This window comes from Camelus dromedarius, chromosome 13, assembly GCF_036321535.1.
Source record: "Camelus dromedarius isolate mCamDro1 chromosome 13, mCamDro1.pat, whole genome shotgun sequence".
Classification (NCBI taxonomy): domain Eukaryota; kingdom Metazoa; phylum Chordata; class Mammalia; order Artiodactyla; family Camelidae; genus Camelus; species Camelus dromedarius.
Genome location: NC_087448.1, coordinates 53761661 through 53833749, shown reverse-complemented (window position 1 = coordinate 53833749; position 72089 = coordinate 53761661). Strand labels below are relative to the sequence as shown.

Genomic DNA, 72089 nt, shown 5'->3' with positions numbered 1-72089 from the left:
ATTGCAGAAAGTTGCAAAGACAGTACAAAGAACTCCCATCCCCCTTTGCCTAGATTTCCCAAACATTACCATGGACAATTCTGAGTCTGTGTGTGCTTCTGAGACATTCAGGAATCACTGCAGAAATGATGCCCTTTTCCCTCCAAACAACTCAGTGGGTAGTTTCAAAAAATAACAACAGTCTTTTACATAATCAGAGTTCAGTGATCAAAATTGGAAGATTAATGTTGACATGATGGTATTATATTTTCTTTTTTTTTTAATTTTACTTTATTGAGTTACAGTCAGTTTACAATGTTGTGTCAATTTCCAGAGTAGAGCACAATTTTTCAGTTATACATGAACATACATATATTCATAGTCACATTCTTTTTCACCATGAGCTACCACAAGATCTTGTATATATTTCCCTGTGCTATACAGTATAATCTTATTTATCTATTCTGTATATACCTGTTAGTATCTACAAATTTCAAACTCCCAGTCTGTCCCTTCCCACCCCCCGCTACAACCACAAGTTTGTATTCTATGAGTCTGTTTCTGTTTTATATTTATGTTCATTTGTCTTTTTCTTTTCTTTTTTTTTTTCAGATTCCACTTATGAGCGATATCGTTTGGTATTTTTCTTTCTCTTTCTAGGTTAATTCACTTAGAATGACATTCTCCAGGGACATCCATGCTGCTGCAAATGGCATTATGTTGTCATTTTTATGGCTGAATAGTATTCCATTGTATAAATATACCTCATCTTTATCCAGTCATCTGTTGATGGACATTTAGGCTGTTTCCATGTCTTGGCTATTGTAAATAATGCTGCTATGTACATTGGGGTGCAGGTGTCTTTTAGAAGTAGGGTTCCTTCTGGATATATGCCCAGGAGTGGGATTCCTGGGTCATATTGTAAGTCTATTCCTAGTCATTTCAGGAATCTCCATACTGTTTTCCACAATGGCTGCACCAAACTGCATGCATTATCTTTTCAAAAATCTGAAAACCTAAATTCAAAATTTGCTGTTCATGTGCTAACCCAGAGTCACATGCTGCCTTTATTTGCCCTGCCCTTCAATCTCCTTTAATCTGGGTCAGTTCCTCAGTTCTTTGTCTTTTATATCCTTGACAACCTAGTTATTTTGTCCCTCCATCTGGCTTTGTTGTCTCACAATTGCCATTGTGTTACATGCTTTTGGCAGTAATGTCACAGACTTGAGGTTATGCGTTTCGCTGTATGGGAGACGCATCTTAATTTCTTATTCCTCTGCTTCAGTGCTTTTGCTGGAGTGCCGGGAGCTTCCAGCCAGAGCCCAGGTCTCTGAGAAAGGTTGGGCTTCCTGGAGGAACTGGCCCTTGAAATAAGTTCTGAAGAATAGGAGATACCCACTCCATAGGCGGAATGTGGGCCAACTCAGAAAGGGTGAGAGGGAGAGAATGAGAGGTGTGGGGTGTTTAAAGTAAAAGCAGATACACACTCCATAGACAGAGTGTGGGCCATCTCAGGAAGCAAGAGAGAGCAACCACCATGTGCAGAGTTGTTAGTTTTAGAGGCTTGGTAATTTCATATGCTAAGGAGTAGGAGGATTATTCCTACTTTGGGGACGGGGCAGGGATTTCCAGGAATTGGGTCCTGCCCACTTTTTGACCTTTTAAGGTCAGCCTAGGAACTGTATGTCAACTGTGGCTGTGCCGTGAGGCTCAAGGTCTGCTGGAATTTGAATCTGCCGCCATCTTGGTTGTAACCAGATTGTCCTGTCCTCCATTGCTGTGTCATTCCTTCAGTGGTTGTGCCCTGTCCCCTTCCCTTGTATCTCAGTACCATTTCCTCACCTCTCACCTTCCCCTCCATTTCCTGGAAACCCCCACTCAGTCTTTGGAACTCAGTAGAAGGACTTGCCTACTCTGGGTGCCAGAGAGTGATAAACGGCACAGGTTTAGAGTCCAACGGGCTTAGGTTAAAATCCTGCCTCTGTCACTTTAGCAAGTGAACAATCTTGGACAAATATTTAATCTCTCTGAGACCCAGTTTCCTTCCTGGGCAGACAAAAGTTTATAGCCGATGCCCCACTGCCTGTCACAGGTGTGGCTACTCTGGACAGGTGCCTCATCTCTGGACCTACAGCCCCTCAAGTCCTTCCCAGGATTTCTGAAAGCTTCTGGGCCTTACTTCTCAGGCTTTTCTCTTCTAGACTTCCACACCTGTGTGTGCCATTGTTTGGCCTTGTGTCAGATCCAGACATGAGGCTCCTCTCTTCCACCATTTTCAAAAAGGAATTCAACATACCCACCATTTTTGAGTTTAGTAAGCTCACTGCAGAATAGAGAGGCTGCCCATCTGGGGTCAGTCTGCCAGTCCCCTTGAACTCTGCCCTCTTCTGAAGCCCTTGCATGCTGCCACTTTGGCTTACTTATCTACCCAAACTTCTACCTTCCCATGGAATCTGAAGATTAGAAGGAAGAGTTGGACCTCAGTGTGGCTGGTGTGGAGGTGGAGGACAGGTGGCCCCATAGTCAGCCAACAGGGCAGCTGGACAAGCAGTTTATAAGGTTCGTCCAGACCCTAACTCCCTGTGCATGACCCACTCCCACCCTGCCTTCTACTTTCTCATCTCCTTGACTACGATATTTTATTCCTCCACTATACCTTATTTACCCACTCCTAAAAATCACACCCATGACATTGTCATCACTAACAACTGCATCACCTCTGAAATCTCAGCCTGAAGCCTCCTGTTGTCTGAGCATCATCCTTCCACCTCCAGACCACTTACTCCAGTATGATGGTTAATTTTATGTGTGACAGGAACAAGGGATGTCCATCTTTCCCGTTAAACATTACTTTGGGGGTGATTCTGTGAAGATGAGATGAGCTTCTAGATGAGATGAGCATTTGAATTGGTGGACGCGGTAAAGTAGATTGCCCTCCCCAATGTGGTGGGCATCTTCCAATCAGCTGAGGGCCTGAATAGAGTGAAAAGATGGAAGAAGGAGGAATTCGCCTCTGCTCTTTTTTTTTTTTTTTTTTTTCCTGCCTCATTGTTTGAAATGGGACATCTCATCTCATCTTCTCCTCCCCTTGGACTAGGATTTACATCATAGGCTCCTCTGGTTCTCAGGCCTTCGGACTTAGACTGAATTATAGCATTGCTTTTCTGACTTTCCAGGTTGTGGCTGACAGATGGTGGAACTTCTCAGCCTCCATAATCATGTGAGCCAATTCTTCATAATAAATCTCCTTTTGTATCCTCTTGAGTCTGTTTCTCTGGAGAACCCTGCCTCATACATCATTATCCTCACTCCAGTAATTCTTCAACATGATTGAGCCCCTCCGTATCTCAGCCCTGATACTTTCTCATCATCAATCATCCTACATATTCTAGCCTCTGACCTCATCTTTCTCTACCTTGTCCCTGTTGACTATGCTTCAGCCACACTGGTCTTCTGCTTTAAAGTTTGAAAGACAGCTCATCTTCCCTGTTACTTTATTTGTATCCTTATATAAATTCCCTTTACTTGAGCTTGAAGAGTCTGTGTTGCTGGCAACCCAATGAGTCTCAACAGAAGAAACTTGAAATGTGTTGTTGGGACTTCGTTGTTTTGATGTTCAGAAAGTTAATTTTGTAATAAGTTTCATACAAATGCAAGAGGAGAGTAAATACAAGTGGATACGTAATAAATATGTTGGTACAAATAAGGTTTTAGTATAAAAGTATTGGTTTTCCTGGATAAGTGAATGGTACATGGCAAGTATTCTTTTTCTGTATTGCTGAACTTTGCTGTACTTACTAATACCACAATGACTGACAGGAGGAGCTAGAGGCAGTACAAGATAGCCTGTGTTTGCCCCTCCAGATCCACTCCCACCCCTCTCCCACTGTCTGCCCTGGAGGCCAACCTATAAGCTGCGTGTCAATGCCCTCTTTGCCTTCTGGCTTAGGGTAGGTTTGGGTGATCAGGAGGGCTGAAAGGAGATGTGGGAGTGGAAGGAGAGTCAGGTCAGGGTTTCTGTTCCCCTTGGTTCTTTCCCACGAGGGTCCCTGGAGTTGGCCGTGCCCCTTGATCAAAGGTCACAGTGCCTGTCCAGGCTGCCTACTCCACACACCTCTCTCCCCTTTTTGGTTCTGGAAATTCTATCCCCTCATCCCTTCTGGCTGGAGGGTGTTACGAGGTTTGCTGCCATCAGCCCAGTCTCCACCAGTATTTGTGTCTGCCTCCCCACTCCAAATCTCCAACCTCGCCGCTGTGCACGGCTTGCGGAGAGGATGGTGCCCCACCTGTGGAGCCGCACTCAAACCTGGTCTAGGCTGTGAAGCCAAAGAAGAGATCCCGCGAGATTTAGAGGGGCGCGGGTGTTGAGCCGCAGAGCCATGACAATGCGCATGCGCAGCACCAGGGTCGTTTCAGGAGGGAGACGCTGCTAGTGTGTCGCGCGTATTTCTCTTGTGGTTTCTCCCTAAAGGGACCCACGCTAGGACGGGAATTCTGGAAAATGCGGTTCAACTTAGCCAAGCTGACACATAGAACCAACCACTGGTATGCTGCTATTATTCTTTGTAAGTTTTCCCAGGATACTTCTAAGATAGCAAACTAAGGTGGCGAAGTATGAGTTTGGAAAATGTTTGGTTTTAACAAAATCTCAGCGCCGTGAAGGGAGTGATGAGAGGATGCCAGCTCCAGCGGGAAGGCCCAGAGGTTAACAACTTTCCAAACCCCAAGTACAGATGAGTCTGCATTTTGCCCGAGACAGTAAAAGCGGGGAGTTGGAGGGAGGGGGTGAGGGAGGAACCCAGTGTGTTACCGAATTGAGTCATAGGGACCCTGCTGGGTAATTTTCCCCTCCTGTTTCGAGTAGATGAATAACGAAACTGCAGCTGAAATCGATAGACTCGGCATAAGCTTTATTCAGTAGCCAAAGAATGGAGAAGCGGGAATTGAGTTCGCAGATGAACTTCTCGCCCACCTGGCCGGAGGGACTTAATTTTAAAGAGTAAAGACAAAGGGAGGAAGAGTGAGACTAATGATGGGGAGGCCTGTGCATTATGCCTCGGGGAAGGGGCAGAGCTTTTTCTGAAGAATTGGGGTGCCATCTCCATTTTATCCTTTCTTGGTCTTTAATGTCTGGCCCTGGCTGCTGGTAGATGTCATTTAATATGTTAATGTAGTAAAAGTCAGCATTTAATGAGACTCAGACTCTGCTGGAGGTCAGATTCATCACCATCTTAGTCCCAGCTGGTTCCATCTGGGTTTTTTCCCCTTTGTAGCTTCCTTATCTCTGGACCCTTTAACTTAAATATTTATGTTAACTTCTGCTAAAGGTGAGGGGGTGTGGAGGTTGGCAGGTTTTGATCAAGGACATTCTTGCTAAAGCTGGGGGTTGGAGGGTTGTGAGCAAAGACCTAGAGCAGCCCTGGCAACAAATACATATTAGAAAAATGGTGGCCACTTGCTTGAGGAAGCTGGGAGAAAATTAATCCTGTCTGTGGGCATGTAAGGAAAAAGTCATCCATGAAAAATAAAAACTCTGGGCATGCCCCACAGACAGGCATGATGTCTGTCGCCAGGTATCCTCTTTGTATGGATTGTGAAACTCAAGCCAAGAAGTGAACATGCAGACTGATCCAGAGCCATTGAAAGCTCTAGGGTCCTGACCAAAACAAATGTAAGATTTTCTTAATCCAGGGCTCACTGGGACTCCCACTGAAAAAGTAACTCCTAGTAAAAATGAGTACAATTAAAAAAAAAAATCTTCTCAAAAGAGGAAATCAGCCATCATGAAGGAGAGTTAGCATATATAATAAACAGGAGATTAACATCCTGAGAATTTTAAATAACAGGATAATCTGTAAGGAACTATAAAATAAGCATATTAATAAGGACTAAATTTTTAATAAGCTTAGGAATCATAGTAACAGCATAGGTTCTATGAAAAAAAGTTAAGAGAATGAAAAAGAATTTCTAGAAATAAAGTTGTTGGAAGCAAAAATTCAGTGTATAAATTAAACAGACTATTTGGAACAGCTGAAATACTGGAAGATAAATATGAAGAAATCATCTTGAATGCAGTACACCAAAATAAATAGAAGGAAATGAGAAAAATTAAAAGCCATGGGAACTAAAGAAGGGACTTAAAAATTACATCTAGAAGGAGAGCATAGAGGGAATGAGGGAGAGGCCAATGAAGAGCCAATGGCTAAGAATTTTGTAGAGGGAGAGTGTATGCAGCCTCAGTTTGAAGATGCATTCTGAATTAACAAGCATAGCAAATAAAACCAAGTCCACACTAAATACATCAGCGTCGACTTCAGAATATCAACAACAGCGAGGAAATACTAAACATCCATAGGTTACCTAAAAACAGTAGTAATCATAGAGACAACAGTCTTGTCAATAATAGAGGCAAAAAATACAGGGCAAAGTGCTGGACTGAAATAGCCATCCTCCTGGAACTCTATACTCAAATTGTTATGTAAGAGTGAAGTGAAATAAGGGCAGTTATTCTGTTACCATGTAACAGAAGTTCTTCCTGTTTTTAAGATATACTTGTCTCTAAAAATTAATATTTCTCATAATGCCCTTTCTAAATGTTAACTACTGTTGATACAATTCTCTGGGGGAAAAAAAAAAAGCAGAGGGGAAAAACGGCAACTTTCCCAAGTTTACCAAACAAGTTGAGGACAAAAATCCTTAATCTTGGATTTCTAGAGCCTCCAGAACTGTGAGCAGTAGATTTCTGTTGTTTAGAAGTTACCCAGTCGGTGATATGTTTTTATAGTGGTGTAAATAGACTGAGACAGACAGGTAATGAATAGCTTGTGGGCTGACAGGGGTCCACAAAGCATGCGTTATGTGGCACTGTTCTGTGGCACAGTGATTTCTTCCATGGGATTACTTGATTTTAGAATTTTAGAGCCAGAGGGTGTGCTAGATGCTCTGTGATCCAGATTCTTGGTTTTAGGGTTGAGGATCCTGAGAACCTGAAAGTTTTAGTAAATTGCCCAGAGTCACATTGTGGGTACAATGCAGCATGAAGTAGAGGTCACATGTCCTCTAAGTCTCATCACCAGCGCAAAGTTAGATGAATTTCCTCTGAGGTTCCTGCTAAATAGTCTTCAGGCTCCATCTGACATAGGGATTTAGTAGGAAGGTCAGGGGTGCCTCCTGGGTGGGAGCATGATGTGGAGGATGAGTGTGGGCTTTCAGAACAGATAGATCCAGGTCATGTTCCAGCTCTGTCTCTTACTAGATTAATATATTTGGGAAAATTACTTAAATTCTCGAAGCGTCGGTTTCTTATTTTGTAAACGTCCCACCTTGAAGTTTGCTGTGGGGATTAGAGATACAAAACTGAAGTCTCTGTTGTTCCCTCTTGTGGTAGGCAGAAAAACGGCTCCCCAAAGATGTCTTGGTCCTAAACCCAGGAACCTGTGACTCTGCCGTGTTACCTGGTGATGGGAGAATTAAGATGGGCAGGTGGATTTAGGGTTGCTAATCAGCTGATCTTGAGATGGGGAGATTAGCCTGGATCATCTAGGTAAGACCGTTGTAATGAGGACAAAAGTCCTTCTAAGAGGGAGACAGAAGAGGAAAAATGAGAGAGATGACAGTGAGAGGAAGAATCAGTCTAACTTTGCTAGCTTTGAAGACAATAGTGGGCTGTGAGTTGAGGGATGAAGGCAGCCTCTAAAAGCTGGAAAAGGCAAGAAAATGGATGCTACCCTAGAGCCTCCAGAAGAAATGCAGTCTTGCTGACACCGTGACTTAATCCCTAAACCGAGTGAGACCCGTTTCTGACTTAAACCCTCCAGAACTGTAAGATGATAAAATTGTGTTGTTTGAAGCCACTGACATGTGGCAGCTTGTTACAGCAGCTGTAGGAAACAGATACACCTTTCATCTGCGCGTTATTCCCACTCTCCTAGGGCAGTCTTTGCATCATCTCTTGGAAGACATGTCTTTTGGAAGGACATACCTCATAATGGTACTTATGGGGCAGAATGTCCTCTAACACAAGCCAGCCAGAGCAGAAGGGCTGCTTCTCGTGAGGGTGTAGCTTGTCTCCTGCTGCTACTCGGTTGCTTTTAGCTATTTTGGTTAGAGCTGAGTTGAAAACAATGGGTTCATTTGGGAGTCATCACACTTGGAAATTCAAATGTAGTCTAAAATAGCTGGTAATCTGATTATTTCTCCTCTTGCTTGATGGTACATTTTAGTTCGAGCTGCCCTCTTGCAGTGTGTCAGAACCTATCTGCCAGGAAAGGGTTGAGAGAGCGGCAATGACTGAGGTTCCCTGGTGCCTGGCAGTGGTGGTAGGCGGTTTGTGGTCTCTGCCCCTTGCAACACCCATCATCCTGTTTGACGCAACCCTTTGATGCAGTGTGAAAGGCAGCGAGCTCCTGTTTGACCCCCTTCCTTATACGCCAGCACGGGTATTGGGATTGGCATGTTTCATTACCACATATTCATCAAGTTGCAGAATATTTTCAGCACACAGAGGCACCATAACATGACATTGCCAGTGATGAGTTTATCTAAGAAAAGGAGAAAGCAGAGTGAGGCTCAACCTAGTTTTGGCACAGACTTGGCCACTCGCTTCCAGTCATGTGCTCTGTCACCCTCAGCTTCTCTGACGATGCTGAGGCTGGCGCAGACCCGCTGACTATTGAGAAGAGGAACAAACTTCTTTCTGGTTCCTCAGAGTATAGAAGCTGTTTCTATTTCTGGAACAAGCTGTAGAAGTGTGAGATACTTTTAGCTTCTCCCTTTTCTAGTTTTTGAAAGTAAAATAGCTAACTCTGGCTCCAGGTAAAATAGTGAAGCATTTAATCCATTTCCTTAGGATTTATGCCATGTTTGCTCCCACAAAATTCAGAAGGACTCCAAAATTAAACTAGTAGAAAATAGGAAAATTTTAAAAGACAATGAAAATAACTACAATAAGGTCCCAGCTCCCCCTGTTGAATGAGTAAATATTTTAAATGACAACCCTCAATGTTTTGTTGAGTGTGTGGTGGAAAAGATGATGGTGTAGATTGGGGGGTGGGGCATGAATTTTCCAGAAAGCACGTTGACTTTCTGTATCAGGAGCCTTCAGCATGTTTATGTGTATAACCCTGAAATTATATTATTCAGAGTTCATCCTCTTTTTTTAACTCATCTGCTCAGTTTCCTTACCTGTAAAATAGAGATATTAGTAGCAACTATTTCATAGTGACTTGCAAATTCACTAATGGAAAACTGGCACACAATGTGTGCTTGACAATTGTTAGGCATAATATTGACAAAAAAAAAATAAAAGTCTTTCCAGATAAAAATTATTGCAACACGGTGGCATAGAAATTTCAGGTATTGATACTCCCATGTGCTTGAGGAACCAAAAAACCCATTTTGGGAAGAGAGGCCCACCTACTTCCCATTCAGTTCTTGAAATAGGTCTCTTAAGATGGCTCGAAGGTGTGGAAGCTGGAGCTCTCAATTTAATTCAGACGTATTGTCATAAAAAAGGTTAAGGACTTCCTTGGCATAAGAAAACTACACGTTATTTTTATGGATTGCTTTAGGGGCAAACGTCGTGTTCTCCCGAGGGGACATTCTAGTGAGCACTCCGCGCCTGCAGTTGTGTGCTTAGTGTGGGCTGATCAACGTATTCAGTGGGCAGGTTTGTAAGATTAGGATCTGGGTCTATTTGAAGGTTTTCAAAGGTCTTTGAAGAAGCCTTCTGGCTCCTGAGGAAAGGGGATTCAGACTGGCTTTGGCTGGTAATGATTAGGTGGTGGTCAAATGATTGGGTGGGTAAATCAGGGTCTGTTGTGAAAGAAAAGAGGAGAATTGAGCTGTTAGGGAAGGTGGTAAAGGGGGTGTGTCACAGGAACTCACAGAGAAGAGAGGAGAGCTGCATGCAAGTCGTGTTACGGGATGGAGAGTTAGTTACTGGGGACTTGAGCGAGAGGGAGTGGCCAGCGTGGGGAGGGGAGGCTGTCTGGGGAGTGGGGCGGGCACTGAGGAGGGAAGTGGCCTGACAGGCCTCCACGGGATCCTTCTCACGCACCTGGGGGCCACCTTGAATGGTGTCCTCCTTGCTGATGCACCAGCCTTCACACACGTGGAGACTTCTGTCCCCCTTACCACTGAGCTGCATATGGGACAAACCTGGGCTCCACCTGCCCTGTGCCTTGCAGGCAGAAGGATTAGCAGCACTGATCCCCTGCACTGCCACAAGTCTTGCTTCTGGCAAACCACCCTGTGCAGGCACCTTCTGTAACTCCCCAGGATACTTGTAAACCCAAAAGGAGCCCCGTCCTGGGGCTTTGGCCTGAGTCCTGCTGAACTGAGCAACGTCTAGCCCCTCAGGCTGGGATGGTGCTTAATGGCATCCCCACTCACTTCATAAGGAAATGTTGTTTTCCTATTTTGAAAAAACTCATTTGTCTTTTACACAGGACATACTTTCTACTAGTGTCCACTGAGAACTCCAAAGAGCTGTAATTCCATTTGTTCTGTAAAAAGGGGGTCAAGGAGGTAGACCCAGTAGTCACAACAGCAGACACCCTCTGTTATCATCGTGGAATGAAAGCAGCTGGACTCTAAATTCAGGGGCGTTTGAGGGTCCTTTGAGCACTGTCAAAAGGAATTCTGTAGATCATTTTGGGTCTCTTAGGGTATTGCCAAGCGGAAAGGGAAAATGAAATTGGAAAGTTCCAGTTAAGGCAATTCTTTCTATGACATGTGATGTTACAAAAAAAAAATGCCCTTGTCTTTTTCAAGGGCTATCTGTTATTATGCTTTCTGGGCCAAGACAATCTTCAGTTAAGGTCAATTGGAAATCTGGTGTCCAAGCAGATATTTCCCAATTAGATAATGACTTTTTGTAACCGTCTCTCTGTCTGTCCTGGGCCTTATGGAAACTATTGATCTGCTTGTTGAGCCAAATTTTGCATTACTATAAATTATTTGGGTAATTCTTACTTTTTAGTGCCTCACTCCTTAAATTAAAAAGTGTCTGACCAAAGCAAGAGTGACTCAGGGATCAAAAAATGCAATTAGTGTGAGTCTCTTTTTAGTACAGAAAACTACTATAGCCCATAAGCTACATGAAATTGAGCTGGAAAGAAGTAAAGGAAGAAAATCAAGCTATTATTTGTACAGTTTCAAGTAAAGCCCATGGTTCTCACTGAACTTTTAAAAATTTCAGTAAGTGGCTTGGCTGGGTTTCTGAGGAATTTGCCAGTTGTCCCCATAAAATTTTGACTCTGGCTTCTGCAGAATTTTCTAACGTCAGCTTTCTGTATTTGAAACATCATGAAAATTTAACCCGTTCAGATTTTCCCAGCAATCAAACATATTCAGCAAGGTACTGTGGAAACATTGTTAAGGAGGGTCAGACAACATTGCAAAACCAATGTGACACTTTGAAGAGACTGATCCTCATTCTTCTCATGCTCCAGGTGACAGGAGACATCCTTTCCAATTTTCAGGAGCAGCTAGGGTGGAAATTCTCTCAAAAGGGACAGGTGGTCCCCGTGTCCTGGACTCACGCACTGTCCATGGCCACGAGGGACCCGATGGTGAGGATGGTGTAGCAGCTTTTTTAAGCAAGTAGGACCCCATGAAGGATGAGGCCGTGGGGGGCTGTGCGGAGTAACTTGACCCTCTCTCTCCATGGCCCTTTATATCCACTTCCAAGGACTGTTCTTTCCTGGCCCCTGCTGGGTCCCAAAGTCCTTCCTGCCCTTTGTGTCATAAGACCAGTATTACTGCAGCAACAATGCATCCAGACCAATGTAATAATCTTACTCCAAACTCTTAAGCAAGTGAGAATATATTGGGTCAAGCCAGAAACCCACAGTGAGGTAGGGGCCGTGATCGGCTGCATCTGTCACCTCTCACTGCCCTCCCCCACCTCGCTCTCCCATTGCTTAGCTGCAGTTTCTGACCATTCAGAAAAGTGCCCTGGGGAGAAGGAGATTAGGAGGAAAGGACACAGCCTTGTGTCTTTGGAATTGTTATGACCTGGCATTGTGCCATGTGGGCTTAGTAGATGCTCCAAGCCGACTCTCTCTGGGCAGGTTTGTGGGTTTCTTGGGGAGCCCCTTGCCCCTCAGGAATCTCCCACTGCAGCTCCCACTATTCAGGTGATGCTTCCATCAATTGCCACTTTCCATCTCCTCACTCAAGCCTTGTCCCTCTAGCAGGAGATCCCACTGCAGAGTCATTTGGCTCCATCCCCGAGTAAAGCTCCCAAAGAGAACCCTTTCAGAATGACCCCAGGCCTGATCCTCCCTGTGGTCAAGTGACTCAGAGGAAAACTCTGCCTCTGTCTTTGGTCCTGCCACTTATGCCCAAGTTGCCCTGTCTCTTTTATCTTTGCTTGGCCACCTCATGCCAATAGCCACAGTCTCTTCCCTTTAGAATTCTCTGGGTGTGTCCTACATCAGTGCCTTGTGTCTGTGATGTTCCAGTGAACACATGAAACTCGTCAAGCAGGGCCTTGAAACCTCTCTCACTTGGCTTAAGGCAAGGGGAAAGCAAGCACCATGACTTCCTTCAGGTGGCTGGGGGGTGCCTGTCTGTCTGTCTGTCTACCTATCTGCCTGTCTGACTAGCTATTACAAATCTGATTTGTCCACCTTATTCCTGAGTTCCATATAATGTTTTGATCACGTATAACACTTTGATTTGGAAACATCGTTTTATTCTAAGCACTTATGCCCCAGCAAGATAGAAACACCAAGAGTCCCATTTTAGTTTCCTGTTACAGTTGCTAACCAGTACCAAACAATAGCTTAGCAACCTAAGAAGTGATATCAAATGTATTTATAAGGTACTAACATGTAAACAAAGAAAAGCTTAGTCTGGCCAGTTAGGAATTCAGGGGCAGGGCAGGGCAGGGCCTAGCATGTATGAGTTTTAGGATTGATTAGTAATGTCTGCAGTGAGCTGGGAAATACGATGATGCAGGGCTAGGAATTTGCCACCCTAGAAGACATTGGGGGCTCATTAACAAAGCAGATCTTACATGCTGTTCCCAAGCTATATTGGTTTGCTGGTTTAGAAGCCTTTTTCTTTTTCAGAAGAGGTATGCAGAGGTAAAGAAAGAAAAGTAATTGGACCAGAAGTGGTTGCTTTCTTCCTTGCCAGTTGGTCATATAGACCAGTGTCAGGTGAGGTAAAAGACCTGGGCCCCCTGGTCCATCCCACAAGTGAGATCATGGCAAATCAGTTTGCTTAACCTTGTTTCCAGCCTACGATATAAACCTAAGTGATACCAGGTTTGAAGGAGCAGCTTGAAGGGAAAGAGTCGAGCTTAAGGTAGATTAGTAGGAGTATTACTCATTGCTGGTGTAGTTGATTGACGTCTATAACAGACTATAGTTTTTAGGGTTAGGTTTGACTGAAGATAACAGAAAATGCAAAATATTGGTGGCTAAACCAAGATAGAAATTAATTTCTCCCTCTTGTACAAGGTAGGCAATACCAGGTCCAATATTGTGGTTTATGGTGTCATCAGATAGCTGGCTTCTGCTTTCTATTCTCAAAGTCACCTCATGGCCCAAAATAGTTGCTGGAACTCCAGTCATCTCATATGCATTCTAGGCTGGAGGAAAGAGGAAAGGGCAGAAAGGGTCTTCTCTCTGATCAATCTGTTCTCTTTAAACAGACTTCCTGGAGTCTTATAGAAACTTTCACTCATATTTCACTGGCCATAATTTTGTGATCAGGTCTAGCTTTAAGGGAGCCTGGGAAATGTAATATACTGGGAGGCAGTTGTGCCTAGCTAAAAGTCAGAAGTCTACTCCTCATGAGGAACAGGAGAAAGGAAATGCTGTGGGTAATCAGCCTTCTGTGCCACACAGGTAATACTAGGAAAGCAATGGCTTTAAAATCCCTCCCTCCCTTTGGGATATGAAAGTGCTTTGCAAATTATAAAATTTTAGGCAATGTAATCTAGTAAGAGTTTGAAGTGATGCAAAGACAGTACACTATTTGATGAGAAATTAAGCTAGCAAATTAGGAGTATTCCAACAATTGTATCTTTTTCTCATTAATAACTTAAACATTGTGACTATAGATCTGATTTTTTAAAAAAAAATGAGAATGTATAGTCTGCCATCTTCATCTGAGTCTGGCAGTATATCAGAATATTTTAAATTGTGAAGTCATTTATACAATGTATTATTAGAGTCACTTTCTGTTCTTTTAAGAATTTATTCAATTGAATAAATACATAGAAGGTGCCTGCTCTGGGCAAGGAACTGTGCTAGAAAATACCTTAAAAACTAGCAAAAGGGAAAATGGTATACCCTGTTTTTAAAAAGAAAAACAAAAGGACAATCCATTAGAATGTAAATTCTATGAGGACAGGAACTTTTGTCAATTTCATTCACTCCTGTAACTGAAGGGTCTAGGACAGTGTTTGACATACAGGAAGAACCCAATAAGCAGTTGTTAGTTGAATGAATGAATGAATGAATAAATCCTAGAAAGTATTGATGTGCATCTTACTCTAAAAAAAATCTTGGGGGATAAAACAGAAATCAACTTGCAAGTATGTATGTTTTTATAAAATAGTGTTTCTGAGGAGCAGTATATTGTATCATATTTGGAGCTAATAATTTAAAGGTATCATAAGATTTATTTTGCAAAACAAAGAATGCTTTTATAAGTAATATAATCACCCTTATTTTGTTGTCTTGACAAATCTAGAATTTTTTTATATGTAGTATTTGCATAAAGTGGCCTTAACTCTACTTTCGTGCCCAGAAGAGAACAGAATATGACTTAAAACCAATGTATAGTTTTGAAATATATCAGCTCTATAAAACTGATTTTTTCCTATGACAGAGTTATAAGTTTGGTGAATTAATTAATGCAAAAAAGATTTTTTTCATACTCCTTCCTCCCATGAAATACAAATCAAGGGAACCATTCTAGAGACTTCCCTCCCACCCTTGTTTTCATCACTCAATCTCCCAGTTATATACTCTAAATATTCCTTGAAAATTCTCCTCCTTGCTACTACTGTTGTGCCTGGTGGTACCTTTGTACCTTCTCTAAATTTCCTAATCTGTTTCCATATTTGGTCATGTTACTGTCCTGTAAAGATCCTTCAGTGACTCTTTAGCAGTCAGTGACCCCCCCTTAGCATGGCATGTGGGTCTTATGACCCCACTCTGTTTATTTCTGTAGCCTTATCTCCCATGACGCTGGCTGTGCCGTACACTTTACAACAGTAGCCCTGGTCACTGGGTCAACTACTGTGCCCATAGGAAGTCATCTTGGAATCCCCAGAGTTGGCCTGATGTGACTTCGCTGTGCTCCTGTGGCACTCTGGGCACACCTTGGTCATAGTACATGCCACATACACTGTATCCAGAAGGCCTACGCTTCATGGTGATGGTCATCTGGTAGTGCTCAATCACTGGTGGATTGAACTCAACTCAAAAAAAATTTGATCTCCAGAAAACATTAGTTTGAAGGTTTTATTTAAAGAATAGTTAATGTGATTATTATTTATTTTCTTCTTCACTACAAAACTACTGATCTTCAGGTCTCCCCAGAAGTATGTGGCAGCAGGATCTTCTGAACCCTTTGGCTTCCCACATAGATGTCCCCCAATACCATTTTCTGATCAAACATACAGCATTTCTTATTAATGAAAATTAGAACTTCCTATCATGTTAGAAAATAGTGGTTAGATAGTCAGAATGGGTTGGCGCTCTCGATTTGTGGAGGTATGGAATTCTGAGATTAATTGCTTTTGGAACATTTGCATTGCAGGCCCTAGCCAAAGGAATCCTATTTAAGGATTAGAAGTGCTTAACTAAGCACAACTTGAAGAAAAGAGAAGAATCATTCTTTTGTCATTAATCTCTACATCATCCCCGCCCTGCCCCCCAATGTAATGAAAACAACAAATAAAAATAATCAGAGATCCTCAGTTGACATTCAATCCACTGGAAATGTCATTGTGTCGAGAATTTAAAAAGAGAAGAAATTGGAGAAATATGTGTTTAAAATCTACTTAAAAAGGCAAACAAACCATAATGCCCTTCCCCGTCCCATGGTGGCCACCCAAGTTGAGGTGTCTGCCTGTTAGAACAACTGCACCTACATATGCCACTCACACTGCGGCTTTCCAGCCAGGGTCAACCCTCAGTGCTGGCAAGCAGAAGGAGAAAGAAGTTGGGAGGGATGGAGCATTAGTAGAGGAGGGTGGTTGGTCTGTAGAGGGCCTCTTCATCACCACAGAGCAGGACACTTGTTTGACCTTCCTGAGCAGGCTGACTCCAGGGCCTCAGGACCTGACCTCGGAGTCTGCAGGAGGCAGAGGCCCGGGTGGTCCCACCCTGAAGGCTCATTGCAGCTGCGCCAGCCTGGGCTGGAGAAGGCCCCGGGGCTACCTTGGTCCAGGACTGGTCCCCACCTCTGCTATCTCTGGCAGACATCGACGCCATGGACTATCTTCAGATTGTCACCCATAGGGTGTTGCAGGAAAGGCAGTTTCTGGGAGTCAGATGATCAGGAATCCAAGCTCAGGATGTGTGATGTCTAGTGTATGAAATTAAGCACTGCCTTGATGTGCAGGTTATGGTTAAACAGTGACCCCAGTGAGCGACCTCTGAGCACCTGCTGCCCAGGAGATGCTGCATACTTCTGCCTCCTTGGGTTCTGAGCGGGAAGTGACAATCCCCAGTAAAGGGGGCTTAGAGGGCCCTGCTCTCCTAGCCCTACCTCTCTTGCCTTTCATCACAGCTGGCTAAGCATACAGACTCCAAAGCAAGGCAGAGTACTCCTTGGAGCTATATTGATCAAAACTCTCAGCTTGAAAATAATATTTCTGAGTAAGTGCATAAACCATTATACTTATGATTACTGCTCCCAGATAAGAAGCAGACATTTTGTCATAAACAGTATGAGTCATACAGAAACAAATCCCCCAGTAACTGACTTGTTGTCATTATTATTACATGAAGTTACATAGTATATGTTCCTGAATGGGGAGACCGCATATTGTGTGGATAGCAGTTTTCTTCAAATTCTCACCCAAATCCAAAATTGTTTATTTGGTGAGGGGGAGAGGAGGTAAAATAAGTTTTAAAATTATAAAAACTGTATAAAAAAGAGGTATAAGAATAGCTGAAAAGTCTTGAATAAGGATAACATTGAGTGGGAGCTTGGTAAGCGAGGTATATTAAGATGTGGTTCCAATTAAAATCATTAAAACAGTATGGTGTTGGCATCACATAGACAAGTTAATGGAACGGAGTAGAAAGTACAAAAAATGGGTCTAACGAAGAATTTAATATATCATAAAGACAGCATTTCATATTGGTGGGGTACACAGTAGATAATGAGGGCACAACTTCACTGCATTCTAGAAAGACTTGAATTTTGGAACCACACCTCACTTAGGATACTAAAGTAATTTTGGGATGAATCAAAGATTAAAATGTAAAATATAGGTCAATATTTATGTAAATTTGGGAGTAAGGACTGTAAGGAAGGACTTGTTAAGCTTAGCAATAAAAAACAAAAACATAAAGGAATAAATTGGTTTTGACCAACATTGCTCCATTTTCCCAGCCCTCTCATCCCTGGTAAAACCAAACCAAACCTCACTTCAGGTAAGAATAAAAGGCAGGCAGTAAACTAAAAAAAAAAAAAAAAAGGAAATTTCATCCTACAGGACAGAGGGTTACTGTTCTCAATATAAATCAACTTTATTAGTAATGAAAGAAAGTAAATGAATCATGTCTACTTCCTGTCTCTCTAATTGGCAAATGAATATACTAGTTTATTAACTAAAATCAGTGATATTGTGGGTTTGGGGAAAAGGTAAACTTTCATCCTAAGAATAAAAAGACTTAAACTTGTATACAGTGTTTGCAATCTTAATATCAGAAATTTATATTAAAATAAAAAACAAGGATAAATTTTGGCAGAGATTTATTTTTATAAATTTTCCTTAAATTGTTTATAATTAATAAAAACTGAGGAGAATTTATTTAACAAGAGAATTTTAGATAAGTAAGTTAGGGCTCTTCCATGATGACATATCAATATTGGATATAATAACATTGAAAAATGTGATGTATGATTGAGGGGAGAAAGAAACAAAACATCACCATTACATGATTCCATTAAAAATTAAAACAATTTTTATGTTTACAAAAATAATACATAATTATATTTAAATTCAAGCAATCAGAAGTAGAATCTGGTAGAAAGCAAAAGCCCCTCTTCCCAGCCGTGAGATTCCATTTCCCAGAGGTACCATGAATCCATGTTTTCTCATCCATACCTTTGTCTCTGTGTATACAGATGCATGCGCAGTCACACTCACTATTACAGGACAGCTTTGGGATTATTTTGAGTACTTTACAGACGGGTTATCTCACTTATCCCTAGTCCCCCTTCAGGTTTAAATTGAGCACTCTCTGTGTCAGGAATGAGAGACAGGAAAAGATAAAGGGCCATAGAAAGCAAGGAAAGGAAGAGGGAAGATGAAAAGAGAAGAAATGAATGCAAGGAAAGGAAAGAGGAAAAAAAGAATCTACTTACTGAGCAGTTTTGGACAAAGATAATGAAGAACTAGAAACAGAAGCAGTCGCCCATCTCCGTTCTCCCACCTCTGGTGCTCTTGCGGTTCTGGAAATTACGGTGGATGCCCAGTGACTTACATTGATTGATTTTTGAACATTAAGCCAGTTCTGCATTCCTGGGGTGAATTTTATAGATGGAATCTTAATGGCTGAGACTGGATGAGTAGACAATTAAGTATTTTACACCAAAACCTGCATCTCTTATTTAACCAGCATCTGGGTATGAGCCTTCTGGCCTTTGGAGATGGTGATCCCCAGCTTCAGTGAGCATTAGAATTACCTGGAGAGCTAGTAGTTATGAAGATTCCTGGGTACCATCCCCAGAGATTCTGATCTAGTAGGTTTGGGTGGATCTGAGAATCTTCATTTCCAAGAAGCTTACGAATGAAGCTTATGATGCTACTATAGAATATAATGCAAAAGATCTTTTTTAAAAACCTACTGGATAAGGGAGATTCTTCCATATACAGCTGCACGCTTATATGTACTTAGAATTTCTCTAGAGTTGCTGGCAATGTTTGCCTCCGAAAACTGGCATCTGAAGGAAATTCATATGAGGCAGACTTACTTTTCACTCTTACCTAAATCTTTTTTGAACTATTATTATTACCTATTTAAAAGTAAATAAAATAAATATGTTATATTTTCCCCCAACTCCCTATTAAATATAAACACACACGCCTTTTGAACCAGCAAGATAACTTCTAAGAATTTATTCCACAGCTATATCTAAGCATGTGCAAATGACAAGGTTATTCATTGCAGCTTTTTTTTTTTTTTTTCATAGAAAGAGGTTACAAAAAATTGAAAGTCCATTAGTAGTGACCTGGTAAAATAAACTATATACATTGCTCAATGGAATAATATATAATCATAAAAAATAATATAAGCTAGTAACGTACTGGTGTGAAACTGCATCTGTGACATAATATTAAATGAGAAGGCACGGAAAGAAGTATGTATTATGTTAATACTATATCAATAGTAGGAAACATTAGCTTACATCTGCATAAAATATCCTGAAAAAATATAAAAGACTTGATATTGTTGATTGCCTCTGAGAAGGGAAATGAACTGACAGAGCACTGGGGTTAAAGACATTTTAAGAACTCTTTTGTACTTTTAAAATTTTGAGTAATGTGATTATAATATCTGGTAAATATTTCTCTAAAAATATGTGGTAGATATCTTTCCATGTTAGGGAAAACAGATATCTAATTTTTTAAATGGCTGGATGATATTACCTTGTTGGACTGACCGTATATAACCAATTCTCCACTGATGAAAACTTAGAATGTTTCAGATTTTTCACTGTTGTAAGTGTCATTGCAATACATATCTTTGGATATATTTTTGCACACGTGCAAGTATTTTTGAGCAATAACGTCTCAGGATGAAAAATACATATGTTTAATTTTGATTGTTATGGCTATTGAAATACTTAGTTCATCTTTTTGATGTTATTATTTATAACAGCTTATTGGATATTAGGAAGTTTAGAGGTCTCTGATAGTTCTAGATTTTTTTAGCTGCCAAAAACATTTCTCCTTCCCCCAGTTTTCAGTTTCAGAACTCTTCCTTGTAAAGAACCTATTTCATTTCTTTGTGGATGGGCTAATTTCCCCTTTCCTAGTTACATATATGAGCATGTGACTCAACCAGTCAGAGTATTCATTCGTGTAGCTACAATGATTTGTTCACATATGGACATGTGAGACCCAGTTTAAGCCAAAATCATCCCTAATATGTTTTACAGTAATAGTTGGGATCGATATTGAACTTCTCTCAGAGGTTCCTGACTTTCCAGTACATAAACCTGGAGTCATCATCAGTGGTCATCCTTGCTACTCAAGGAAGAGCCAAACTTAGAGAAAAGTGTTACTAAAAGATAGATGATAGACAGACAGACAGACAATGCCTTGATGACACAGTTTGAGCTCAGAATGACACAAATTTGGCTGTGCCTGAAGACACATGCACAAAAGGACTACATTTCCTTTTGTTTCTTCAACTGGTCCTAGTGGGTTTCTGTCATTTACGATCGAGATTAGTTAGTAGAGTAGCTCTCTGGTGGTCATGTGTATTATAGATGTTTTCCCCAGTGTGTTGCTTGTCTTTTGACTTCATTTATGGTGGCTTTGGCTGTACAAGAATTAAAAAAAAAAAATTTACATAGTGAATCTGTTTATCTTTTCCCTTGGGTTTCATTTCCTGCTTAAAAAGGTCCTTTGCATTCTGATTTTTTGGTAAGACATGATATATCTCTTTATATTTTCAGTTTTGACCTTTAGGAATCTGAAAATTGTTGTGTGTGGTGTGAGACAGACACATAACCCATTTTTTAAATAAGAATAATACATTACATAGTGTGCACATATATACATATACACGTCAAAATGATTAGCTCTTGTTCATTGGGTGGTGACATTACAAGAGGAATTTTGTTTTCTTCTTAGGTTTAGTTCTGTTTCAAATATTTCTGTAATAAATGTGTCTTACTTTTATATTTAAAAAACACTTTATTTTTTTAAAAGTCTATAAGAGATCACTTACATTCAAGGTTTATACTAACCATGAAGAAATAATGAGATTGAGCTCTAAGTATATTTCATTTTTATCAAAATGCCTAGGTAAATGTTTCTGTGCAATGTCTCTAAGCTGTTGTAATTTCCCATGACACTTTTCTTGTTTATTCCTATTGCAACGTGACACCACCCAGATATTCAAGCCAAAAACCAACATTTTTTAATTAAAAAATAAATACACTTCTTTCCCCAAGAAATATTTCAGGGACAAGTATAAGCATTAATAGGCTATATGCCACTAGGATTTGGTCTTATTTTTTATCTTGTTTTGTAACTATGGGTATATTACATTTTAATGAATTTATTTGTTATCATGATATAAATATCTCCTTCTGGATTACACGTGTGATATGATAGTTACTTCTATATAAAAAATTTTATTCGTTTGCTAGAGAATACCTCGTATACTTCTTGGGCAAGGTTTTCCTAGTTCTGCTTAAAATTGAATTACTTTTCAAGAAGAATACAAGCATTCCAATTTATTGAAATCATTAGTCAGGAAAATTAATTTGCCTGGTTTATTTTCTTTTTTATTTAAATGATATTACTACATGATATACAAAAACCTGACATGTATTTTCTGATGTTTTTGAATGATAAAATAGTTATATAAATTTAAATTACTTCATTTCATCAAGTTTCATTAGCAATGACATTTTAGATTTGTTAGCTGCACATAAAGATATGCCATATATGAAGCAATTCTGTGTCTGCCTTTTCTAAAATTGTTTGTTATATGTTCTTTTACCTTCTTCTTACCAAACACTAATTCTTAAAGCTTCAAGTTCTACTGTGTGCATGTGTTGCTTTGTTAACATAATTTTCTAAGTTTTACTTCATTTTCTTGACAGCCTATCACTGAAAGCCTTTTGAATGCTGGCAGTAGCCTGTGGAATCAGGCTTTGTGAGATGACCAGCAAGATAACAGAGATTGTACCAATTTCCTAAGAGCCTGGGTAATGAATTCAAACAACTAAATATAGTACTGGAATTCATCTTTTATTCCCCAAAGCAATCCACAATTGAGATGGTCGGCACTGGAGAGATTTCCACAGAAATGCACAAAAGTTGAGAACTTGGGTACATGACTTTAAATCCATATGAGGCGCAATCCCCACTGATGACTTTGAAATACTGTCTTATAACTTAGAATGGATGGCAAAAAGGCCAACTGTAAGATAAATTCTTTTGCATTTTTCTTTTTATAGTAAACATTCTCTGAAAGAAATTTTCTAGCCCTTCTTTTAAATCCAAAGAGTTTTGCTAATCCTTCTTAGGTAAGTATTCTGCAAAAATTTGCTATCACAAACTTTCATAAGGATTACAAAGAGGATTCACACAAGAAAACATGTCTTCACAGAACCTGTATTCTCAAAGAAATGAAAGATTATGTACGGAAACTTTAATGGCTTTTAAAGTGGGACTCATAAATCGTTGTATAATTCATCGACTTGGGATTTAGAGATGTTCTTTACCAGAAACACTAGCTGAAGCAACACTACTTTCCTTTACTTTTCTATAGCAGGAGGAGGAACAGACATGATATAGAACAGGAAGCTGTGTTGCTCCAAAAATATTACAGGATCGGATGATGCAAAAACCTTCACCAAACTTTGGACCACGGCACCATTCACATCTGGTCGTGCTGCAATGAAGGAACATCAGAACTACTAAAGGAAAGACATTTTGCTTGATGCTAAGCAAAAGACTCAAAGTAGCACAAAATATGGCCTTTATAATCATTGCTCTTACCATCTGAGGAGCGAAGACATCCACAAGTGAAAAATTAAATGCTAAAAAATAAATGTGTGTATTAAAAAAATCTTAGTTTCTAAAACAAACAAACAAATAGATCCATAGTAAGAAAACACTCTAAGGACAAATCCCAAATAGGAAACAGTAATTATCCTTGGACCTATTATCCTGTGTGATCACAGAGAATTTTAAACTTCTTCATAAAATGTTTTTCTATATTTTCCAAATTTTCTATAATAAATATGTATTTTTATAACTCAAAACAAATATATCATTTTAGAAATAAAAGGACTATTGTAACCTAGTGTAGGACTAGTGTCCATATATATATTAAATGCTCACAAATCAGTTTTAAAAAAAGACATCAGCCCATTAGTACATTAACATTAGCACATGAACAGACTAGACAGAGGAGAGGAAACTTAAATGTCCAGAGAATACTGAGAAGAAAAGCTTCTCAATTTCACTAGTAATAAGGGAATACAAAACAAAATAGCAAAGAAATACCATTTCATAAATCATCACATGGGCAAAGTGTGAAAATATGACTGTACAAAGTTTGGTGAGGATGAGAATCATCAGGGACCCTCATACTTTCTTGGTGAGGTATAAATTGGTGTAATGACTTTAGAGAGCAATTTGGCAATTTCTTCTTGTTGAAGATGCACATACTCAATGACTTAGAAACACTGGCATATTTGTATAAAGACATAGACTTTAAAATGGTATGGCAGACTTCTTGGTAGTAGTGAAATTGGAAACAATTCAAATGTCCACCAGCAAGAGAAAGGATAAATAGATTATGAGATATTCATTCCAAAGAAAATCATACTGGAGAAAATGGACTAGAGCAATATAAGTCAATGTGGAGATATCAGAAGAGAAAAAGCAAAAGGCTGAAAGTGTAAAACAAGTTGCAGAAGGACATACTTTGTGATATTTATGTAAAGCTTAAAACACGAAAAATAATACTACATATTTGTTGGAGGTTTTTTTCTGACACCAGCCAGTTCTCCAACTCTCTGCAGACACCAGCTGGGTGTTCCTAATATTTAGTTCAGTTCTGACATTAACTACCTGGAGTTAAGGATCAGACTCCACAGACATAAGTGCTCAGTCCCACAAGATTGCTCTCACTTAAGATGCAGTTTCAAATATTGGGTTCCCAGGTTACCCACACTTCTGTCTGACTTGGTTGCAAATTGGGGGTATCCACTCCCCACCCCCAGGTTTGATAATTTGCTGGAACAACTCACCGAACTCAGAAAAATGCTGTAGTTACTATTACAGTTTATAATAAAGGATGCAAGTGGACAGTCAGGAGAAGCGAGGTCTGAAAGGATCTGGAACAGGAGCTTCTGTCCCTGTGGAGTTAGAGTGCACCACCCTGCAGGCCTGGAGTGTGTTCACCAACTTGGAAGCTCCCTGAACCCCATTATTTAGGGGGTTTTAGTACATAGGCATGAGAAGTTAAATGACTGGCCATTAATCTCCAGCACTTCTCTCCTAGGAGTTGAAGAGGGTGGAACTGAGAGTTCCAACCTTCCAATCAAAATTGGTCTTTCTGGCTGCTAGCCCAGATCCAGAGGCTACATAACTGCCTTCCCACCCAACAAAGTCACTTTATTTGCATAAACTCATCTACTATTGAAACAACACTCCTGTTACTCAGGAAATTACAAGGGTCTTAGGAGCTCTGTGCCAGGAACTAGGGGCAAAGACCAAATATTTTTTTCTTCTACCACAAGCTTGTTTATAACATACAGATGCAGTGAAAGTAAAACATGGTGGGTTAATACCAGTTAAGGAGAGTGGTTACCTCTGGGGAGGAAGCAAATGAGCCTAGAAAAAGGTCAAAGGAGGCTTTAACTGTATTCATAATGTTTTACTTCAAAAAATAAAGATTTGAAGGAAATATAACAAAATGATAAGATTTGACAAAGCTATGAGATGTTCAATTTTAACTATATTTTTTGTATATTAATATGATTACATATATATTTCATAATAGAAAAGCAGAGTATGCTGAATTAGTAAATGAATACTCTGTAAAGGAAATCGTCTGGTTACAGTACGTGCCATAACTGAAGCAGGCTGAGCTACAAGTCAAATCTAAGCTTCAGAAGCCAATCTCAGAAACAGTAGAACGATGGTTGCCAGGGGCTGAGGGGAGAAGGAAATGGTGATATGTAGGTCAAAGGGTACAAACTTTCAGTTATAAGATGAATAGGTTTTGAGGATCTAGTGTACAATGTGGTGACTGTAGTTAATAACTTGGTATTATATACTTGAAATTTGCTGAAAGTAAATCTGAAAGTGTTCTCACCACACAAAACAAGAGTTAATTATGTGAGGCGATGGATGTGTTCATTTTATCTTTGTAATCATTTCACAATGCATATGTATATCAAATCATATTGTACAATTTAAATACATACATTTTTGTTAAAGAAAAATACAAAAAACTAATTGAGGCTTTTGAAACAAGCCCCCTCCGGCTGAGAATTGTAAGGAAGAAAAAATATCTTTTTCCTCTACCTATCTTAGGTTCATTGACTGGGGCGGGCCCTGGATATTAAACTTGTCAGTTTAAACTTGTCAAACAGATTAACAAGAGGAAAAACAGCTTAATTATGTACACACACATAGGACCCTCACAAGGAAATGAGACTCAAGGAGGAAGCCAAATGGTTGAGGCTTATATACCATCTTAGGCTAAACAAAGGAAAAGAGAATTTGGGCTTCTGGGCTGAGAAGCCCAGTTATGAGAAGGCAAAGGGTGGAAATATATGGTAAATAAGGGTTGTCTTGTTTTGCAGATAGGAGTCTCTCAGGTGATAAGAGTTGTCTCCTGAAGTAGTTCTCTTCCTCATGTAGAGATACTTTTACAAATGGAAATTTCCTTTACAGAAGGAGAAATTTATATTCTATTTTTAGGTAGTTAAGGGGAGGTAAAGAGCTTTTCCTGCATCTGCTAGATGTCAGTTGCCTTAAACTGAAAATAATCCCCATGTCAAAGAGGCATATTTTGGGAGGCATATTCTGGTACCCTTCAGAAGAAAAAGGGAAAATTCAGAAGGTCCAGTATTTGCTATTATAGTCTCAGAAGAGAAAACACAAACAAATCAAAGACAGAATTTTCAAAGTAATAGTAAAAGAAAATTTCTCAGAATTGAAATGCATGCGTTTCCAGATTGAAAGGATACACCATGTGCCCAACATTGAATTAAAAAAAAAAATCTCACAAAGGCACATCATTGTGAAAACTTAAAACAACTAGAAAAAAAGATTTGAAAAGCTTCCCCCCAAAACACATAGGTTATATATGGAGGATAAGGCATAAGAAAGCTGTAGACCTCAAATACAAAATAGAAAAGTAGAAGATAATGAAGCAATGTCTCCAAGATCCTGAAGAAAATTATTGAACCCAGAGTTTTTATACCCAGTCAAATTATCAGTTGAGTCTGTGTGCAGAATAAAGACATATTCAAACATGGATAGTCTTTAAATTTTGCAGGGAGACACTGGAGGGAAGGCTTCACCAAAATAAGGAGGTAAATGAAGAACAAGGTATCCAGTGTGACTACAGTAAAGGAAATTCCAAGATAATAGTGAAGGGAAGTCCTGGGCTAACAGTTGTGGGCCAGATCTAGACATCAACTTTTCCAGATTAGGGCACAAAGACACAGGGCTCCAGGATGATAGATTTAAAAAAAAGGGGGGGTGGGTACTGATTGGCTCTATGTTACATAAAATGGCTCCCAGGGCCTAAAGAAGAAACCCCAGTGCATTCAGTGGTCTCCAGCAGCTGTTCCCAATCTTCCTTCTCAAACTTACTTTGTGCTACTCTTCATAGACTTTTTATTATGCCTAAAGAGCCAGAAGGAGCAATCTGAAAAACTGCAGGAGTGTTGTGTGTGGTGTGGGGTATGTGTGTACAGTAAATCTATCATCTGGCCCTGTAATAAAGAATATTTTAAATGCTTTAAAACAGTATGTTTTGGTTAAAAGGGCTTAAGAATTTGCTCACCATTTTAGTAACTTTTGAATTTTCTCCGGAATCTCAGTATAATACATAAGTAGATTATTCTTTAAAAAGAACAAAGAAGTAAGTTGAGTAAGGCGCTGTGGACTATTCACAGAATTCTCTTTCCAAAGAGTAGGATGAGTGAAATTATTCTCAAATAGGATTTTTCTCAGGGTCAGCTTCAAAATTCCAGGTGGAAAAGTAGTCAGTTCATTCCCATCAACAATCAGTTTTTTAAGTGATCTGCAAATAAAGGAAACCATAGCTTACAAGGTATTCATGCAATTTATAATATCCAAGTAAAAATCTGTCCCAATGTTCCTGAAAACTGGTATAAAACTTAGTAATAATAAAATACGTGTTAAGTATTTCCTTAGAATCAAGAGAATTAACTGAAAAAAGCAACCGAACCAATATATTATGCAAATAAATGGATTTGTATATAGTAGAGTTAAAGCACATATTTTGGATCTCTGCAACATGCCATTATTATGGAAAAAAGTAAGCACAAATGTAGAAAGAACAATGAATGTTATGCTACCTAAAATATAGTACAGTTTAATGATACAAAGAAAGAATTTATTTTCCTAGCAAATTAAACATCAGCACTTTTTTTTTCAATTCAAGTATTCTAAAGTTCTCAACTATTGGCGGAAGGCAGCAGTGAGGGGAGACAGACCATCATGCTGGGGAAAGTAGCTTTCATCTTGCTTTTATAAAATAGTATAGAAAAATGTGTTTGTTTGTAAGTTTTGGGGGGAAGGAAAGATAGCCTGTAATAGACTGGGAAAGTTCAGTGAAGTTCCAAAATTAACAAGAGAGGAAAAAAGAGAACAAATAGCATCCTGAAAAAAAATCACCGAAAAAAACCCCCCAAAAACCCCCATACGAAAAGGAGAAAGTAAATAAATACTAAATACAAAGTAAAACAGAAGTCACTTAAGTATATCAGTCATAACAAATGTGAACAGGCTGAATTCTCCTATTGAAATATAAAGACTGTTACATGAGAAATTAAGTAATGGTACAAATATTAGAAAAGCAGAAATAAGATGATCTTATTTTACTGAAGATGAAATAATGCTCCTAGAATATCAAAGAAAATATAGTAAAACTCAGAACTAAAATAATTTGATTACATAGCTTGATTTAAATTAATGTGAAGAAGTAAATAGCTTTTCTCTATTCTGTTCTGTCCTCTGTTTCTCTATGCTGACTGGCAATAGGCAGCTAGAAATGAAAATTAGAGGAAGTACTACATCCATAGTAGTAACATAACTTTATGTTTTGGGGGGAGAAAGGGCTTAGAATTATATTAAATGATCTTAAAGATCATAATCTAAAGAGAATAGTTAATACACTAATATTGAAAAATAATCTCCCTACTAGTTATTAGAAATAAATTTCTCTGAAGTCATAATTAAAATAATATGGTACTGACCTAGAAGGACAGAGATCAACTTCAGAGACTTTTAAAAAACTAGCGTGAGAAAGAATTGAGGCTAAGCATTAAAGCACTGTGTGTTACTAGCATTTTGTATATATTTATGTATTTCCTCACAATAAATAAATAAAACTGATAAGAACTACCTGGTGCACACACAGATAAATGGGTAAAATCAACTTGTCAACCTATTAGGTGGTCATCCTTTAATAATTAAAGAAAATGTTATGTATTAAAAATACTGTACACCATTCAAATTACATGTTGGTTAACTTTATGCTTCACACATTATGTTTTACGGCTATTAAGTAAATGAAAGGACTCAATTTTCTCCATAACAGTCATCACCAAATATGCTCTTAAAGGGCATAATGTCTTGTGGGTACTTACTACTTCCAAGATACCTGAGTTTCTGGATTTCATTTGGAATAAAAGCAATGCTATTATAGGAAATATCAAGTTTCTCAAGATTAAACAAGTAAAATAACCTAAAATGGAAAGAGAAAATGAATTGTAAAAATGATTATATGCTTATCATCATACTGGGTGGGCATAAATAAAGAGTTTAATTCTTGAGTAAATAGGTAAATAAACTATTTTTCTGAGATCTTGAAATTTATACATATAGACTTTTCATTATAGATGATATAATTACAGTGAAATTTCCTAAAAATTATTCATCTATCCCTTAAGACTGATTTGAAATATCTGGAGTGGATAAAGCCCCATCTAGAAAAAGCCACCTGAGAAATTCCTAACAGCATTTAGATAAATTTTTTCTTCGTTGATATCATTAGGTCAGGTCTGTTTGCTCAGGAAATTAGAGTTCTGACAACAGTCTTTAAATACAAAGAATTCAGCACCCTCATTCCTCACTGCATGTGTCCTCTGTGTGAGTTTCCATTGAATAAACTCTGCAAATGAACATTTTCACATATGTCAGAGCTTGTTTTAAGTCTCCCCTGAGGTAATAAATTAATTCTCATAATAATTATTATGTAATTGTATTATTATTCCTAAAATTCCCATTATGTTTTTCATTCTTGGCTTTAATATGCTATCAGTCTTCCATGGATATACATACATAGCCTATGTTATTTACTTAAAAATACATTGCTGTATTTTAGAAACACTAGTATTTTTGAGAAATAGTTCCTTAAAATTTTGATGATAATCAATAGGTCAAACTAATTTGCCTACTCTCTAAACAATGAACAGTGTTGACTCTTTAGTTATGATCAAGTTTTAGTTGCTTTAGAAATTTTTACATTTTGTTTAAATGACAGTGTGGTTACTCTAATTATGTAATTATGATTATAGATTATCCAGTATGAACTCCTGTTTAGATGTATATATTTCATGTATATATACACACATTGTATTATTAATATATACACACACTTAGAATTGTGTGTGTGTATACACAAATAATTATAGATGTGTGTACACACAGATTAGTATACATATATAAATTGCTTTCTCTGTCCACTGAGAGTGTTTAGAAGCAATATCATCCCAATAGCAATGGGAACATCCAGCACCCAGATCTTGGTTTTTAAATACCATCCTCCAGTAAAAAGGAAACAGATTTTCCTTAGAGATAAGTCTGATTCTAGTATCAAGGGAGGGAATCAAAGCAGTACAATTTATGCTACTGTGGGAAAATATAGATGAGTCAAACAAAAATAAAACCCATAATATAATATCCTTACTCCTTAGTGTTTATTCTTTCTTTTTATACATTTTATGTGTAATGTGTGATGTATATATATGTATTTTTACACAGAAATGATACAACTTTCACATACTTTATAAAAAATGACTGAATAGTTCTACAGTATATGAATGTAGATCTTTTTGGATTGTTGCTTACAAACAATGCTTTGTCAGTGAATTTGATGCACTTCCTTAATTACTATAAAAATCTTTTGCCAAATGTTACTCAGCTATTTAAGAGTCCCTTTGCTTATAACCTTTTGCCCTTAAGCTGCATTCAATTTGTTAAAAATCTAACTGGAAGAGGTATCTTGTTTTGGCATTTGGTTAAGGTTTTGGTTCAAAACTTTCATTAGGAGTTAATTACCATCCATATGTGGGAAAAAAAATCCATGTCTTTTATACCTGAGTATCAACATTCCTGTTGGAGTTTAAAGGATCTTAGATATCATACAGGTAATTGCTTATTTTATAGATTAGGAAATTAGACTATCAACCTTACCCAAGTGGAAGAGTGGTAATCAAATTAAAGGCAATGTTGAAAGTTCTAAGGAACTTAAGTTGTTGAACGTTAGAAGGGATTTCTTTGATAGGATTATTTCTCAGAATCAGTATTTGTAAATTTCTAAGACAAAATATCTGAGGAACAGAAAAGAGAAACATATGAATAGAATAGTGAAGTATGCAAATCCCTATTTGTTACATTTTATTAACCCTTTGAACTAATGCAGTCAAATCAGCATGGTAACACTACTGGCTGTATCATCTATCTCAAAAAATACCTCGGTAAGCCTTCAAAATAACTGACCAGGGTTAATATGTAAGCTATGGTAAGACAGTGCAATTACTGCATTCCATACCCCTGACTCAAGGATGTTCCTTTTCTAAATGGGAAAATCATCCTGATTGATTGAGCACATGGTTTCATAAGAAGTAATTATGCAAAGAATGAGGGAGGCAGGAGATATCTGCAGAATCAGGAAAATAAGTGGAATTAACCTTAGCGATCAGTGGAGTGTCCGGTATCATAACAAGCATGTTTTACTCTGATATCACAGTAATTTTGTATATACTGATTTTTCATATGAAATTTTAAAAATAGAACATACCTTTTAAATCTATGATTGTTGCTTGATTAGCATATTTTACTCTCTACTGAATCTTAATAAGGTCTTATGCTAGCTCTCTTTAACATTAAATGTTTTTGTACCATTAAAAGATTTTAAATTGGTGGAGAAGAGCATGCTCATTCTTGCGATCAGAAAATTTAAGTACTCCAAGTTTGTCTTTCCTTTTCAAGAAGATTGTTTTGCCTATTTGGAATCCCTTGCAGTTCCATAAGAACTTCAGGGTCAGCCTGCCAAATTCATTTTAAAAGGCAGGTTGTAATTTTCATAGAGACATCAATGAATCTATCGATCAGTTGTGAGTATTGCCATCTTAATATTAAGTCTTCAGATCTATGAACATGGGATCTCTTGCCATTGAAGTATGTCCCCTTTAATTTCTTTTAAAAATACTCTAGTTTTCACAGTATAAGTTTGGTGCTTTTGTAAAACTTACTTCTAAATGTTTTATTCTTTTTCATATATATAGAATTCCTTTATTAATTTTATTGTCAGAATGTTTTGTTGCTAATATGTACAAATACAACTGACTTTTGTATATTGATCTTGTATTACACTGCAACCTTGATGAACTCACTCATTAGTTCTAATAGTTTTTAGCGAATTCCTTAGGATTTCTGTATACAAAACCATATCCTGTACAACTAGAGAGAGTTCAACTCCTTCGTTTTTAATCTGAATGCCTTTTGTTTCTTTTTGTTGCCTACTTTTCTTTGCTAGAAACCCCAGTACAGTGTTGAATACGTAGTGGCAATAGTAGACGTACATATTCATCTTATTCTTGATCTTAGGAAGACAACCTTTAGTTTTTCATCAGTAAGTGTGATATTAGCTGTGGGTTTCTTGTAGACACCTTTTATCAAGTTGAGGATGCTCCCTTATATTCATAGATGTTGAGTGTTTTGGTCATGAAAGTATGGTGGCTTTTGTAAAATGCTTTTTCTGGCTCTTTTGAGATAAGTGTATAGTTTTTTTTTCTCCTTCTCTATATTAAAATGGTGAATTACATCGATTGATTTTTGTACGTTTAACCAACCTTGCATTCCTGGAATAAATCTCACTTGGTCATGGTGTAAAATCCTCTTATATATATGTTGCTAAATTTGGTTTATTAGCATTTTGTTAAGGATTTTTGCATTGTGTATTCACAAGAGATATTGTTCTGTAGTTTGCTTTTCTTTCCATATCTTTGTCTAGTTTTGGTATTAGGGTATCACTGGCTTAATAGTTTGAATGAGAATGTTTCCTCTTCTCCCCTATTTTTTGTAAGAGTTTGTAAAGGATTGATGTTAATTCTTTTTAAGGTGTTCGGTAGAATTCACTAATGGAGCTATCTGATCCTGGACTTTACTTTGTGGAAAGTTTTCAAATTACTATTAAAACACTTTTTTTTTTAACATTTTTTATTGATTTATAATCATTTTACAATGTTGTGTCAAATTTCAGTGTTCAGCACAATTTTTCAGTCATTCATGGACATATACACACTCATTGGCACATTTTTTTCTCTGTGAGTTATCATAACATTTTGTGTATATTTCCCTGTGCTATACAGTGTAATCTTGTTTATCTATTCTACAATTTTGAAATCCCAGTCTATCCCTTCCCACCCTCCACCCCCCTGGTAACCACAAGTCTGTATTCTCTGTCTGTGAGTCTATTTCTGTCCTGTATTTACGCTTTGTTTTTGTTTGTTTGTTTGTTTTTGTTTTTGTTTTTTAGATTCCACATATAAAACACTTTCTTTATTATAGAACCATTCAGATTTTCTATTTCTTTTCTGAGTCTATTTTTGAGTCTTCCCAGGTATATATCTGTTTCATCTAAGCTATCTGGTTGGTTGGTATTGGTAGTATTATCTTAAAATATTTTTTGTATTTCTATAAGGTTGGTAGTGATGTCCCATCCTTCACTCCTAATTTTAGTAACTTGAGTCTTCCTTTTTACTTGGTTATATATAAGGTTAGTCAATTTTGTTGATCTTTTCAAACTAACAGCTTTACATTTTGATTTTTCTCTATTGTTTTTCTATTCCCTATTTCATTCATTTTTATTATCCTCTTCCTTATTCTTTCTTTGGATTTAGTTTGCTCTTTTTTTTCCTAGTGACTTAAGATGGGCAGTTAGGTTTTTATTTCTTCCTGTTTAATATAGGAATTTAAAGCTATAAATTTCTCTCTGAGCACTAATGTAGATGCATCTCATAAATTTTGGTATGTTGTATTTTCATTTTTATTTCAAAATATTTTCTAATTTCCCTTTTGATTTCTTCATTGACTTTGTTATTTAAGAGTATGTTGCTTAATTTCCATGTATTTACAAATTTTTTCAGTTATCAATTTCTAATTACATTTCATTGTAGCCCAAAAATATACTTTCTGTGATTTTCAAGTCTTTTAAATTTATTAAGATTATTTTTGTAGACTGACATATGGTCTATCCTGGAAAATGTTCCATGTGAATTTGGGAATTGTGTATTCTGCTAACTATTGGTTGCAGTGTCCCATAAATGTCTGTTAGTTCTTACTGGTTTGTAGTGTTGTTCAAGTCTTCTGTTTCACTCTTGATCTTCTGCCTAGTTGGTCTGTGCATTATTGAAAGTTGGTACTGAACTATCCAATTATTATTGTTAAATTTTCTATTCCTCCCTTCAGTTCTTTCAGTTTTTGCTTCATGTATTCTGGGCTCTATTGTTAAGCACATAAATGTTTATACTTGTTACAGATTCCCGATAGATTGACAAAACGTCCTTCTTTATCTCTAGTAACATTTTTTAATTTAAAATTTGTTTTTGTCTGATACTAGTTTTAAAATTTTACCTGATACTATTGTAGTCACTCCAGGTTTCTTATGGTTGCTATTTGCATGATAGATCCTTTCTTATTCTTTACTTTTAACTTCTTTGTATCTCTTAATCTTAAGTATGTCTCCTTTAGACAGCATATCATTAGAGCTTGTTTTTTAACCCAATCTGACAAACTGTATTTTTTTATGTATTCATATGTAATGTTATTATTAACATGGCTGGATTTACATTGCCATTTTACTTATAGTCTCTAAATGTCATGCCATTTTTGTTCCTCCTTTACTACCTTCTTTTGCACCAGCTGGATATTTTCTAGTTTAATGTTTTAATTACTTTAGTGGTTTTTTTTTCACTATATTCTCTTGAGTTATTTTCTTAGCGATTGCTTTAAAGGGTTTAAAATACACCTTAACTTATCAGAATCTGCTCCAGATTTACACTAACTTAATTCCAGACATATGGAAATGTTGTTCCTAAATAGGTCTATTCCTTCTTCTTTTTTTGTACTATAATTGTTACACACAGTACATGCATATGTTACAGAGCTAATAATACATTATTATAATTAATTATTATTGTACATGATTTCATGTCTTTTAAAGAATCTGAGAGAAGAAACTCTTCAGATAGAAGAAAAAACTACATAAATATATACTTTGTTATGTTTACATTTCTGCTTCTACGTTTTCCTGTCCTAAATTTTTTCAGTAGACTCTGTCCTCTGCCAAAGTCTACCATCTAGTGAAAATAAAAACACAATATTATGAGAAACTATGGAAAATATATGTTTTCAATACTTTATATTTGAAATAGAAAGCAAGTCAACTTGCTAGAAGTCAGTTCTTTAAAAGTCAATATTCTGGAAGTCAGTTCACAAAACAACCAGATACCCCGTGACCAATGAGACAGTGACTAAAGAAACTGAAAACATAACCTGTCCTAATGACTCATAATGACTTGTTTATGTAAATGACATTGAATTTTCTCATCCCATATCTGATTATCCTTCATATGTTTTATTAAGCAGAATATCCTATTTCAGCCTATGATAATGAAAACTTGTTATGACGTCATATTACCTGGTCACTAAACATTGCCTTTAAAGCTTCTGATTAACACTTGGATATAGTACATTTTAGGTTTTATTCAGAATTAGAAAAATAACTAAATAACCTTATATACATTGTACAATTAGGAGAACATATTTGAGAGCCTGACTATAATATAGTCTTTGAAGATTGTATCATGGGACATCTAAGAAAAATATACTGTACTTTTGGTACTTCTGCCTTTAGGGATGCAATACAAAATATATTTACTTTCAAGTAACTCCAGGGTATTGTGTCTATTTAAAAATTATGATAATTATTAATAATAAGAAATTATTATATAATTGTAAAAATGGACTCACTTCTGTGGGAAAGTAAAAGATGTTATTATATGATAAATTAAGATATACCAACTGGGAAGCCAAAGGTGTTAAATCTGGACAATACAGTAGAAAAAAGCCCTAAAAGAAAATGACAAGCGATAAGAAATTAATTATTAACAATGCACAAAATATTTCATACAAGATTTAAAAAAAAGGAGCACATAATCTGAATGACAATGTTTGATATTACTCTAACAAGCCTTCAATAATCTTCTATTCATTTATTTTAGTCTTTCATGATAATTTCTTAAATATGTAAAGAAACAAAATAGAAAAACTACAAAATATTTATATATGTAAGAAATATAGTATTATATGTGTGACAGGCATTATTTCAATTAGTAACAGGCAAACATTTATTGAGTGTCCACTACATGCTGAAATAAGTAATTGAAAATATATTATATTTAATTCTCTTTATGCTGGTTTTTTTTCATGTCTCTACTTCTACTTCTCTGTTATCTTTCTAGTAATCTCACATCTGTCCAAAATTCCTTGCTTAAATCTGCCAATTTCTGATTGAGGAAAGTGTGTGTGTTGTTATGGACTAAATGTTTGTTCTTCCAAAATTCATGTGTTGAAGCCCTAATCCCCAGTGTGATGGCACTTAGAAGTGAGGTCTTTGGGAGGTAGTAGAGTTAGATGAGGTCTTAAGGATGGAGCCCTCATGATGGAATTAGTGCCCTTATAAAAAGAGGAGTGGACCAGAGATCTCTTTCTCTCTGCATGTGAAGATACAGCAAAAAGGCAGCTGTGAAAAAGAGCTCTCAAAAGGAACCAAACTGATGCCTTAGTCTCAAACTTCCCAGCCACCAGAACTGTGAGAAATAAATGTTTGTTGTTTAAGCCACTCTGTGGTATTTTGTCCTAGCAGCCAAATTTGACTAAGACATATCTGGTACCCCCAGTATCTTTAATGCTTCTGGGAGGTTGGCACATTTGTTTCTTAAGGCTCATGGAATCAGTTGTGTTCAACTGAATGAACCAAGGCTCTTTAATGCTGGGGGATCAAACCACCACTTGTCATGAAGAGAGGTATTGCTACCAGTGCATTAGGTTATGGCATGTGCTGGATACGAATGAGAAGGTTCATGGCTGATGAATCTTACACTGGACAGTGCTGGTTTCAAGACTGACCTCTTGTAAAAGTATTAATATTTGTAAATGTCTGTATGTTGGTAGTAGACAAGCGTAGCTATTCTTTCTTCCTGTCATTAAACATTTTTCTCTTCTCTGCGTAACTAGTGGTAAATTATGTGGCAGAAAAGTGTCTGTCACAGTTGCTAATCAGTCCACTTAGAGTGTTCAGATAACTAGATAACTAGTGCTTTTACGTTTTCTTCTGCCTTCCCCCATCTGTTTCATGAATTATCTTCTCACTTCATTCACATCCTGCTAATAGGCAGCTGTCTGCTCCTAAGTCATCCAAATAGAGAAACCTCCCCTGAACAACCTGTCATAAAGAGTAACCTCTCAAACCAGTGCCCCATCAATAGCCCTCTGTCCCCTCCACTTGCTTTATTTATCTTCATAGCCCTATCACCACAGAACAGACTGTGTAGAAATGTCTGTGTGTATATGTGATCACATCCCACTAAAGTATAAGCTCCATGAAATAGGTATTTTTTCTGTTTTGTGCTCTGGTACATTATGAGATACATAGTTTACCACTGGTACACAGCAGGTTATTAATGAATATTGGCTGAGTGAGTGATTATCTGGGACTTTCACATTGTCATGGAATCCCAGGGACCTTCCTGGCTCCCAGGAAGTGCATGAGGCTTCCCAGCATGGGTACCCTGGGTCTCTCTTTCACCATCCCATTATAAAATCTGTTTGCTGTGGTTATCTTGAAAGGGATGTGAAGAACTAAACAACACTAAGAGTGCAGAGGTTTTCTCAATCCCTTGAATTGCTCTAGCAACCTTTAAGCATTTATGCACTGAGTCTGTATTATATTACTCGGTGTGTTTGTTTTGTGTAAATTCTTATTCATATAAAATCTGTTTCTTTAAAAAGCCTATGAGATAGATTAAGAATGATGACGTTTAATTCTTTTACATCACACCCACAGTGCTCAGGAATCTACTCTAGAGTCAAACAGTTTTTTAAATAATATTGATGGCTGTGGAAATAAGTTTTTCTCTTGATTAGCTCCAGTCAACTCTTTAAAAGCTATATTCCTCCATTTAAAGCAGAGATCAGTGAACTATAATCTGCCACCTGTTTCTCTAAATAAAGTTTTATTGGGACACAGCCATGCCCATAAGTTTACGTATTGTCTGTGGCTGCCTTTGCCCTACACAACAGAGTTGAGTAGTTGTGACAGAGACCATGTAGCCCTCAAAGCCTAAAATTTTACTATCTAGCCCTTTACAGAAAACCTTGCCAACATTTGATTTAAAGTAATTCACTTCAAAACCAAATAATCTGATTTTCTCACTTCTCCTAATTATCAACAGCCTTGTTTCAAACCAACCCTCCCACTAAAACCAAAAGAGGAAACAAACACAACAAAGGCTTGGGGAATTACCCAGGTAGCTAGGACTTAACAAGCCAAAATTCCAGAAAGATGGGACTCTCAGGGTGATAAACACAACACTCAACACTATTTTTCTCCTGACGTCACTTGCCTAATTCACAGCTGTGGCAGAGAGGCTGTGTAGGACCACAGCCAGTCTCATAGTGTTAGGGAGACAAAAATTGGGATTCAGGGCTTACCAAAGAGGAGGGGCTTCAGACTTGGTGTGAGATGCAGCCTTAGGAGAAAAGGTTAAAAGAAAAGCTCTACAAAAATTGAAGCCCAGCACTAAACCTGCTCATTCTGATTGGATTAAGTCCTCTTTGCCTGCCAGAAGCAACAATAAGTTTTTCTGGAAGATGATAACATCATCTAGGGTCTCAAATTATATCTACAAACACCTATCATACAATCAAAAATAAAAGGACATGCAAAAAGACAATAATTGGACAAAAATCAAGAGAAATGATGGACTATGGAAATAGGCCCTTGGAGAATCCAGATTTTGGATACATCAGATGTGTTTAAAAAAAAAGTTAACTGTGATTAATAGGCTCAATAAATTGAATTGTAAGATAAAGAATTTAAAGTAAAAGTTTAAGGAATAAAAATATTTAAATAAAAAATTAGATTATAAAATAACCTAAATTAAGGGTTTGATAAAGGGTTTAACAGCAGATTTCACAAAGTTGAAAAGAGAATGATTAAACTAGAATATAGGTGAGAAGAAAATACTCAGAATAAAGCAGAGAGAGTAAAAGGGATAGAAAATATGGGAAAGAGAGTAAGAGATACATGGGACAGCATGAAAAGGTCTAAGATACATGTAGACGGATTCTGATAAGAAGAGAACATGCAGGAAGGGGGAGGGCAATGTCTGAAGAGATACTGACAAACATCTTGCCAGAACTAATGAGAGATATAAAGCCATAGATTCGAGAAGTGCTATAAACCTTAGGAAGATAAGTAATTTAAAAACTACTCCTAAGCACATCATAGTAAGACTGCTTAAATTCAGAGGAAAATAGGAAATCTTAAAATAAGCCAAAACTAAAGACATCTATGTGGGCAGGGCAGGGTCAGCTCAACATAATCATTCATAGCCTGAGTGGGCAAGGAAGACATCCACACAAGAGAACACTCCAGTGTAGGGTGACAGAAACCAAATAACATGAGGAGGACATCAATCTAGTACAGGGTCTCAGATCCCAAGCAAGGGGAGGAGCCGAGTACACATGCGTGAGGGGACGACAGCAAAAAAAAAAAGTTGGTTATATATGGTTATTGGTTGAATAAGTAAACATATTAAGGTTAATGGAGACCAAATTTCCGACTGTTGGAGAAGGGAGTTACAAATTTAACAAGGGAGAGAATTGGAATAATCCTTGTAGCATTAAATTAGAATTGGATATATTGATGTGAATTCACAGGTTTCAGTGTGTGTATGTGTGTGTGTGTGTGAGTGTGTGCGCGCTGGTGCACTGAAAGTGCTTTCAGTGCTTACCCACTGAAAGAGTCGATGATACCCCAATATCAGCAAGCACACCTAGCCCAGATCTTGGCTTACCCACTAAAAATAACAGGGATCCTTGGAGAAACGGCAGGTTTCAGGGCTGGGGCAGAGAGAATAGAGAATAAGTCTGAAAGAATGATGGGGTATGTCAAAAGGACACAGAAACCAACTTGAATGGACTTTTACTAATAAAATCTAGGGCAGCTTGAGAATAAAAATAAATAATGCTATAAATATTATGCTCAAGTATCAAATAAAATAGTGATGTAAATAAATAAATAGATAAAAATTTGATGAGAAATAAGATTATTTGTATAGTTTCAAAGTACCACAATACACTTATTAAATACAAAGGGGAAAAGAATAATAGTGGAGAAGCCCTGAAGATACCACATTAAACAAGTAATCAGAGTGATCACGATTAGTAATGTAATAAACTGAAATCACGCACATGGTAAGATCAAATGAGAAAAATCTTTTTGAAATATTAATGCCAAAAGGTGGACTTGTATCTAATCATGAGGAAATATAAGATAAACCCACACGAATGGACATTTTACAAAATAACTGGCCTGTAATCTTCAAAAGTTTCAAAGTCATGAAAGTCAAAGAAAGCTGGAAACACACCAGCTTGAAAGAAACTAAAACAACTGTATACAACACGTGACCCTGGATTGCATCCTTTTGTTACAGTGAACATTACCGGGTAAATCAGCAAAATGTGAATGGGGTCTGTTGATTGGATGGAGTAATGAATCAAAATTAGTTTCCTGATTTTGAGGGCTGCTCTGTGGTTTTGCAGGAGAGTGTCCTTGCTTGCGGGGAGTATGCACTGAAGTATTCGGAGGTAATGAAGAAGAGTATCTGCCGATTTTCTTTGTACTTTTCTTGCAACTCTTCTGTAAATTTAAATCATTTCAAAATTAAAATATTTTATAAAGATGACATTTAAAAGCTTGGGGGATAGAGTTAAAATCGTGATCATAGGAAAATGTATAGCCTTAAATACATAAACAAGAAAAAGGCTGAAAATCAGTGATGTCCATATTCACATAAAAACGTTAGTAAAAGAACAGCTATGAACGCCTCCAAAAGTAGAAAGGTAACAATAACAAAATGAATAAAATAAAAACATAGAATGGAAAGAATTGGCAAATCAAAAAATTGGTTCTTTGAAAAGACAAATAAGGGAATGTTGTCTGTGTTTTTAATTTTAGTCGTTCCAGTGAGTGTGCTGTGGTTTTGTCATCTGTGATGAACAATGATGTTGAGACTGTTTTCATGTTCTTACTGGCCGTTAGTAGACCATCCTTTATGAAGGACTATTGAAGTCTTCTCCCTTGTCTGTTTATTTGTTTGTTAATTTATGTGAAAGGCAGAATTCTAGATGTCTTCTATGACTTTGTCCCCTGGTAACACTCCTGTGTCAATTTTTAAAATACTGACTGTTTCCAGCAACCATGCTAAAATTACTTGTTAGTGTGATTTTTTTCGGGGGGGGGAGATTTTTTTAAGCTTTTCTACCTACATAGTCATGTTTTCTGCTTATAAATATGATTTTACTTCTTTTTAATCTTTATGCTTTTTTCTTCCTTTCCTTATTTAAGTGGCTGGAACCCTCATTACAATGTAGAATAAAAGTGAATGACAAATTTTTCTTACCTTGTTCTCAATCTTAGGGAGAAAGTATTCAATCCTTATTGATTATATATGATGTTGGTTTCAGATTTTCCTAGACTTCCTTTATTTGATTATGAAAGGTTTCTTTTAACCCTAGTTTACTTAGACATTTGTTTGTTTTTAAAATCTTAAATGGGTATTGAATTTTTAAAGTTTTACATCTATTAAGATGATATTGTTGAGGATAAACATTGATTTTTAAATACTAAAACAACTTTGAATTTCTTGGGAAAGCTTCTTTTGGTCATGATACATTGTTCTTCATTTTTAATTTTTGATATTGCTGGATTTGATTTCCTAATATTTCATTGAGGTTTTTTACACTTACATTTATGAACAATATTGGTCTATTATTTTCCTTTCCTGTAATGTCCTTGTCTGGCTTTAGTATGAGAGTTATACAGGCATCATAAAATGAGTTAGCAGGTGTTGTTCCCTCTCTACCTTCTGAAGCAGTTAGTGTAAATTGGTATTATTTCTTCCTTCAGTGTTTGATAGAATCACCAGTGAATTCCTATGTGCCAGGAGCTTTCTTTGTGTGAAGAAATTAAATTCTCACAATTTAATTAGAATATCAAGTTAGGTTTTTCACAGGTGCAAGACTATTCTGATGTTCTAGTTCTTGTGCCTGTTTCAGCAAGTTGTGTATTTCAAAAAAATTTTTCCATTTCACCAAAGTCACTACATTTATTGGGAAAATATTGTTCTTATTATTTCATTATTTGCTGTTTTAATGTCGATAGGAAATGTGGTGATTTCCTCCTTTTAAATTTTGAATTTGGCATTCAGAGTTTCTTTTTTTCTTAGTCAATTATACCATGAATTTAGTTATTTTATTAATTAATTAAGGGATATTGATCTGTAGTTTTCTTGTGGTGTCTTCACCTTCTTTGGGTATCTGGGTTACACTTAAGGCACAAAATGTATTATAAGTTGTGCTATTTTAATTTATAACTAAATATATTTGGTCATCTGAATGACCAATGTATATTTCTCATATATATTTGGATTTCATCCATAGTTCTTGGCTACCAGCTCCCAAAACCCTTGGAATTTCCTGAACAATAAAAGCAGTGGGAGCATCTTTTGTTGTAATACTTGGGCTCCTGTCTTCAGTTCCAGAAGTGAAATAGTTGTTCATAATAAGCCCCTCTCCACCACAGCTGGATTTATGTTTAAGAAGTGACTTTTGACAAGCTCCTAAGAATGGGTGCTGGGTGACAGAAGAACCAGCTGTGTGATCAGAAGCCTGGAACTTTCGATCCTCCCACCTCTAAAGAAGGGAAGGGGTTGAAGACTGAGTTCAATTACCAATGACCGATGATTTAATCAGTTATACCTATTAATGAAGCCTCCATAAAAACCAAAAGGACAGGGTTTGGAGAGCTTCCAGGTTGGTGAACATGTGGGAATTTGGGGAGTGTAGCACCTGGAGAGGGCATGGAATCTCCGCACCTTTTTCTCATACTGTGCCCTAGGTATTTCTTCATCTATCTGGCTGTTGGTTCATATCCTTTAATATCCTTTGTAATAAACTAGTAGTCAAGTAAGTAAGTAGGTTTCCTGAGTTCTGTGAGTCACTCTAATAAATTAATCAAACCCAAGGAAGGGGTCATGGGAATTTCTGTATTATAGCCAGTTGGTCAGAAGTATAGGTAACAACCTGGACTCGCGATTGGCATCCTGAATTGGAGTGGATGGTTGGAACCTCCAATCTGTAGCTGATTGGTCAGAATCACTGGTAACAACCTGGGCTTGTGATTGGCATCTGGAGTGGAGGGCAGTCTTATGGGAGTGAGCACTTTACCTGTGGAATCTGATGTTATCTCTGGGTAGACAGTGTCAGAATTGAGTTGAGTTGTAGGACACCCAGTTGGTGTCCGAGAATTGTTTGGTAGTGTGGGATTCCCACCCTGCCAACAGTGGAGTTGGGTTTGGGATACTATTAGAGGTGTTCCTTCCTCTTTTATTTTCTGGAAGATTTTGAGTATAGGTGTTCATTTTTCTTTAAACGTTTAGTGAAATTTACCCATGAAGCCCTCTGGTCCTGGACTTTTCTTTGTTGGGAGGTTTTCATTATTTACTTTTTACAAGTCTGCTCAAATTTCTATTTGTTGTTTAGTCAGTTTTGGTAATTTGTGTTTTTTCTAGAAAACGTTTCATTTCATCTAGGATATTTAATTTGCAGGCATACAGTTGTTCATAGTATTCTCTTATAATCCCCTTTAATTCTGTGAAGCCAAAAGTAATGTTTCCATTTTCATTTCTGATTTTATTGTACCTTCTCTCTTTTTTCTTAGTCTAGACAAAGGTCAATTGTGTTTTCATCGATCCTCCCTATTGCTTTTCTATCCTCTATTTCATGTATCTCTGTTCTAATCTTTATTATTTCCTTCTTTCTTCTAATTTTGGGTGTAGTTTGTTCTTTTATTCAAGTTCCTTAAGTTGTAAAGCTAGATTATTGATTTGAGATCTTTCTTCTTCACATGTCCCTTCCCCACACATTCCCTCAGCATCTCTCAACATCATCTCACCCACCAGTATACTTGTTATCATCCATGGACTAACATCAGCACATCATTATCAACCTAAATCCATAATTTATATTGAGTTCAGACTTTGTGTTGTATATTCTGTGGGTTTTGACAAATGTATAATGAAATGTATCCATTATGACAGTATCATGCAGAATAATTTCACTGCCCTAAAAATCCCCTGTGCTCCTTCTATTCATCCTTCCCTCCTTTCCTCCAAAATCTGTTGCAACCACTGATATATTTACTGTCACCATAGTTTTGCCTTTTCCAGAGTGGTTTTTTGTTGTTGTTATTCCTTGTTTACTCCACTACTGCCTCCTTGGTGTTTAATTTTTTGTAATGTCATATTGATTCCTTTCTCATTCACTTTTGTGTATATTTTTAAGACAGTTTCTTAGGAGTGGTTACCATGAAGATTCCCATTGGCATCCTAAATTTAAAACCATCTAGTTTGGGTTGATACCAAGTTAACTTCATTAGCACACACAACTTTTGTTACAATACAATTCCATCTCCCCCACCATCACCTCTTGATGTCACTCCTGCAATCCTGTGGAAACTAACCCAAATTAGGAAACTGAAGGCAAAAGCAACTGATAATACAACAGGAAGCTGCCATTAAAAAGATGTAGCGTACCTTAAGATTAAGCGCATTTCTCCCATATATCTGACAGTTTACTGTGGCCAGGTTGGCCATGGCTGTTATCGTTTCATATCGTGTTGCCACAACAGTTTTAAAGCCTTCACCTTGTATAGTATGTGTCACTGTTGTTTCTATCTTTTTTGACTTGATACCTAAATAAACAAAACGGGAGACTTCAATGTGTCATCACTTAGAGTGAAAGTTAAAAGTTATTTATGTTAACAGTGAGTCTTCATAAATAAGTTACCTGAACACATCCTTTGAGAGAGAGTCCCCATAAACTTCACCCACCCAATCTCAGTTGGTTCTTTGCCAACCTTTTTTTTTTTTAATATTAGCTAGCACAGTTGTCTTTCAGAAAGAAAACAATAAGCTGGTAGATTTCTACCTGGATAACTTGGGTTCCACCAATCTCCGTCTTTTTGTACTATATGTAAAAATATCTTTTTAAATTTTATTGTGAATTACAGAAACAACTTCTTGCTTCACAGAACTAATAAAGGACATCCTATAAGCATTAACTCAGATATAGATCACCTCCCAAGGAACAACTTTGCTTTCTTCCTTAATATCACCTTGATGCATGATTTAAATACCTTATGTAATTCAGTTCCTCCCTCAGTTTAAAGATCTCACACAAGAAAGGGAAAAAATCCAAACGACTCAAGAGTAGCCAAACAGAGACCACCTACGTTTACTTTATTATGACCCTTTTCAGTTTTACCTTTCATCAAAAATGGCCTGGTCCAAAAAAAAAAAAAAAAAAAAAAAAAGGTCTATTCAAGTATACACCCAGATGTGGCAGGAAAATATTTTGAATTATATTTTACATCCCCAGCCATTCTTGCTGCATGACTTGCCACAAGATCTTTTATAATGTCAATAATTTTGAAAGATCTCCATAATACTGTCTCTACTAACGTGTTAGATTTCCTTCAACTAGGCTGTAAGTATCACTTTGATTTAACAAGGGTTGGTTTGGAGCTTTGTTAGGGATAATCTCTTTTAGTTTTCTCCCTTCTCCTAGAACATCATCCTTATTCTCAAGGCATGGGTCCTCAGGGTCTTCAGCTGAAGGTCCAATGTCTGTATCAAGACCTTTCACTTTGGCAGAACTTGAAGTCCAGTAACTGTCTCCTGTGCGACTGTCAAAATCGATGCTCGGTTCCTTAGCATCTCAGCAGATGTTTCCTGCCGTGTTTTTTAGAGTACTGTCCTACACATGCACAGCTTAGGAATCAGCCAGCACCCGTCAGGGAGTCTTTATGTGGATATCTGAATTCAGTTCTCTCCTCTCGGAGATACTACCCCTCAAATCCCAGCAGTATTATCAGCACTGAAGTCTGACCGCTGCCTCCTTAACCCAGTCATACTGTTGCTTTCCACCTGTGCTCTATTCTCCAGCGCCACAAGTGCCCTCAGGCAAAAGCCAAGATCAATGTACAGCTAATTCAGCTTCTTTCAAGGATTGCAGCCACTCAAGTCATGCTTGCAGTGGTTACTCTCCAGTACCTTCAATGGCTATTTTCTGTATTTGGCGCAGCTTTAATACTTGATTTCGGTGGGAGGGTTTTTCTAATACAAGATACTCAGTCTTGGACAGAATCAAAAGTCAGTGGGGGTGAGGAGGGTGTGGCTCGGTAGTAGAGTGGGTGCTTAGCATGCAGGAGGTCCCGGGTTCAATCCCCAGTACCTCTATTTAAAAAAAAAAAAAAGTCAGTAGGTTATTTAAAAATCTGTATCTGATCATTCTAATACCTGGAACTCCTGTGGGTATGTTTCTACTGCTTACCATTTCTGCTAGTTTTCATTTATTTTGTTTCTTTGTGTGTCTGATAACAGTGAATTGTTTACTACACACTGTATTTGTGAAATTGTTCATAGAAATAATGTGAGGTCTAGGATGATGTAATCTTTCTTTAAAGCTGATTTTTCATTTGTTTCTGCTAGGTCACATGGCATGCAGTTAACCCTCATTATTGCATGTCTATCTTCCCCACCCGAATAAGACTTGAGCTTTTATGTTCCCAGCATCAGTACAAAGTTGGGTTTAGAGTCAACACTTTAAAAATTGTTTCTGAGTAAACAGCTTAAGGAACTGAAAATGAGGAGGGCCGTAAATGTGAATCTCACACACACATATACAAAGATACAAAATCACAAATACTTTTGTGGAGAGATAATCGTACATACAGTTTTTAAAAGAATGATATAAACCTAGCACTTACCTTCAGGTAGGCTTAGCATGCTTTGCTTCGGGATACTTTCTTTACGTTCATGTTGTGCTACACGAGTTTCTAGAAAAAAATTTAAAATAGGATTTTTTTTTTAATTGAAGTATGATTGATTTACAATGTTGTGTTAGTTTCAGGTGTACAGCAAAGTGATTCAGTCACACATACGTGCATATATATATGTAAATCTATTCTTTTTCAGATTCTGTTCCATTATAGGTTATCACAAGATATGGGATAGAGTCCCTGTGCTATATAGTAGGCCCTTGTTGGTTATCTATTTTATATATGTTAATCCCAAACTCCTAATTTATCCCTCCCCACCCCCTTTCCCCTTTGGCAACCATAAGTTTGTTTTCTACGTCTGTGAGTCTAAAAACGGGATGTTTAGATACATGTGAAAATTCATATTGAAGGTGCTATGAGTTCATTATAATTGTTCATCTTTTAGTGAATTGAGATTATCCATGGAAATGTGCTCATGAAGGCGCCCATCAGCCTTGGCATTCTCCATCTAGAGTTCATGTGGACCACCTTATGAATGACTGTTCATTCATACTGCTCCTTTGTATTAGCTTTTCTGATCCTTTGAACTACTTTGTCTGGTTCCCATCACCACCATCTGGTGATGCCCAGTCTGGGTGGGGTGCCCAGTCTGTCCTTGGCAGACCTGCAGGGTCAGGATTTCTGTTACTGCATTCTGTCCCACGTAGTAAATGTACAGGCAAAAAGTGATCCCAGCAGCCCATCCTGCAAACCCAACGGGGGAGCCACCATACGCTTGCACGCCCTCTCTCCCCTTCGCTCTACTTGACCTCATCATTACCGACCATGTTGAGACTGGACTTACCTATCACAGACTGTCTTAGAGGTTTCCTGGGTAAAATTGGTAACGGTATGAAAACGGGACCTGGAAAATCACTAATAGTTAGTGTTGCTGCCTGCTTTTGTTGTAAACAGTGAAACCACTGTCCTTCTGCTTTAACAGGTGTAGTCCTTGGGACAGGGATTGCCGCACTTAGACGCAACAGGGGCTGCTTAAAACTGTAGGTAGTGCTCTTGCATAAAAGTAGATGCTCAGCGTGAACTTCCTTGAGTTTGGGAGTAGGCGTTGAAGAAGGGGCACAGGGACGTCTGGGGAACTCTGAGGAGACAATCATAATGTCTTTAAAAATATTATCGGCGTAAGTATTTTTTATTTTTGATGGCTCTTCTGGTTTTCTTGAACTTTCTATCTTGCTTATTTGTTTCCCAAAAACTCGACTTGAAGCTGAAGGACACATTGGGAAAAATATGGAACCAGTAGCAGTCTCTGGAATGTGCCAATAGACGTTCTTAGAAGTTTTCTTGAGTGTTGAAAGAGTAGTCACTCTTTCTCGTACATGATGATCAAGATGGAGATTTTGGATATTGACAGGGGGTTGTGATTGATTTCCTGAAACAACATCAGGAAAACGAGTTTTCTCTCTTTCAGTTAAAATGGTTTTATCTTGAACAAACCGTGCACGTGGTGGCTTTGTTTCAGCAGCTTTGACTAAACCAGAAAAAGAAAAAATAAAGCACAATTAGATTATACTTATCAAGGTGTCAGAAGCAAAACTATTAATGTCTTAGCATTCATAGCTTTCCTTTATCCACCTGTCCTCTCTCTGGTTCTAAAAATGTTTCTGTGTATACTTTCTCAGCTATCAGGACGTTTGTTGAGCCGACTGGGATAAAGTTTGAGCGATCAGCTGGAGAACTAAAAAGGCTAAATTGGGTTGCAAGAACGGAATTGGCGGAGAAGAGCAGGACATAAAGGGAGACTTTTGAGTGGTTGCTGCTAATACTCTCGCCATGTGGAAGGGCAAAAATGACTCGATGAAGTTTTGCCTATTTATCATTTACCATTATCTCTTTCTCATTTGAAACTTCTTTGAGCAAAGATTTACGTTTCTTTTCAATGCTAGATATCAGACCCAGGTGTCTTTTGAACATGATAACATTCTGATACAGGCTACAAGGAACCACAGGTTCATTCATGTTACAATAGTAAGTGTTCCTTTCTCTCTTAGGTCCAGAAAATGCACTGTGCCTGCATTATTTTTTTTCTTAAACAACATTTATTATTGTTGTAAAGAAGTCTTTTTCATGAGAACAGGTGTCACATTTATGTAAAGAAACACTGGTTATGGCTATAGAAGCACATTTCACTCAGCTGCTCTGGATGAAGGATGCTCAACTACGACTCTGAACCCAGCAGTCTAATATTCACAGTGTGCTGGCTGCCATTTAGCTATTTATACAAACGTGCCTTTAAAAAAAAAAAATGTGCCCGCACAGGGTGGAAACGCCAAGGGCCTGCTAAAAAGAGAAGCCTAGAAAAGATAAAATTGCCCCAGCAGTTCTGTTCAACAGCAGTCTGTGAGCGCAGGAAGTCTGGGGGGGAGTTGGGGGGCGTGGGGAGCGGCACTACATCAAGGGTTGCCTTCTCTTTCCTGGGTCTCAGAATGTTCCGTGACATTTTCGTGTGTTGTCTCCGTTGAGTACAATAAATGGTGAGGACGTCAACATTCTAGTGAGGAAATAATAGATTCATTAAGGCAAGATTTGCAAAGAGATGGTCAAAGCAAATCCAACTCTCACCCATTGTCTGTATAGGAGAGGTGGCTAGAGGACGATCTGCGTTGAGAGAGAATCCAGCCATTGGAGTGCTGTGTGTTTCCCTGACCCTCCCCTCCTCACAGTGGGTGCAGGAGGAGGGTTGACCCCCACCTCAAGCCAAGTGAGAGTCCCACTCTTAGAGACCCATCTCTAGAGAACAGGAGTGTAGCCACAAGGAGAAGAGAACATCTCACCGTTCCCACCGGCATTCCCCTCCCCTCCATAAACCTATGTGATAGCAAAAATGGATGCCCCCCATCCCCCAGTGCTGTGGCACAGCTGTGGCGAGGCGAGAGCATCCTTACAACTACTGGACCTCTATCTGCGGGCATTTCAGTGGGGTGTAGAAGCTGATGACTGACTCTCACCTTCACTCTGAACTCCTTAACTCTTCCCTACTCCGAGCCCCACCTACGAAGATACCAGAAACTCTGACTTAGGGAAGAGAAGTAAAAGAACAAGGAGGGAGAACTTATCAGGCCCCTGTTTCCCTTGGCTTGTCTAAAAATGAGCAGACCTCGCCTGAGCTGGGAGAAAGGGCAAGGTTTAATTGCGTGCGAGATGAAAGCACTGATTTAGGTTGGACTAGCTGTTTAATATCTAAAAAGGAGATGAGGCTAATGGATGAGCGTGACTGGAAGAGCCTTGGGAGAGCTGTGTGTGCCACGTGAGTTTAATGCTTCCTTCCTTATAAGGAACTAATCAAAGCCAGCTCATTCAATAAAAGGGTTACTACTACTATCTTCAATTTTATTTTCTCTCCTATATTAAAAAAAAAAAAAAGATAACATGAGCAAAATCTAGGTGATGCTGGGTTTAACACCAAAACAACAATCCATGAAAGAAAAAATTGGTTCAGTTGGACTTAAAATTTAAAACTTGTACTCTATGAAAGACATTGTTAAAAGGATAAAAAGACAAGCCACGCACTGGGAGAAAATATTTGCAAAACACACATCTGATAAAGGACTTGCATCCAAAATAAAGAGCTCTTAAACTCAACAATAAGAAAACAACCCAGTTAACACAGCTCCTCCAGCTTCCTTTTGATTAGTGTTAGTATGGTATACTTCTTTATCCTTTTACATTCAGTCTTTCTGTGTTTTTATATTTAAAGCAAGTTTCTTGCAGACAATATATGGTTAGCGCTTGTGTTTTATCTACTCTGACAGTTTCTGTCATTTAACTGGTACACTTAGACCATTCACATTTTAATGAATTACTGACATTGTTGGCTTAACATCTGCCACATTTGGAAACTTTTCTATTCATTGCAGTTGTTTTGCTTCTTTTTCAAAACCTTCCCTTCTTTTTCTGTCTTTTCTGGTTTTAATTGAGAATTTTACGATTCAGTTTCTCTCCTTCAGTTTCTCAGTTTCGTTCCTCTCTTAGCATACCAGTTAGACTTGTAAAAATGTTTTAAAAGTGATTGCCCTAGAGTTTGTAATCTATATTTACAGCGAATCTAAGTCTACTTTCAGTTAACACTCCACCACTTACTAGGTATGGCAAGCATCTTTTAACATAGTATTCCCCATTCTTCCCTCCCACTGCATAGAGCATCACTGTCATTCATTCCATTTGTCCCTGTGCTATAATCACCTGCTACATCGTTGCTATTATTGCTTAGAACAAACAGTTCTCCGTTAGACCAAATAGGATCACTTATTCCTTCTCTGACACTCTTCTTCTAAGTAGATCTGAGTTTCTGGCCCGTTTCACTGCATACAGAATCTAGTTTAGTGAGCTTTATTTTTTTTTCCCCTTTCAACACTTTAAATATTTCACTCTACTCTTTTCTTGCTTTGCATGGTTTCTGATAAGAAATTCAATGTAATTCTTATCTTTTTTCCACTACAGGTAGATACTTTTTCTCCCTTTCCTTTGGCTTCTTTCAGGAATTTCTCTTTGTTTAAAAACAAAGGTTTTAGTTTTCTGCAGTTTGAATATAATGCGCCAAAGTGTGTTTGTTTTTTTTAATTTATTCCAGTAGGTGTTGCCTGAGCTCCCTGGATGATCTGTGGTTTTTTTGATCTGTCGTTAATTTTAGAAAATTCTCAGCCATTATTACTTTGAGTAGTCCTTCGGCTGTCTTCACCCTTTCATCCCCTCTAGTATTCCCCCTTGCATGTATGTTACACCTTCTGTAATTTTCCCACAGGCCTTGGTTATCCCATTCTTTTGTTACTACTCTTTTTATTCTTTGCACTTTAGTTTGAGAATTTTCAGTAGACCTATCTTCAAGCTCACAGACCCTTTCCTCAGTCATATCCTGGCTACTGATGAGCCCATCAAAGGCATTTTACATTTTTATTAGTTTTTTTTTTTTAATTTCTGGCATTTCCTTTTGATTTTTCCTTACAGTTCCCATATCTCTGTGTACACTACTCACCTGCTATTGCATATTATCCACTGTTTCAATCAAGACTCTTAATATAACAATCATAGATATTTTCAATTGCCTGTCTGATAATGCCAGAATCTGTGCAATATCTCAGTATGGTTCTGGTGCTTGCTTTTTCTCTTCAACCATGTTTCTCCTAGCCTGTAAGCCTGCTTTGTAAATTTTTTTTAATTGAAAGCTGGGACTGATGTATCAGGTAATAGGAACTGAGATAACTGTGGCTGTGGTGTCAGAGACTTGAGTTTCCTTGTTTTGTTTTGTTTTTTAACTCCTTTGTTGCCTTTGGGCTTCCCTACAAATTCCTTCTTAAATTCTGCATCTTACAGCTCTCTCAGGTGTAATCCACTGTTACTATATTGGAGCCCTGCTGATATGGTGGAAAGGTACTGGAGAAAGGAATCATTCTATATTCTTATGTTTAAATCTGAGTTTTTTAGTGTACCGAAGTCCCTGGGCTGTGGCTTTCAGAAGTGTTTCTTAGTCTTTTCCTCCCCTTACAGAAGTCAGGCTCCTGGGGGCTAGCGTTATCTAATTTGCCCTTCCCTCAGGTCAGGCAAGGCCCTGGAACCTAGTTTCCCTTACAGGGCAGGTATTTGTAATGGAGAATACTCTGGGAGTGTTAAAAAAAAAAAAAAAAAAAGGTTACTTTGTCCTTCCTGGAGAAAACAGGAAAATTTTTTTCTCTGATCCTCATGAGAACCTTGTGGGATTCTTTGAGGTAAAACCCATGGCAGCATAGAGGCCCCAGCCAAAGACTAGGATCTCAGGAGTTTTTAACTCTCAGAACTAGTCCACACTCAACCTCCAGTAATTTGTCAAAATTAGCACTTACGTGTTCCTACCAGTTACTGGCTTGAACATCTTCTGATCCTAATAAGCTGATCGCTGTGAGTCTCTCTATTTGTATGTCTCTCCAGATTTCAGGATGGTGATTTGCTCTGTGACCTGATTCTCTGATGGGTCTAAGAAACTCACTGATTATCAGTTGTTCATTTTTTTCTTGTGAGGATGGGAGTGATTACTTTTAATCTCCTTACGTTTTGAACCTGAAACTGGAATTCTCTCGTTTACTTTTCAGAACATTATGACCTGGAATTTGCCACTTCTACTACTATCAAAACCCATCACAAAGTTATTATTGACATCTTATTACTAAATCCAATGGATATACATCATTATTTATCTTTATTTGACCTCTTTTTAGCATTTGATATTTTAACCCACTCTGTTCTCCATGAAAATTCACTCTTCCCTTGGCTCCAATGAAAACACTCTGTCATTTCTCCATTCCCACCACTCAGGCAATGTATCTTTCCTGTCTTGGCAAATGCTCCTCTCTTTCTCAATTTATGTATCTTAAACCTTATACAATATTTATCTTTCTTCAGAGAAACCAACTTACTGTTCTCATTAATTAATTCAACAAGCATTTAACACCTACCATCTGCTAGCTGAGAGTACAATCACACAGCACAAACCTTATTACCATCAAAGATCTCACAATGTAGTGCAGAAACTAGGCAGGTAAACAGTTATACCAGAGAACGATACATGCTCAGTAGGGGGTGAGGGTGGGGTACCATGGGAGCATAAAGGAGTGCCTCTGACTGGGTGGAGGGAGAAGAGGTGCTTAGGGAAACCTTCCCAATGAAGATGACTTCTGTCTTCTCCATTCATACTTCCCCTACGTTGTGAACATTTCCCCATGATTTTTCTTTTTTTTTTTCTAGAGTGTTAAAATTCTATGTTTCCAATAGTCTCCTCTACCATCAAAAACTACACACGTCTCCTCTATAATTAAACATCTTTCATTTCACTTTTCCTCAAGTCTTAGTTTACACCCCATTCCTGCCCCCAGAGTTCCTCACATTTATGAACTACTCCTGTCTGTACTATTAATTGGACATAATTTCTGTGCTGCTTTGTACTGTTATTTAAAGTTTTTACTGTATGTGTATCTCATCTTTAGAGCTTCATTAAAGGTCTTGAAAGGTCCTGACAGGCTGGGACCAGATCGGTCGTGTCATTAATTCCCTACAGCATTTAGCATTGTATGTGAATTATAGATATTTATTTCAAGGTGTGATTTCAGTGTTTGAATATTCATTTTTATAAATTGTACTTCAGTCATTTTAAGTGTTAGTTCATTTACTCAATAAATATTTTGAACATCTGCTATAAGCAGAACACTCTGCCAAGAGCCTTTGGAGACACAGGATTAACAAGAGTTAAGTCATAGAATCTCAAAGGTACCAAAAGCAGGAGAGCTCCCCCCACCAAAGAATTATCCAGCCCAAAATGGCAATAATGAGAAACTCTGTACTAGAGGATAAACTTCAACCAAAAGATGAATGTAAACACTATGACAAAAGAACTGGTAGTGAGCAGTATATCTATAGAACTGTGACTATTACTATTACAGAACACATTGGAAATGTGAAAATGTGGAACATTACAGAAATGTAGAAATGCTATAACAAAAGTTGGTAGGGAGGTGGGAGAGAAAGTGGAGGTAGCATAAGTAGGTTGATTCACACATCTTGAATAGCAATGGATCAAAAGGTAATAATTTAACCTTGTAAATCAAGTTATAGATGAGGCATATTTTAACAGTATGAATGTTGACACTAAAATAATTAATATAATCAACTAAAATCAGATGGTAGAGGAGACTGAAAGGGGAAAGAAGAGGAAATATGCTAATTTTATCACTGTTTATAAGTTAGGAGTCAATAGATAACCATATATAGAGATAGAGGATTAAGAGTATTATATCAAGTTATAATCACAAAAGTGGCTTATCTTTACTTCACAGCACTTATCACAGGGTAATCTGACATTCAGTTATATGATTATTTGATCCCACCAAAAGGTAACTAATAAAGAGGACTGGCAGTGTCTGTTCTGCTCACTACTCTACCCCCAGGTTTTAGCAATGTGCTCATAAATACAGTCAATTCTCATTATTTGCTTATTCACGGCAGCTCTGTTCCACAGTCCCAGTGAGCATTGAGTTATCCAACAGTGAACCATTGCTTCTTGGGAAAAATACAGGGTTAGGTTCCTGCAAGCCTCTGGTCTCAACATTATCAGCAACCAATCAATACATAACCTTGCTTTATATGTGTTTCTATTTAAAGATACCTTATTTAATATGTGTTGTTGATTCATTAACACTGAACTCTCAGCCAACACTGTAATGCATGCCTGAAGGAAGGTGCATTTTTCTAACACATACATTTATCTAACACATGAATTTTTCTCCATAAGACACATCACAGCCTGCTTGTGCTAATGAACACTAGACAGCACTTCAATACTGTGCTTGGGGGCTATTTTAGACAGTGAAATCACCAACAAAAGTACATAATTCAGGAAACATGGCACTGATTAGACCGGGGAAGGGGCAGTTGTTTACAATATGAGAGCTAAAACAAGAAGGCAGAGCGGTAGCCTTCTTTGACCTCAGCTGGGAATGCGTGTGTTCTCACTGCCCTGCACACATCCACGAATGAACAAGATTTACCATTGACATCCTCTTCCTGTACAGTTTCACTATTATAAAAGGAGTGATTTTCTCACTTCTTTCGAGCTCTGTATAATGCTTCAAAGTGTTCTCTGTGATGTATTTTTGACTTAAAAAGACAAAATATAGTATAATGTACTGATTTGGGGGTTACAAATAGATTCTAGCAGTTGGGTAAATTCACTCCTACAGATGCCACAAACAATGAGGATAAACTGTACTTGTAGAAATGAATTGGATGTTATCTTACAACAAACATTTGTAAGTTGCTGGTTATTAGTCAGTGTCTTTATTATGATTCTGAGCTGTGCAGGTTGAGAAACTTCTATGAAAATAAAGTTAATAACATATCTGATTAATATACATACCTGTGCGGGGTTTCTTCTTACATAAAGACAGCTTAGGGAGTTTGGGAGGTAAAGGTCTTCGAAGAAGTTGTGGGTGGCTTTGCATTTTAATAATAAGCACTGTTTTTCACAGCTGTTGGTTGAGAATTGGAAAGTCTTTGAATATGTTTGAATTGTTGCTGAAAAATAATTTATTAGAATCCAGACTATGTCCTAATGAAAATCATTCTGCCCTAATACTGAGTCCAAGCAGAATTCCTATAAAAGAAAAAGAGGGTAATGAAATTTCTTAAAACTTCTAGAAAGAATCTGGATAAAATTCAGGTTTATAACTAATACACAATTTAAAAATACATACATATATCAAGATCATTCTAAAATTTCACATGTTAGCAAAAAGTTCAATCTGTCAGTGTAATTTCAGCTAGTAAATACTGATTTCCCCCCAAAATAGAAATGACAATCATTTTTTTCTCTAAAGAAAAATTGGAAATTGACATTTTCCAAATTATAAATTTGGAAAGAATTTTTGATCAAAAAGGTTGATCAAAAGGTCCCTCCATGGCCTCTGAAGGACCACAATATCTAACTATTCACAAATAAGTTGTTTTCTTTCTGTCATAATTACTTATTTTAAATTTCAACCACTATAGTTGGGCCATAACTATTTAATCCAAAAATAAAATGGTCTTCAATCTAATGAGATTTCACAGGATCGCAGTGCCAGTTAATGCTGTTTAGAAATGATGCCAGAAGATAGAACCAGAAATATGCGCTTAATTCTCAAAGTGCTGGGCACATCACTATTCCGTTGACAGTCTAGAAGGCTACGTTCTGGAGCTGTACCAATGGGCCGTTTTATCCCCCAAAGATAACTGCGCACAAGCGTTCAAGGTGTGCTTCGCACTTGATGCCGGTCATTTTCCTTTCGTATTATGGGAAGAAGTGCTTGGAAACTTCGGACTCCTATGACATCCTATAGGGCAATCAGCTGCTTCTCAAAACAATCGGCTTTTCCTCTTGTATTTATTTTTCCTGGGAATATAGGCAGCAAGGTGAAGCTGAAGGTAAGTCGCGGGTCTTCCCGCGGGATGCTATCCGGAAAGGAAACACTCAGGCCGCCCTCACCCTCTGGCCAGGTGCGGCCTGAAGCCACGCAGACAGGCCCTAGCAACCCAAAGCCAACACACCCGTCCCGCCCGCGGGATGCGCAGGCGCGGGAGGGGAGGGCGGGGCCGGGCGGGGCGCGCGCCCGCGGAGCCCGCGCAGCAGGTCCAGTCCCAGCGGGCGGCGTGCGCCGAGCCCACTGGCCTTTCTCAGCCGCCGCGTGGGGCTGCAGGAGAAGCCCGCTCCACGTGCAACTGCTGTACGGAACCCCGTGGTGACAATCGTTATTACTGTTTTTCTTCTTAATGACAATGACCACTATTACTTATTTACTTTACTTTTCTCGCTTGCAAGGTGCTTAACTTGGGTCTCTAGGGTCCCGGCTGGCATTCTTTAATGCTGCACTTCTGCGCAGCCGGATCGCGTGGCTGATTTTGCAGTGCCTCCCAAAAGGCGAACATGCTGTTTTCTTTCTCTTCCTTTAATGCAACGTATTTTGTCTTTCTGATCCTTTAAAGTTCCTGAATGAAGAAGAAATGTGTAGGAATCAGGGCATTAAGGGTCCAGGCGGGCTTTAAAGGATACCCATTTCAAACTGTCCTAGTTATGTGTTCTGACTGTCCTATTGTGGCTTGTGTCCTGTGTCATGGTGTGGATGAACCTGTGCGTACAGTGATTGATACATCGTGTGTGTTTGCATGTATGTACATATGTTTCTCTGGAGAGTTGAGGGTAAGAGTGCGAGCACATTAGGTAGGTGTGTAAATCCCAATTCAATAAAGTAGGTGGAGCGTGGTTCCAGTCTTGTTTTTTGTTTTGTTTTGCTTTATTTTATAAATACAAATGTAGGAACTTTAGTAACAGTTGTTGGAAGATGAGAGACTTCTGTGTAAATATTTGTAGCTCTGGCATCTTTCAGGATTTACTCCCTAAGCAAGTCTTCCTTTTTGTCCTTAGGAACAAGCATATATTTTAAAACAGTCAATGGAAAAAGTGGAAAAGTAAAAAACTATTTCATCAGACTCTGGGAAATATTATGCATCTTGTTCTTCTTTGTAGATTATTGTCATGTAGTTTCTTTTCCTTGTAAGATTAGTGCGTCCCAGTTATACTGCTGCCCCAGATCATGAATTTATTCCACTTTTGTCTGTGCTGTGTCTACCGCATAGAGTGATTAGCTCCTCAGAAAAACACGACAGTTGACAACAACAGACAGATCGGATTGCTAGGTTTTGTCTCAAATAATAGATAGGTTTTGTTGTGCATATTTTGAAAGCGTGAAAAATGTTTGTATTTTTAACCCTAAAAAATATGTTTATGTTCCAATAGATAAATTGAGTCGGGTTCCTATCCTCTTAATAGTTGTTTGAACCATGAAAACTACTGGGATTCAGTTGTACTAACCAATGCTTGGCCATTAACATTTATGCTTATATTCCATAGTCAAAATCAAGGCAATGAGCCTACCAATAGTTTTTGTTTTGTTTTGTTTTTTTAAATGCTTTGTCACACATCGAATCAGGCATCAGCCTTCTTTCCCTGCAGATTCCTTCTAGCAAGTACCAGGCAGAACCCAGGGCTGTTTAATATGTAACCTCCTTAAGGGTGAATATCTTGCTTTCTGCTGCTTAACTATTTCTGTTATTTAGCACCAAACATTTACCCATCCATGGCTTGGTGTGTTTTATATGTGTATATTTGTTTTTCTAACACAAATTATTCATGCTTCATCTACAGAAATGATGTACAAGTGCAGGCTGGAGTTAGTACAAATCATATTCAATTTGGATTATCATCTTTTAAAATTTATTTTTAATTATTTTTGAAAATATTGCTACCTCAGTTTCCTTTTTAAAAATAACCATGTCTCTTTAAATAATGTAACTCTTTGATTTTAAGGGTCTGCTTTACCTGATGTACAGTCCAATCAGCCACTTTGTTTGTCCCATTAGCTTTGCAGTTTGGCAGAACCATGAGATCAGCTTTGTCAAACTGAACCGCAACACTTTTAGCAAATTGTATTAAGGAGGTCACCGTGGTGGTGAGTGCCAAGGTTGTATACATCCTGTGTTTTTCTTTCTTTCTTTCTTTCTTTTTTATGTTGCTAAACTGAGATAAAAGCCTCCTGCAAAAGCAACCCTGCACACCCCACAGGTAATGCTATTGATTTTCCTAATGAGTGGAGAATACTTGGGGAATCTCAGATTTGTGGTTGGGGAAAAGACACAGCTCTGTTGGGATGGTGTAGAAACTGTTGCTAGAAATCAACACTATTTTCTGTGTACCTCTCTGTTTATTTGTTTTCCTTTTACAGGACAGAGGTCTACTGAATCATTTGGTCAGTGTAGATTTAACCTAACATTTGACTGTGTGGAAATAACTGGAGCAATTTGTATTTTTCTGCTCATATTAGTTTTTAGAAGTTCTGTTTAAAATGAATAGTTATTTTTGAGAGCACATTGGATAAACTGTTGAATCCCGAGGGTAACCCAACTCATGAAAATGCCTTTGAGAAAGAGATATTTTCTTGATCTGAGCTTACCCAACCATTTTCTTATTTATATACTGGGAAATGTCTTTATACCAGTTACAGTGGCTTAAATGCATACATTTATTTTGTCTGTTTTCATGCTGCTGCAAAGAGAACAATTTTATATTTTCTTAAATGTTAATAAAAATATTTTGAAGATGTTGCTTTTCTTTTTACCTCTCCTATCTCACTGCAAAGGCAAAATCTGCCATTTCTTTTCTTAATTTTTTGGCCAGTTATTTAGTTTTTTTCTATTTGTCTCTCAGGATGATAGTTATTTCGTTTCCTTTATTGAACTAGAGATTGATCCTGGGATTCCTTTCAAAAAAAAAAAAGTTCCTAATAAGGAAATGTCACGCATTTAAAAAAAAGTTCCCAAGCATAACGGAAGAACAATGTCTATCTGTTTTTAAAAGTGTATTCATGAATTCAGCCATTCATTCCACTGATTTATTGGAACCTATGTGTAAGGCTCTTTGCTAGGTGCTAAACTTTAAAGTTTTTTTAAACAACATATAATGATTCATTTGAGGCTTTATAATTTTAGACAGCAAAATGGAATTTTAAAACATTTTCAAAGGCTTTATTTATCTGAAATTATAACTACTTGAGGTTTAAATTTTTTTAACATTGTTTTATTATGTTCCTGGAGTAGAATAGTGTTATTTATTCACACTACCCCGAATACTCAGAAACAGATCTGTATTTCCTTAGCTTCGTGATTGTCTTAGACTGTCTGTGCCCACCTGATATTAGATATCTGTGTATATTGTGTGTTTGTGTCCTTCACCGGAAAAAGGTAAATAGTATTTGTTTTCTTACTGTTAGAATGACTGAGCAACATTGCCTTTGGTGCTGTGAGCGGTAAAATGTTAATGGAAAGCAGTGGTCTAAGTGTTGATGTTATGTTTTATCTTACTCCACAGTTACCACGTTAATTGAAAAGTCTACTGTCTGCATCAAATGTCAGTCAGAGGCCGCATAGCTCCGCTCAGCTGGGTTCGAATTCCTGGCAGCCACTTGCTAGCTCTGTGCCCTTGGAACAGCTGCTCAGCCTCTCTAAGCCCCTGTGGTTTCTTTGCCTGTAAAACGGGGTGAAATGGTAACTAACTCAGGATATTTCTAGGGCTAAAGAGAGAACTTGTGTCAAGGACTTAGGCTTGTGCCGGGTACAGATGAGTCCTCATGAGATGCTAGTTGTTAAAGACAAACGGCTCTGATTTCCTATCCGTATTGTTCCTGCATTAGGTGATGATAGTTGATGTTAACCAAAGTGTCTGGAGGGTTAAATCCTGGGCATTTATCCGTAAAATATCACACTTGGTTTGCTAAGGTCTCCGGTATGTTGGAGAACCAGGTCTGCAGCTCTCAGATTGTGAACGAATGCTGTGCATTCTCCAGGCAGGTCGCCGCATCCTGTCACTGGTCCTTACCCTCCTCTGGACGGCAAAGGAACTGTGGGGCAGCTCATGCCTGAGAGTCCAAATGCAGTGATGTAAGTAAGAAGGCCTTGACTCATTTTGCTCACATGAGTTGAGTCCACGAGGTGCCGTCAGCATTGATTGAGCTAGACTGAATCCATGGTGATGTCAACCCGTGACCCAAGGATGAAAGCTGTCTTGTTCTCGGTGTCCTCCAGGCCAGCTGTGAGCCACAAAGGTGGAAAAGGCCAAAGGGCTGCAGCGTGACCCTCTTTGGAATGGCCAGTGGGAAAGATGTTCTGAAAGCATATAATCTTTCTTAGGTTTTTTTCTAATGTGCACACCAGAATTTGGGAGTGTAATCTACAGAGTCCTTGGGACCGGCTGGAATTTAGTCCTAAACTTACAAGGAGCATGTGTCATGCCCATGAGGTGTCTGAGCTGTATGCCCTCTGTTCAGTCCTCAAAAGAGACCTCTAGCACTTAGCACCATAGGTGAGCAGAAATGCTTTGTAATGACATCTTCATTCTAAGGCAAATAGCAATTCATGATCTTAAACAGTAAATACAATGGATTTGCTTTTCAAACCTGTCATTCTGCTTTATGCTCACAGTCCTAAGTGTAGTGAGGCTAAAAGTGTATGTGGGGATGGCAGGTAGGGAAGAGCACACATTGCCTGGACACGTCATGGTGCATTTCTCGTACCACCACTGGACTAATAGAGCCGTAACTTTTGTTTCAATATCACACGGTGAGTTTAGCATGCTTTTGACAGTTCTTCAAGATTTACAACAATCTCAGTCTCCTACCGTTTTGTTTTGATGTTGGAGATCCCAGGACATTGTTTCTTTCCTCACCTGGTCCGGGCCTCGATGCGGAGACTGTGCCTTCATTTCCTTTGCCAGTTATTCCGGGTGGAGTAATACCTCCAGGGGAAGAGATACGGTGTCCCGCTCTGTTCAGGAGCCTTGGGGAGGACAGATTACAGGCTTTACGCTTCCCTCCACTGCAGTTCCAAGCAGAGCACTATTCTTTAATCTGTTTGACATGTTAACATGGCTCTGTTTAAGACTTGCTTTAAAGAAAAGGTTCATTAACTACAAGAGATTTGCATGCAAACCACCAAACAACATGAGATTAAGTCTGTACTCCTGCTTCTCGCTGGGTGGTACCTTGCCCTGTGTCCTGGGGACCTTGCATCTTGGATGCCATTGCTGGTGGGGTCCCTTCATTGTACCTGGAACCCTGCACACCCCATCACTCCCCAGCCCACCCAAACCAGACCCATAAGGAGGTGTCTCTAGTCACCACTTCTTTCAGCAGGAGCTAAGGAAACCAGACCGTCCCCTTCTTCTTCAAGCCCCACTTCCCAAACCCAGACTCGCAACATTGAAAGGATTCCTTCCAGAGGATTTGTACCTTCGTGCATCACTTTGCCCTGGTGATTCTTCTTGGGAGGAGGAAAAGCATTTCATCTTCACACTCACTCTCTGCTTCTGAGTACATAGTTGTGAGTCACTTGATGTCACCAGTGAAGGGAAAAGGGAGATGGCACTAATGGGGTCAGTGAGGAGCTGAACTGACAGACCAGAGTGAGTGAAAGTGGAACCACAGGTGTAACAAATCTGGCTCGCCACCATTTCTTTAGTGGGAATTATTTAGTTAGGAACCAGAAGGGCCGGTTTTTCTCATCTTGTACCGTGAGCTGTAAGACGAGCTGTGATGAATTAGAGTAGCTGTGATTTTCAGACCCACACCTGAGGGCTCGACTTGGCCCAGAGTGTTTATAATACATGCATTTCACTTACTTGTTATTTTCAAGGGGAAAAAGTCATTTTCAAAGGGAAGTGTTTTCTGTAGGGTGTTGGAAGAATTAGAACAACAAATGCTTCAAGAAGTTCTTACAGCAGTGGAGGTGTGGATAGTAAGAGGTTGGAATTTTTCCATATGTTACTTACCTGTTCTGACTGGAGGATAAAGGAACCACAGAGGAGAAGGGCTTTGGCTGAAATGGAAGTGAGGACTTGATCTCCTGCTTGACTCTAGACCTCCCCCAAATGACCTCTGCCCTTTCCTCTGTACAAAGATTAACAGGCACCTTTCTTCCAGGTACCTCAGAGTACCCCTCCAGTGTAGAAGGGACAGACTTTTGATGGGATCTGGGTGAAGCACAGGAAGTTGGAGGTCACACAGCGCTAATCAGAGATAAGATCAAGACCCTGTCTCCTGAAACAGGAAACTACCCTTTATAATGGTTTTACATTGTTTTTAAACAATGGGTGTATTTGTCGAATTGTGTGATCATGAAATGTACATAAGAAGTATCATTACCAAGTCACTTACTCCAGGATAGCTCCATCCTGAGTCTCCAAGAGAAGAGCCCTGAGAGCTGTTGGGACTGTTGTCATCTGTTATCAATCTAGAAAGCTTCTAAAACTGGGACTCAGCGCACTGTTAGAGCCTCAGTTAGCTAACCTCTGCCAGCCTCAGTTTCCTCACCTGTAAGCCTTCTTCCATATTCAAGCTAGTGGTTCTAGTACTAATTTACCTTCGTGAACTATTATTGATCGATTAGCCATAAGTGTAGCTTAAATTATTATTGAATATGTTGATATTTTTCACCTATACCCCTCTTGGAGTAAAAATGTCTATAAAACTATTTGATTTTCAAGTATTAGACTGAATAATTTTCTTTGCCCTTAAATAATATCTGTTAAGCTTTGGTGGATGGAAGCACTTGAGTTTGGTATTTCCGTGGTTTAATGAACAAAATCAGGTGTCTGCTTTATAGGTTTTGATCAGCTCCTCCTCTGACTTTTGTATTTTTAACTGAGTATTTTAATTACAAAGTAATTAATGCTTATTAGGGCGGTGGGAAATAATTCAGAAGGATAGAAAGTAAATGTCATCTATGTCTTCTCCCCAATCCTAAATGTCTTGGTGTGTAACATTCCAGAATTTATGTGTATTTATAATTCTATATAATACATATGATATATAATCATATATACAATTTTGATGTAAAGAGATTACATTATATTATTCAGTGACTTAATGTTTCCCATCTGACATTTTATCTTGGACATCCTACAGGACAGTACAGATCCACCTTACTTTTTCCAATCCCAGCCTTTGATTTTGCAGGCTCAGAAGCTGGCTTTTTCAGTCTGTCCAGGTATTGTTAAAAAATACTGAACTAGGAGTCATGAAATTAGTACATATTTATTGTAGAAAAATAAATTATATAGATAACCCCCTAAAGAGGAGGAAAAAATTTCCTGTAATCCTTTCATATAAAGATAACTATTGTCAACATTTTGATATACTGTATATAAATAAAAGCATTTTATATACATACAGATACACACATGTACACATATAGATATATTATAATTGTAAAGTATTCTGTTCCATTACTATTTTATAACCCTATTATTCTCTCAAAAATATGAGAATTTTTTTCCATGTGGCATAAGTATTTTAAAGCTTTTTGGTTAAATATTCCCTATTCTAGAAATCCAGATTTAAGCTCCCACCAGCTGTGTGTAAGAGTGCTTATTTCCCATCATTCCAATGGATCCTGGGAGCTAATTTTTTAATCTTTGCTACTCCAATAGGTAGAAAATAGCATCTTATTTTAATTAATATTTGATTATTGTTGCTAACTTACACTAAAATGGAACTTGTAGATACACACACACGTATATATAGGAACAGTCATAAATTTGTTTTTTACTTGAGAATGTGTAGTTTGTTTCATTGGTTAGAAATCGATGCTAGGACTTTCAGTCCCTGTGGCTACCAGTGCTGATGTGGACAGCTTCCTACCCACCCCAAATACATAGACATGCCAAATAAAATATGTAGTTAAGATGAACAGAGAGGGAAATCCCAGGTGTTGGAAACAAAAAGAAATTAATGGCAGTGAAGTAAGGTTGAGATGAAGCCATGGTCTTCCACAGGGGTATCTGACTTGAACATGGGCTTTTAGGGGCTGGACACTGGGATTGTACCACCTACACAGGAAGCAGAGATGAGCTCTGTAGTCTGCAGCGGGCAGAGAACTGAATCAGAACACCCTGCATGAAGTGCAGAGCCTCAAAACTGAGACTCTTTCTCTGGAGCTAAAAAATCTACACCTTGGCCAGTGAAGCATCAGGCTGAGGAAGAAATATATGAGTATGGGACAAAGTGGGCTTGGACTTGTATTTCAAGGATGCAAGGAAATGATTCATCAAGGTAATATGCCAACTTGAGACTGTCTGCACCTAACAACATAACTTCTAAATACATGAAACAAAAATTAGCAAAATTACAAGGAGAATGTTATTGATAAATCCACTTCTAAAATGAGGATTTTTAAAAACACATGTCTCTGAGTAACTGGGAGACTGAGCAAACAAAAAGATTACTAAGGGTATGGAAGATCTGAATAACCCAATTGATACGTTTGATCTGATAAACCCAATTGATACGTTTGATCTGATAGACATCTATAGATACCTGTTCTCAATAAACGGAGAACACACATTCTTTTCAGTAAACAAGAAATACTGACCAAGATTGATGCCAAAACTTGGCCATAAGGAAAATCTCAGCAGATTCTAAAAGGATATTTAGCAAGTGTCTTAGTCTATTCTGGCTGCTATAATAAAACTACTGTAGATTGGGTGTCTAGTAAACATTTATTTCTCACAGTTCTGGAGGCTGGGGCATGTGAGACCAAGGCACCAGCAGGTTAGATGCCTGGTGAGGCCCACCTCCTGTTCCACAGATGGCTTTCTTCTTGCTGTGTCCTCACGTGACAGAAGGGGCAAGGGAGCTCTCTGCAGTTTCTTTTATAAGGGCACTAATCCCGTTCATGAGGGCTCCACCCAAAGGCCCTACTTCCTGATCACCTCCCAAAGGCCCCACCTCCAAATCACGCTGAAGACTAGGCTTTAACATCTGAGTTTGGAGGGGACACTGAAATTCGGTCTGTGGCAGAAGGTATCCTAGTTTGACTAGAGAAGAATCTGGGTAGACGAGGCTGCAAATGTAAGCCTGGGAGAGATTTTAAAATGTCAGGGTTTTGACAGGCAGTAGTGAGCTACTGAAAGATTTGGAACTTGGAATCTGTGGGATTCCAGAGTTGCATCTGAAACTGAGGCCACATTCCTCCTTCAAAATTCAAGAGCTAATGAGAAAAGAACCAGCTCCAGATAAATCATGAGTTCATGCAGTGATGTCACTGAAGGTTGCTGTAGTTCAAAGAAAGCCGAGTGGGAGAAATGAGCTACTGCAGAACACAGCAGACACGTGGGCAGTGAACACAGAGCCTGCATCCCGGGGGCATGGCACCATGCTCACCAGGTGACTTAACTCCGGAAAATCACCACTACCCTCCTTAAGGGTTTAATTTGGTTTTGTCGTTATTGTTGTTTTGAACTTAATTTTAAGCTGATTTTGGATTTATGGTTAGGATCTAACGGCTTTAGCAGTTTATGCCAAGTTTTATGTTTGCACATGTGATAGAAATAGTAAAAGACAGCTCTGGAAGTCTGGGATAATTTTTCCAGATATTTATTCATGTTGGAGAGATTCTGGTCTTGATGATTCCCTGCATTTTACAGTTATGTAAAATGAAACACAGAAAGGTGACTAAGAATAATAGTAATTATAATAAAAATGATTAAATATGACTTACTTTTGGTGCATACGCTGTGTACTGGTCATTATGCTCAGTGCTCTCCAAGTATCTCTTCTTGTAACTATGCTAGGATGCGACTGCTGTTTCCTTTTCCTCTTTTGATGAAGAAACAGGCTTAGAGGGATTAAGAAGCTGGTCCGAAGGCACAGAGACCATAAACCTAGGAACCAGGTTAGGAACCCAAGCCTTTGCAGCCCCAAAGCATGTGCTCTTCACCACCTTGCTGTCCGGATGTGATCTAACCACACAGGTTGAAACACAGCCAAATTTAGATCCAGGATCTCTTGACTTGTGGTCTGATATATTGTCCACCTCTGAAAGTAGATAGCTGAAGCCACAGAGGAGTTCAAGATCCTATTGCAAGAAAAATGTTTAATTAGGCACATCTACTATACTAGAAGTTCAGAATATTCAATCATAGTTTCAATTTCATTTGGGAAAACCTTTGCTTTTTCATGGAGCCCCTGGAATGTTTTAATTAGATATCTGACACATCTTTTATTTTCTCTATCGCCTGTGGCACAAACGAGCTGTTCAGATGGTTTTGGACCAGGTATTGGTCCAATAAGTATTTGTTGGATGGATGAATGAAAATCTAGAAACTCTTTTCTACTTAGGAACAGGTTTGATTTCTGAAGGCTATTTTCAAGTACACTTGTACATAAGTCTATAATGACAAAAATGGATTTGAGAAGTATTTCCCAGAAGTCCCTAGAAGTATTTCCAATAAAGATGAGTATAAATCAATCAGCCCTGGAAAACTTTAAAATTGGGTCTGTTTATCTCTTTTACAGTCAAATGCTCTGCCCCTGAGCTATACCCCCTGTTTATCTCTTTTGATATACAATCTATGAAGCATCCTTTTCTATAATTGATTGTCTTGGTCTACATTGAAAATCTGTTGAGGCAGTTAACCCTTCTTTTTGATGATGTCAGCAACTGTTTTAGCTTATACTTTGGCCAAGGTCCTCACTTGATAAACCACAATATAAAATCATCCCTCTAGGTACTTAGGACCTGCACCAGTGGAGATGAATAGTGGGAGAAAAACCATGTGAAATGCTCGTAGTTTAAATCCATGATCACCTAATTATTAATTACAAAGGAAATAGTAGCTTACAATGGAGGACCCTGGCAGGCATCGTGTGCCCCGTGATACGATGCACTAAAAAGGGCACGTCACTTTTGGAATCCTTGCCAAAAATACATACCTGATTTAAATTGTGAGGAAACAGATAAGCCCAAACTGAGGGGCATTCTATGGCTAACCCTTTCAGAAGTGTCAAGGTGATGAAATATGGGCTGAAGAGCTGTCCCAGATGACAGGAGACTAGAAGACATCACAAGTAAATAGTATATGGGACCATGGATTGGATCCTAGTCTAGGAAAAGAACATTCATAGGACAGACTACTAAATGTGAAAAAGGCCTGTAGTTCAGTAAAGAGTGGTGGATCAGTGATAACTTTCTGATGTTGACAGTTATACTGTGGTCGTATAAGGTGTTAACATTTGGGGAAGTTGGGTGAAGGACATATGGGAATTCTCTGAACTATTTTTGCACCTTTTTTTTTGCAATTCTGAAATGATTTCAAAATGAAAAGGTAAGAAATTAAAAGAAAAAAAATGTTTTAAATGTGATCACTAGCCTTGAATGTTGCTCAGCCATCATCCATATGCCCCAAAGCATCCACTCTTCCTAACTCCTAGGCAGCTATTTCATACACTCTTCTTTCTCTGCAACCCTTGCGTAGCTCCTTCCCCCAGATCCTTCAGTGTGAAAACAGAGGCAGTCAGGAGAATCTCCACAGGCCCACCTTCCAGCACCTGTGACCATTTCCTCTGCTCTCCTGTCTTTGTGGATAAGCTGCCCCTGCTCCCAGCCAAGGTTGAGCCCTCTGCTTTTCCCTAGAGCTCACCCTCTCTTATCGAGTCAAGAAAATTGCTTCCGCAAATCGTCCCTCTGTCTCTTGCAGTATTATTTTTTTCTTTCTCTCCACTGGATAATTCCTGGAATCATAGAAACATACTGTTATTTCTCCTGCCTTAAAAAAAAAATCTCTTGAGTCCACTTCCCCCTTGAACGAGCTTCCGCAACAGTTCTCTTCTTCCCCTTACAATAAATCTTTTGAAATTTGTTCATAGTTGCTGTCTCCAATTTCTTCCCTCTCATTGCTTTGGGAAAGCTCTTCAGTGGGACTTCCACCCCACTCCTCCACCAGACTGCTCTCACATGATTCCGAATGGCCTCCAGGTTTCTGTATAGAGTGCTCAGTAGTTGTCTGTCCTTATATGACCACCGGCAGCTTTTCAGAGGTTGAGCCTTCTCCCAACTTGCGATCTATCTTCCCCAGGCCTCCACTGCATCACAATCACCTGATTTATATCCCACCTCTCTGAGAGTTTCTTCTTGGTATACTTTGCTGGCCCCTCTTCGTTTCCTGAGCCTTTATGCTGGAGTGCCCCAAAGCGCAGAGCCTGGCCCACTTCTCTTCTTTATCATCACCCTCTAGGTGATCTCATCCAGTCTCACAGCTTGAAATACCATCTGTATGCTGATGACTTCAAATTTAAACCTACAGTGTGGACCTCTTTTAGAATTTCAATTCCGTTTAGCCCTTCTCCCCACAAAAGAATGCAAACTTCTTTTCCCCTTCCCTGACTTAATTTTTCTCTTCCTAAGACTTATCACTGTCTGATACATTAGATACTTCATTACCTTGACTTTTGTCTGTCTCTCCTAACTGAAATGTCAACTCCAAAAAGTCAAGTACTTTTGTCTGTTTCATGTACTATTGTATGTCCAGTGCCTCTGGTGGTACCTGGCACGTCGTAAGTGCTCAATTTGTTGAATGAATCGATGGATGCAGGAATCTGCACCAAAACCTCAACATAAACTTTAACGAAACAAGCTTTGAACCAATAGTCTTATTCATGCCTTGCAACAAGTTTCTATGCAGTTTTCCATGGTATGTTATTACTGAAATTCCTAGCCTTCTCCCTCTGAATTAATATTAGGTGTCTAATATTTATCACACCAAAGATTTTCCCCTAGTTTCTGACTGATAATGATGATGATTACATAGGTCAAGCCCATTTCAACATTTTGCATGATTTGTTATCAACATTTCAGTATCATTTTTACTGTTGAAACTTCCTCCCATAAGCGCCAGCAGTGGTCATTATTTTCTCACCACTCTTAGGTTTGTCTCTCTTTTCATTTCCACTGTAACTGCATGCCTCTTCCTTTAGGTTATTTCAACATTCTTGAGTCTTTTGCATTGACTGCACATGCTAAGCTTAATCATGTTTGTAAACCTGCTGTGGCTTCCATGTTGGTACAAACAGCAAACTTGCCATTGACCAGAGTTTGTAAGTTAATGACCTCAGGATGAATCAGTTACAGATAAACCAACATGACATTTAATTGTTTTAATTCATTGCCAGTATTTTTTAAAAAATTAGATGATTTCACATAAAAATCCAGATTTCCGGTTTCTCTTGAACAATCAAATTTGCATTCCTTTTGTTACTACCTTTAAGACAAGACACATATTCTCCAGTGTGTGTGAGTCCCTGCCACTTAGCACTTGGCCCATTTCCCTCAGTTTAGTTACCTGCCTGGTCCTTGTAGGTACTTGAGATTGACTCAAACCTTAGGTAGGAAAATGGCTTAGAGGTTAAAACAAGTCTGTGTGCTCACTGATGCCCACCGATGCCACCTACTAGAGTTGGCCAAGTTGGTGCCCTTCCTCTGAAGCTTTGCTTTCTATTTCTGAACACTTACAAAATGAAAATGTAGAAATTCAGTAGCTTCAGTAAACCTACCACCAAGAGTCGTTTTGGAGAAGCCCATTCATTCTGGTGCTTGTTCCTTTTTTTTATTCTTAATTTAAAAATATATATTTATCTTTCATTTACCCTTCATTTCTCTTGATTTACATAAGAAAGGGCAATGCAGTGAGGAAGGAGATGAGGTGATGAAGGCTTCTCCCTCCCATGTTCTCGTTCCTCTGGCTGGAGTCATAAAGGACAAGGAGGCCTCTGTAAAGCCACAAGCCTCACAGTGTGGACAACCGACACAGCCGTCTGGAGTGGTAACAGGGACCACACACTACTCAGGTTAAGATGTGTGACCACTGGGGCAGGTATTTGTCACATTTTCTGGCTCCTTTATGATTCATCTGAAAGAAGACTTCCACCTGCTGGTTAACAAGCACTCAGCCTCCGTCTATAAAAATTACGTGGCCAAAGGACAATGGGAAATGTCACTGAGGCTCAGTCCTGCTTACTTCAGATTGGAAGCAAGGAGAAAGGATATAAGCCATCACAGACTGGATTATGAACTCCTCAAGAACAGAGAGTGTGTCCATCTTATCCACCACCGTACTCTCAACGTCTGGCTGTGAGTGCCTTGCAGAAAGTAGGATGGATGAGGAAAGCAGTGAATGAATTTGGAGGCTGGGATCAGTGCAGGCAGAAACCAGTTTTCAGACTTGCTGGGCACACTCGCAGGGGCTTGCTGATGAGAGCAGATCTTCCACGTTGGTGGAAATGGAAATGGATGAGAATATTCCTGTTTGGTTCATGGGGCTACATTTTCAGCCATGATTCCCTTTCTCTGAATATGAGTCTTCTTAAAAATGGCCAGAATTTAAAGTGTACGTGCCTTCTCTTTTATTGATACTTAAACTTTGCTGGGCACAGAAAAACAAGAATAAAACATAGTCCTTTATTATCTAATTTAGTTGAAAATAATCTGAAAGCTAAGATAATATTGTCTAAATACTTTCCAGTACATGCCCCCAAATTGGGTCACGTTGGCTCTTCTTTCTCCTTCTCTTTGTGTTAGAGGTCAGCCCTTGAACTTCCGTGCATGTGCTTCTAAGTGCTTCCTCCTAGAGGGCTGACGCCAGCCCATGATTTTAGCTGTCTCCCTGCTGATGAGGCTCAAGTCTGTATCTTCTGCCTTGACCTAGCCCACACTCCAGTTACAGAGCTTGCATTTTGCACAGGTGAGCTCTCCCGAGCCTTTTCAGCCTGGCCCTAACCTCACTGTGGTCCAGTGGATCTCATCCTTGTCTTCCCTCAGTGCCACACTTCCATCCAGGATGTCGCTCTTCCCTGAGCAGACTGACCTCAAAGTCACCCTTGACTCATCATCTCAGTTAATCCTCTAGAGACAGTCAGCCTCAGAGACGTCTCTCACGTTTGTCTCTTGCTTCGGTTGCCCACTGCCCCCATCCAGGCCAGGCCACTATTGCCTCCTACCTTGTCAATAGTCGTGTCTTCCAAATGCTCCTCCCTGCTTCCAGTCACTTTCCACTCTCTGCCCCCAGACTAGTCTACATCATCAGTTTCATTGTTTTACACTCTGTTGCCTGAGTTCTCTAAGATCCTCTTTACCTGGGTTTGTTCTGTGTCTTCCTGGGAACTTCATTGTACCCAGTAAATACTTGCTCAGTCAGTAAGACTGAAATCCGGGAACTCTGTTGTATTCTGACTATCCTCTGGCCTAGTGTGCAGAGAATTAGCGGCTGATTCATATCTCTATTTAAAGAATGGAGAACTTGAGTAGAAGTATTTTCATATTGCAGCTGCAGATAAATAGAAAAAAACAAAACCTCTTCATCTGGGCCTCAGTTTCTTTGCTTTAAAATAGAGTAAATACCACTTATATCGTGGGTTTGCTGGAGGTATTAAATATGATGTGCTATGGTCCCCGGCACTGGGCACTTGCAGATGCAAAACAAATTCCAGTTGAATCTTAAAAAAAAAAAAAAAAGATGGATTGGATGAATGAAATTGAATC

General features: G+C 38.4%; 1 protein-coding gene across 1 annotated transcript; it reads right to left on the bottom strand.

The window, feature by feature from the left end:
* Nucleotides 1–22633: 22633 nt before the first annotated feature.
* Nucleotides 22634–55663, bottom strand: LRRC63 (leucine rich repeat containing 63). Its single transcript, XM_010980880.3, has 9 exons — nucleotides 55552–55663; nucleotides 47461–48144; nucleotides 46605–46673; nucleotides 44371–44528; nucleotides 35462–35560; nucleotides 30620–30756; nucleotides 28806–28889; nucleotides 26961–27200; nucleotides 22634–22820 (listed from the first exon to the last, which is right to left on the bottom strand). The coding sequence occupies exons 1-9, from the start codon at nucleotides 55634–55636 to the stop codon at nucleotides 22634–22636; spliced, it is 1743 nt and encodes a 580-aa protein (XP_010979182.2). The 5' UTR covers nucleotides 55637–55663.
* Nucleotides 55664–72089: the final 16426 nt, after the last annotated feature.

Excerpts from the sequence above, each read along its gene's own strand:
- LRRC63 (XM_010980880.3), bottom strand. The coding sequence starts at position 55,636 with ATGCAAAGCCACCCACAACTTCTTCGAAGACCTTTACCTCCCAAACTC. Across the intron at positions 30,757-35,461 it reads TCTTTTACTTTCCCACAGAA|ATATTTTGTCTTAGAAATTT; the intron begins GTGAGTCCATTT and ends TCTGTTCCTCAG. Across the intron at positions 27,201-28,805 it reads AATGAAATCCAGAAACTCAG|ATCACTTAAAAAACTGATTG; the intron begins GTATCTTGGAAG and ends CTTTATTTGCAG.